Source organism: Melozone crissalis, unplaced genomic scaffold (genome assembly GCF_028551555.1).
Source record: "Melozone crissalis strain CALT ecotype California unplaced genomic scaffold, PUWL_Pcris_2 ptg000039l_1, whole genome shotgun sequence".
Taxonomy (NCBI): domain Eukaryota; kingdom Metazoa; phylum Chordata; class Aves; order Passeriformes; family Passerellidae; genus Melozone; species Melozone crissalis.
The window spans coordinates 5622021-5679154 of record NW_026535817.1 but is presented as its reverse complement, the minus strand read 5'-3'; the positions used below and the strand labels follow the sequence as shown (position 1 = coordinate 5679154).

The 57134-nt window shown below is 41.9% G+C and overlaps 2 protein-coding genes across 3 annotated transcripts; one reads left to right on the top strand and one right to left on the bottom strand.

The window, feature by feature from the left end:
- The first annotated feature begins 1699 nt into the window (after positions 1–1699).
- On the top strand, positions 1700–27614 carry LARP1B (La ribonucleoprotein 1B). Of its 2 annotated transcripts, XM_054283795.1 has the most exons (19): positions 1700–1922; positions 9037–9098; positions 9821–9880; positions 11298–11466; positions 12868–13011; positions 15086–15229; positions 15334–15502; positions 19232–19376; positions 19585–19759; positions 20543–20715; positions 20884–21255; positions 22119–22239; positions 22764–22969; positions 23360–23466; positions 23904–24061; positions 24352–24496; positions 24988–25097; positions 25315–25442; positions 25677–27614. In XM_054283795.1, the coding sequence occupies exons 1-19, from the start codon at positions 1700–1702 to the stop codon at positions 25872–25874; spliced, it is 3009 nt and encodes a 1002-aa protein (XP_054139770.1). In that variant the 3' UTR covers positions 25875–27614. The 2 variants fall into 2 exon arrangements, with proteins under 2 accessions (XP_054139770.1, XP_054139771.1); XM_054283796.1 differs by lacking the exons at positions 1700–1922; positions 9037–9098; positions 9821–9880; ... (2 more) ...; positions 15086–15229; positions 15334–15502 and adding an exon at positions 15587–16496.
- A 3740-nt stretch (positions 27615–31354) lies between these two features.
- PGRMC2 (progesterone receptor membrane component 2) lies at positions 31355–42896 on the bottom strand. The gene is made up of 3 exons (XM_054283803.1): positions 42566–42896; positions 33321–33476; positions 31355–32584 (listed from the first exon to the last, which is right to left on the bottom strand). Exons 1-3 carry the CDS (start codon positions 42894–42896, stop codon positions 32487–32489), a joined length of 585 nt encoding a protein of 194 aa, XP_054139778.1. The 3' UTR covers positions 31355–32486.
- Between the last annotated feature and the right edge of the window lie 14238 nt (positions 42897–57134).

Below are 57134 nucleotides of genomic sequence, written 5' to 3'. Positions count from 1 at the left end.
TAACCCTGGAATTCCTCCTGAATTTTCACCCTATACAAGTAAAATGCTGCTATTCGGTGCAATCCTGGAATTTGCAGTGTTCCTTGCTAGGCACATAAGATAAGGCATGAGCATTAAAACATCAATAAGAATTGTTATTTTCCTGGTTTCATTTGGTGTAAATCAGCCCTTTTTCCAAACAGGAGCATTTTAAGTACTGTGTTCCCTAAGGAAGGAGAGTTTTGCCGAGGAAATCTGACTTGCTCTGCTAGAAAGTAACAAGGAGGATGATACAAGTGGAGAAAATGTGAAGGATGAGCCCTAGCAACTGTAACAGCATTTCTATCCTCTGCAGTCCCAGTCCATCCAACAAAGTCTGCAGGAGGCTCCATCCTACCGAGCTAGCAAAGCAAGTATGGTCAAAAACTTCTCAAGTACCACGTAAATGATCAAATTTAGTGCTTTTTTGCCCCCCAAGTAATTAGCTCCTAATTACTTTCCTGCTTTTTTCCTGCTCTGTTTAAGTTCCTGACTTGTAGAATTCCTGATCTGCTACTACTGGACACAAAGATCCAGAATAATCCTAAAAATGTTTCAGTGCCTGATGTGTCAGCTGTGGTGGGAGTTGCTTGAGGTTTTGGTTGATTTGTGGTGGATTTTTTTTTTTTTTTTTTCCAGTGAAGGGGTAAAACTCCAAATGATATCATTAGAGCAGAAAAGAGCATTACCCCAACCAGAACATATTTTAGTGCTGCAAAACCCAGCCAATTTGTTTATTTGTGATACTACCTCAAAAATATTTTACTAGCTTTATAGAAGGCTACTTGGGAATTTGCTTAGTTTGCTAAAGAAGCGTTGGAAGTGAGAAGTGTTATTTTTTGGAAGGCATTTTGTAAGAAAGGGAGTAAAACACAGCTGAGAGATGAATGAAAGAAATGGGAGAGGAGCAGGTGTCTTAGGGTGTAATCAAGGAGAATTGTGGGAGCACTAGGGGCTGGCAAAGAGGGAAAGGAGTGATTCATGTGCTGTGGTGGCTTTCCTCCTCCTGTGACCCGAGTATGGGTGAGTGTGGAACGAGTGTATGTGCTACCGTGAGATGATTTTCTGGGGGATTTTTAGCAGAGGAGGATGGCGTGACGGCAGAGGCACCTGTCTGTTGGAATGCTTAAATGACACGGGATTCCCTGGCTGCCGGCACCTCAAGCACGTTGTCCTGCGCCTCTTGAGCGCGTTCTCAAGGCTGCGCCCCCTTCTTACCAACGAGACGCTCCCATCCTCCTGCCCGCGTTACCCAGACCCTCCTCTCGCCGTGCAGGTGCGGCCGAGGCCTGCGGAGCCGAAACGTCCGAGAGGGCCTGGAGCAGCCTCCCGGCCGCGTGAGGTCACGGCGCAGCCCGGGAGAGCCCCGGGTCCCTCCCCCGCGCAGGCGGGGCCGGGGCAGCGCGCCCGGAGCGCCGCCCGTCCCTCCGCAGGCGGCGGCGGCGGCGGCCCCGGCGGGTCGCGGTCGCTGTCGCTGTCGCTGTGCCTCGCTCGGCGCGTCGCCCCCCGCGGCAGCAGGGAGCCGGCGGCGCTCGGCCGGCCCGGGGGGCGCTGCCAGCGGCTCCGGGGCGGGGCGGCCAGGAGAGGAGGAGGAGGAGGAGGCGGGTTCCCCTTCCCCCGCCGCGGGCTCCTCGTCTCGGCCGCCCCGGCTGCGGCCCCTCCGGCGGGCGCACGGCCGGGCATGTCCGCGGCGCAGGTGTCGGAGCGGCGGGGCTGGGGGGCGGCCCAGGAGCCCCGGCAGCCCGAGCCCGGCTCGCCCCGCGGCGAGGAGGCGGCGGAGGAGGGCGGCCGGAGCAGGGAAGCCCCGGCGCCCAAGGAGAACGCGTGGACGCGGCGCAGAGCCCGGCGGGACAGCGCTTCCCCGCCCGCGGGGCCGGACGGGCGGCTCGCAGCGCAGGAACCAGGTGCGGGGCCGGCAGCGTGAGCGCGGCGCCTCCGTGGCAGCGGGGCGGGTGCGGGTTTGGGGTTTTTTTGGCGTTTTTAGGAAGGAAAAGCGCGTGGCTGCCGGCGGCCGCGGAGCCGGGCCCGTGCGCGGCGCGGCGCGGCCGGGTTTGACATACATGGGCACGGCAGGCAGCGCCCGGGGCGGGGGACACGGCCGGGGACAGCAGCGCCCGGCTGGCCGCAGCTCCCGGGGCTTGCGAGCGGCCACCCCGGGCCCGCGGTGACCTCCGGCCGGCCCTGGCGCTCGCAGGGAGCGCTGCTCGCCCACTCGTCTCGTTCGGGCTCCTTCAGAAACGCCGCTTTGCCGCAGCTCCTTTTGGAGCTTGTGCAGCAAGGCCCTGGGAAGGATCCGTTAGCTGGGTTTGGCTTGCAGGATGGGGCTGCGGAGGCTCTGAGCGCTGGCCAAGGCAGACAGTGCGCTCGCTGGTGGGATTTGGCGTGTTTACATAGCCACGGGATAATTTCCTGGCCTTAAATCACTACATGGAAGATAAAGCTGCTTTATGGGCAGCACGCTGACATGGCTTTACAAAGCTGGTCGTCAAGGACCTAACTTGAAATTGCCCAGGCTTTGTGCTTAGGCTAGCAAAGAGTTCCTAGAAGTTTGGAGCTTCTTGGAGTATTGTTCTTGGCTGCCAGTAAACTGCTGACCTCAAAATAAATACTTCAACCAGCGCTTCCCGAGAATTTCAATCTCAGCACTTGCTCCTGAGGGCACCTGACAAACCTTTTTTGTGATCTCACAGTCACTTTTATCCTTGAATTAAACACGCACTTCCTTGACAAAGAGAAATATATAATTTACAGTTTCAAGGATACAGGTCATACAAACGGAGCCCACATTCCAGACCACAGAATCTCTTACTTGGCTGAAGAGCAGAACTTTTGGCAACATCTGTATACCCATCTTTATTATCTGCACTGTTTTGTTTAGGTGTACTGACGCTTTCCTAAGTACCTGCTTGTGCCCAGCTTCCAAAATCCAGCTGGCTGGGCAGAAGCTTGTGGTCTGCTTCATGCATGAAAGGGGACTTGTCACTCGTTTGCCTTGCTGTGGCAGCAATAGCAACAGTGCTGCAGCAGAAGCAGTGGGAAAGCTGCCTTTGTTGTGTTAGCACCTTGAGTGCTTCACCTCGGTAAAGTTTGCTTTCCCAGCAAAGATAAAACACACAAATAGCTGTGGAAGGAAGGAGGAGGCAGCAAGCAGTGTGTTCATACACTGTGCACATTGTCTGCTTCATTTCATTATTTAGGAGAGAGCCTTATATTGTTTTTCTCCTGCAAGAAGTTGTGCCTGCCATTTATGGAATTAATAATTAAGCTGAGGAGTTGTACTAGAACATAATTTTCAGCAGCCAGGTGTGTAACTGAGCAAATAAGGGAGTCAGCGTTGCTGGCAGTGGCACTGGTGAAGAACACACACCAGGAGGGTGTGTTTTGGTTTGGCCACCTCCAGAAGCACCGTGAGGAAGCCACCACCATTCTTACCCTTGTAAAAGGCAAAGCAGCTGATCCTTGGTGGCTGTTTGAAGGAAGGAATTGCCGTGTGCCTCCACCCGCAACAAGGGATGTATTTTGAAGAAACTAATTGCACCTTGGCAAAGCAGAATCTGTCACACTAGGCCCTGATGAATGTTGTAGTATGGAAATTAGTCATGTGAAATAATAAGTGGATGAGCAGAAGTACTCCTGGGATGGAATGTAGAACTATCCGTAAAGAGGATAATAAAATGTACAGGGATCTCACATCAAAGCAGGGGCTGGATCCTGCTAGACTTGTTGATCCTGGTGTAATTTGTTCAAAGTTTCCTGAGACGTGCACCTATGGTATGTTCAGTGATAGTTATAGACTTGAGAAAATTGGCTCCAGCCTGTCATCTTTGGACTTTCAATTTAGCATGGGATTGGTTTGTGATAGAGGCAAACCTGGCTCTTGTTATGAAACAAACTGTTAATGTCAGCTGATCCTACCAAGAAAATGTAAAATTTTGGCTGAAGAATTTGGTCCAAGTGTTGTAGCTAGAGCTGATTATATTTTTGTCTCAGATACCATAGTGGGTTTTAGTCATTGCAGTAAACCAAACACCCAATGCAAACATACCTGAACTTTTCATGGCGTGTTTGTCACCACAGTTCAGTATTTCTGACCAAGAGTTGCTTTAAACTTTGCTTTTAAGCAGAATAACTTCAGAAGCTACTTTTACATCCTCATCTGCTTTTAATTTATGAGGAAAGCCTCATATCATGTGTAAAATTGCTAGTGAAATTAATAGGCTTCTCTCTAGTTCAGGAAGAATTGTTTCCCTGAGAGAGTGGTTAAGCTTTGAAACACGCTGCCCAGGAGGGTGTCAGTCTCTGGAGGGGTTCAAGAAATCACTCAGTGCCAGGGTTTAGTTGACAAGGTGGTGTTTGGTCAAAGGCTGGACTTGATGATCTTGGAGGTCTTTTCCAACCTTGATGATTCCATGGTTCTAATCCTGGTGATGGTGGTTGGATGGAGTGAGCTTTAACAGAGGCTGCCAAGTGATGAAAGTGCTTCTGACATGTCCTCCCTCCCCTTGTAGTGCCAGGCCAATGTATTGCAGTAAGTCCTCACTTCTTTAGTTGAAACTCTGAGTTTTCCATCCTCCACATAAAAAAGCATCACCCAGGATTGAGTGGCTGAAATAATTTTATTTCAAAAGTTCTCCCACCTCTTCATCTGATGAAACCTTCAGCGCTGCCCTTTTTGTGAGGCTGCAGAAAGGGAATCTGAATGACAAGTTCTCAAGTCTTCATTTATATAGCTGATGTGGGTCTCTAATCAGTTATTAGATGATTATTCAAAAGTTGTTCATAAAATTTGTGAAAATATTCAGTGAAGCAAAATACTCGTGCTGCTGAAGTGGTTGAAGTGGGTTTGCCTATTAGTGTGTGCTTGAATGATGTAATTAATTGAAATAAGTGCACACTTCATTCTTTTATTTTGTGCTTATTGTGTTTATTTTGGGGTATCAATATCTGTTTGATATTTTGGTAGCAGAACCATTTCACTGTAGTGCTGTTGTGTAAATCAATTTGCTTTAGCCTGATAGTAAAACTGGTTATAAAGGTACAGTTTAAGGAAGATACACTATGTTGCTGTCAACAGCAAACCTTAGATGAGTACCTTGATAAATTATCTGATTATCAAATCTTTTGGGTGTATTTAAGTCAGCTGTTCTCATTGGTTCTTATGAATTCATGGAGTGTTTTAATAGCAGTGTCTAAAATCATTCAAAGCACTATTAGAAGTTTCAGCCTTGACAATTTTTCCAACACTAAAGGGATTTAAAATGTTATCAATACAAAGCTGCTGCCTGTATTTTAGTTGTACATAACAGCATGTGTAATTTTGTATAGCTGGTTTTTGTCTGGGGTTTTTGTTTCTAAACTGGAGACTTATTATGAAACTGAAACCCACCTCCCTGTGCTATGGCATGTGCTGCATTTAACCATGAAAACTTTGGTAGAAATTGAGTCACAGGTTGCAGTTTTCTATGAAGAAGCTAAGAAGAAAAGGAACTGAGAAATTAAATTTAAAGAAAATAAATAGCATCATGGTGAATCAATCATGGATTGGGGATTTCCCCCCCCCTATTGCTTGTTGCATTGAAAAATTGATGGGTTTTGAGCACAAATAAGTAGAAGGATGCAGGTGTCATAACTCACTGCCTTGGTTAATTGTTCAAATGTTGTGGAGATTGACAATCTAATGTAGCTTTTGCTATAAAATTCTAGAACTCCTGTAGGGCAGAATGTTAGAATGGTAATTAGGATTTTTTTGTTTATTATTGTTTTGCAGAATCTCTGCTCTAATCCATGCTGTGGATTTTAATTAATGATATTCTCCAAGGGATAATTTTTGTTACATTTGCAATAATTCATCTGTTAAAACAATAGATATAAGCATAGCTTACCTTATTTAAAAATTGAATGTACTGTCTAGTTTCAAACTGAGCATTGAAAGAAAAATATTGTACAAGTTCAACACACAGGCTCCAATAAAGTTTTGAAGAGCTGGGTGATTTTATCTGCTCCCTGAAGCACTTCTGGTCCCTTCACAAAAGGGAACACACGTGCAGTCTAAGTACAAATAAAACCTGAGCATTGTCTAGAAAGCCCCACAGCATAAACAGTGTTTGTATCAGAATGCATCAGAATTAATACCACCTGTATTAATAGACCTTGCTTTTAGAAGAAATTGGCAATATCATCTTCCCTTTCCATCAGAAAAAATTACTTGCTGGCTGTTTATTTGCAGGGCTTCAAACCATCCTTTCTGCAGTCCCATTACTTGTGATCCTGTTGTCTTGTGACCCTATTGTGGTTGTGATCAGGGGTAGTTTGGTGAGAGATCTTATGTACAAACTTTGCTCCTCAGCCACCCAGTCTGCTTTTCCTTCTCTGTTGCTGTTGTCCCTGAGGATTGCTGCAGTTTTGGTGGTTCCCAAATTCATCTTTTTCATTTTTCAGAGCTGTTGTTCCATTTGTGTTGACATGCTGCTCATGGCATGCCTGTACAGCCTTGTCTTTCTGCAGGAACTGCCTCCTGTTAGGATGTGGTCTGTTGGGAAACTTGGAAGAACCATAATGAAAGTGGCTCTGGAGGCTGATTTCTGTTTTCATCTGAATGCCATCTCTACTGGATGGAGCTCAGTGATTGAAAGATGATCATTGGCAATTAAAATTCATAATTTATTTCTTTCTCTCACACCCTTAAAACTCTGAAACCAGTGAGTAAAATCATTGAAGAGCAGTGAATTCTTTCATCAGCACAGCACACCACTTATTAACAGGTTCCTTGTAGCATACCACAGAATAAACCATGTGTTGTGTTGGAATTAAAAAGTGAAATAGTTTATTTGGACTAAAAAGGCCATTTTGGGGTACCCAATGCTGCTATGGGATATTAAAACCAAGCCCCAGGGTGATGTTAAGCAGGGGGCTTTTATCTGAACGCGTGCTTTGCCTGTGTCCAGATGCTTTTTCAGGTGTTTTGTGGCTCTAGGCCTGTTTATGACAACAGAAAAGGTGTGAGCTGGGTAAAACCTTGCAGTGTTGTCATGTTATGTTCTTTCACTCTCCCACCCTCCTTCTTGTTTTTCCTTCCCCTTTATCTTCCCTTTCATGCTTCACACTGAAGTCCAGCTCCCACGTGATAAGCCCCAGAAAGCTGCCCAGGAAGGACCTGTTGGTAAATTTGGTTGTAAATTTGGTTTTCAGCATGGCTTTTTTAGCAGGACGAGGAACTTTGTGCAGGTGGGGAAGCACAGAGTGAGATGAGATCTCAAGTTCCAAAAGGGCATCATCCACCAGGCAGTGCATTGCCCAATATTTTCTTTTTGTTGAGCTTGCAAATACATCTTCCAAGTCTTGGATTACTCCATTTAGATAAGAGAGATTCCTTCAAACGAGTTGGGTCTCATTCTGCTCCATTCAGGCAGCTTTTCCTGCCACCTGGAATAAATTATATCCCATGACTAAGAGAGTGCAGCAACAATGAGCCTGGCACTTGTGGGTGCCTCGCTACGCCCTGCTGACACACAGAGCAGCAGTTCTGGCAGAGCAGTCCCTCAGCAGCAACTGGAGTAAAAGTGCTGTCAGGAGGTGGAAAAAGGGCTTCAGTCAGGTAATTGGACAGGGATGTGTGTTTACAGCCACTCAGTTTACCTGCATGGCTAATTGGCAGCTCTCTTGGAGAGAATTACAAATTTGTTTGCTGCTCCACCCCTGCAGTTGTTTGTCTTGTTTTGTAGAAGGGTAATTAGTTTACTACTGAGTGGCAAGTGAAAATTAGGGTTACATGGTCACTGTGTGTTTCTTAAACAGAAAATTAGGGTTACACGGTCACTGTGTGTTTCTTAAAGCTCTCAGTCTGAAGTTAATTGAGATGTGTGTTTTGGCTTTGTTTTAAAAAGCAGATCTGTAGGAGAGGCAAAAACCTGCTAGCAGATGCTGGTCAGGATTCACTGGATTCGTGTCTGGTGAGATGTCCAGGTTGTAGGAAGCACATCCATGAAATTCATCACTGATATGGCTATAAATGATATGAAAATTGAGGCTGGAGTGTGGAGTAAGCATTAGTTTGTGTTGTAACGTTGGCTGTGTATTCCAGGAAGCAGCCAGAGAGCCTTTCCAGAGCCACTGGGGCACAAGGGTGGGGTTCCCAGTGTGGAGCCCTGATAAGGGAGATTAGTCACTGGATGTGAAAGAGATAAGGGCTGAGGAGGTGATGTTATCCCCTGTATAAAATAATCCACTTGTGATTTCACACACGTTCAGTGTTTCAATAAAACACCCAATGGGAGGTTTCCAGGAATGCCTGTGACTCCCTCTCTATGGGAAGACATGCACTGGGAGAGCATTGAAGAAATTAAGAGATGGTTTCCTCTTGCTCAGGAGATCAGATGGGATCATTATTATAATGGTTAGGCTTTAACAAAGTAGTATTTTCCTCTTTGCATATTTCCCTTTGTTGTTTGTTTGTTTGTTTTTTACTTTGGCTTGATTTTTGAGCTATATGGCTAAACTTTATTTGGCATCTGAGTAATTACTTAGAAAATTACTAGGAATTTGAGAATATATAATTGTTTTAATGGTTTTTTCCCCCTTGCTTGCATAATTATAGATTTCATTAATTCTGCCCTATAAATATAGCTTTTAATAGGAGGGCTTATTAAATGTGTATCAGGGATTTTCTTAGCCACTTGTTAGGTTAAAATACCAGCATTTTTACATAGCCTTGAACTTCTTAGTTGAAAAAAAAAGTAGAAAATTAGTAGGAAAACAAAAGCTTAAATACAGAGTAAGGCAGCATCCTGTACACCTGGTTTGCAAGAGTATTTGCCCTTATTATGAATGTGAGTTTTCAGTGTCATGTACTATTAGTGACTTTATTCACTAAAAAAAAGGTTCATTGACTTTGATATCAAGCCCTCAGAAACACTTTGGTGTAGTATGATAGAGCATGGCAGAGTTGTTAACACACACCTGCCTTATTCTTTAGAAGTGCAGCCTAATTCTTCACCTGAAAATGTTCTTCTTCCTTTTCAGAACTACAAAATTCCACTAAAGCGATAAAAGCGGGAAAACCCAGGTCAAGAAAAAGCAGCAAGGTCTGTATTTTTGCTTGTTTGGTAAATAGCTGATACTGCTCTAATAAAAGGGTAGAAGATAATTTGGAGTTCCAACCAGAAGTGTTATGTTATGCCTTGGTAATAGAAAACAGAGAGAAATAAAAAAAAAAAGGGAAATTAAAATTAGGAGCGTTGTTAAATTGGTGTATGGATGAAGGATAAAGAAAGGCATTATTGTTTAAATAATCACTGGGATTCCATAAATATGTGAAGGGGCTGCAAAAAACCCAGCATCACTTGAGTAGAAGAGATGCTAGATTGGTTTTGGAAATCCTCTTTGCATCTCATGTGATGAGTGTCCTTTATGTGCATAAAGTTACCATTACAGGAGACAGCAAGTCCTTTTATTGAAACATCAAGTTCCTAAAATTTTGTACAGCCACCCCTTTTAGGCTGGTAAATAGCTGTCAAGTTTTTCCAAAAACTGAAAGCCTTGAGCAGTAGACACCTTTTAATCACACATGTGTCGGACAATATTTAATCTGACAATTGTCTGATGTGAGCTCAAAAACTCTTTCAAAAGTTGTGTGTTTGTTTTCTCTTGTATTACTTGCTTTTTTAAAAATAGCTACTTTTGACAGCTCTGCTCCAGGGGTTAGTCTGGCTCTCTGAGCCATGCCTGACATCTTTCCTGTGTTAAACAGGGCTGTGCCAAGGAAGGAATATAAACTGTTTTTTGTTTGTCACTTTTTTTTTTTCAGGCTGATGATTTGGGCGATATCACAAGCTGGCCGACCCCGAGCGAAATAGCAAACAATGAAGTAAGTCTCCTTTGGAATCCTCAGGGTTATTATTTTTTTTTTAACCATGTTGGCTTATCTGTTTCATGCTATATATCCCAGAATGTGCTTTGGGTGTTGTAGGGTTTCAGGAGAAGTTTTGTCAGTAATTCAGGATACTGGTGTGTGCTAACTCTCTGCACTGGTACTGGAATTTGTTAGTGGTGTGCCACAGACATATGCATTAAATAGTGCCTTATTTTTTAACTCCACTGTTAAAGAAGTTTGATTTACCTTTTCTGATGTTTTCATCTGTTTATGCACAGATGAAAAGGCCTTTGGAGCTGTGAACATGCTGCCCTCTCTTGTGGCTCGGAGTGCTTGGTGCCCATTGTCTGAATACAATTTAGTTATTCTTAGTTACCTTATTCCTCTGATATATTTTTCCCCTTCTGGGTTTTAAGCTAACATCTATTCTGTCAAATTATCCTCCTTTCTCTTTATCTCAAGTGATAAGTGCATAATGTATTTTAGACCTCTCTGATGCTATTTAAAAGAAGAAGAGAACACAGATTATTTCAAGTGGTGAGGTGCCATTTCACGGTGCTGTAGCTCTGCAGCAGCATCCCTGTGGTGCTTTTACTGTGTTCTTGGGCAGGAAAACCACAACATCTGGCTTCAACCACATGCATTTTATAGCTGAAAGGGTCCAAATTCATGTAGTGTCTCTAAAACAAAATAACATTCAGTTTGTAGTTAAATTTAGTTTATTTGTCTAGGGAAAGCCTTTGTGGTCAAATTAGAGCACCCTACTGCAGTATCTACTGTATGTATTCCAGCAAGTTCAAAGCTCTCTCCACAACATAGGAAAATTCTTTCTCTTTAGCAGAAATGTCTGCAAAACGTCTCATGTTGCAGGTAAAAATTTATATCTGATCACAGAATGATTTGGGTTGGAAGGGACCTTTAAAGGTCTTTAATCCAGCCCTCCCAACCCAAGTGGAAAGGACATCTTCCACTTGATCAAGTGAGCTTCCTCCAGCATGACCTTGAATGTTTCCCAGGATGTCCCAGGGACATCCAACCTCTCTGGGCAACCTGTGCCGCTGTTTCACCACTCTCATAGTGATAAATTTCTTCCCATACCTTGTCTGAAACTCTTTTATTTTAAAGCCATTCCCCCTTGTCCTATTGCTACAGGCCCTGCTAAAAGGTCTGTCTCCCTTATGCAATCCCCAAAGACTTTCTTAATCTAAAAATTCATTTTATGCTGTTGCCATGTTAGCAGAAAATAAAGCTGTTTATAAAGGGACTTTACAAAGAAAGACAATTCTTAAAGTTCGCCCTGCTGAAGAGGCTGAGAAGAGGAATAAAAAAGAATTTTGATAGCTGAAGGAAATGTGCAGCTCCTGCTATCAGCAGCTGTACTGCCAGAAATAATTACCTGTGTCTCTTACAGTGTAAGACTGGAAGTCATAGTAAGAAGCCAACAAATAGAAGAGAAAAGGAGGAGAAATCTGATCAAAAAAGCAATAATGGAATCAAGGACAATCCTGAGGCAAAGCCAGATGGTCCAGCAGATAACACTAGTGAAGATGAAGCTCAAACTAATAACCAAAGAAAAAAAGGTGAGTTTAGGCACTGTGTATAATGCAGTAAGGCACTGTTGATACAGCTGCATTGATTCCAGTTGAGTGACTCAGTGAAACTTCTCATGATGTGCATTTGCTGGGTGAATACAGAATATATTGGTGTCTGCATGGAAGCCTCAGCCAAGCTGCCTCCCTCAGGGTTTGGAGCCTTCTGTTCAGTCAGATTTCTGGGGAAAAAGCAGCTCATGCTCTGCTGATGGTCCTTGGAGATCTGAGGATTTCTGGAAGATTTTTTCATGGCTGTACAAGCCATTTCTGTCTCTGATATCTTTGTTTCCCTCGATAGGTAGCACTGTGTTAAATTAACTTAAAAAAAAAAATATATATATACGTGTGTGTGTTACTGCATATACACCAGCACTCCCATTTTCATGCTCTACTATTAGCATGATCATTTGAAAACAAAACCAGATTATTTCCTTCCTTTTGATCCAATCTGTTACACTCAAAATGGGAAGCAAACCTCCTTTGGTGAGGAGATTGGAATAGGCTGGAGAAACAGCAGAAAGTGTATCAGTATCAGTTGTTTTTTCTTGCTTCCCTGCTGGTGTTTTTCCAGATCCTAAAGACCTTTGCTGTTCAGATTTATTCATCTTCCTATATACATAGGTATATATTTTAAAGACTTATACTGCTTTAAATTTTTTCAGTCTAAGTGGAAATCTAAAGCAAAGCATTCCACAGGTAAAACATGTTTTCCTTTCCCCCCACCCAGTGCAGAGAAGTACATTTTTTATGTACTTGCTTATATTTCTTAGCCACAAAAGAATGGACCCCACACAATACCAATCAATATTTTAGTTAAATAAATTGTTAATGGATACTTTAGGCCAGCCTGCAAATACAACAAAATAAAGCTTTGCTAATGAAACAAAATAAAGCTTTGATGCATGTGAATGAACTTTGAATATCTTGAGGTGAAAGTACAGTACCACAGTTAAATTCTTAGGAAAATTTGTATGATTTGTAATTGAAATCTTTATTGTGGTGGTTAATTTCATATGTTTGATTTTAATCTCAAAGTTTCATATACAAGGTGTGAAATTATATAGCAAGGAATTTACTGTCTGTATTTAACACTGACATAGCTGTAAATCCTTGGTCATGGAGCATCTGAAAAGCCATTAAATAAAGTGTTTGCCTTTATTTCTTATATTTGAGGTTTAGCTAAGGTTTCATTTCAGTTTCAGCAATTCTTGTTTATTGCTTTGATTTAGTATTTGTAAGATATTAAAATTTCCATGTTGAGTTTCTCCCGCTTTTTAAAATTTGAAATTTAACTGTTGCTAGTTTTGCAAGGAAAATTCTATGGAGTCTTTTCAGGAGCTGAAACCTCAAGTATCAGTATAATAAAGAGTAATATATTAACTTTTCAAGGTAACAAGCAGAAATGGGTGCCCCTGCACTTGGACGACGTGAGGTCAGACAGTCAAGACAGAGCGGGCTCTCGAACGAGCTCCAGATTTGTGCTGGAAACAAACAAGTTAATACCTCATAACAACAGAAGGAATGAGGCAAGAAGTAAGTGCTTCTCACTCTCTGGGTCTTGCTGGTGGTGGCAAATAAAGTGTAATATCAATGAGCTGGCAGTTTGTGTCAAAACTTAGGTAAAGCCTGATGTTTATGTTTGCCAGTGACCAGCAGGAATAGAATTATTATATTATATTCCTCTTCACGGCGCCCTACACCATCTCATCCCACAATGTTACAATGCAGAAAGTTTGGAAAAAAGCCTCAGAAGGTGTCTGCTGAGTCCTGCTCTGCTGCTATTCCCACAGCTTGTTACTACCAGAGCAGCTGCTTGTGGAGCTACACTTTGAACTCTGCTTTGGCAGTTCTGCTGATGTTGTTTTTTCCTTTGAGCTGGACCGATTCCCTCAGCTCCCTGACCTATTTCTCAGCTCAGCTATGCAAAAAGCTGCACTAACACCACTGCTGCTGCTGCTTCTGGTCCTCAGGTGCTGGGAACACAGCTGGTGAGGTGGCAGAAATCTTAGGCCAAGTGGAAGTTTGTTGGTTTAAGTTTGAAAATTGCAGTATACATTGCCAGTTTGAATGTTTGCTCATTATAATAATTACTGGATGTTACTGATAAGGAATTTATGAAGTCATTTTAGGAACGTGGATGTAAGAGTTAGATCTGGATGTCTGAAGGATGGATAGAGGTGGAGGGAGGATTTTTACCAGTTATCACTACTTCCTTCAGCAGTTTTTTATTAGGATGGTCAAATGACTGAAAGCCACACACATATAGATTATATTCTCTGTAATATAATTACTGTAAATTCAGAGCCTTATTTGACAGGGCTTGAGTGTATAAGCACACATGTGTAGGGCTCACTAAAGCAAGATTTTTAATACAATTTTTAGTACATATCTTTAGCCAGTCCTTTGCTAAATTTAGCAGCTCTCAGTTTGATCCAGTAGGGTTACCAGAAAAGCTGTGGATGCCCCATCCCTGGAAGTGCTCAAAGGCAGGCTGAATGAAACTCTGAGCAACCTGGTCTAGTGGAAGGTGGCCCTGCCCATGGCAGGGGTGGCTGGAACCATTTGGTCTTTAAGAGTCCTTCCAACCCAACCATTCTGCAATTCTGAGATTCCCATCTCACTCCAGTAGTGGTGGGAGTTGTCCACAGGAGGAGACTGAGCTGTTGTGATAATTCCTTCCATCTCTGAGCTGCTCATGGGTGCTGTGACCTCTGAGCTGGCACCAGGGTGTCCACCTGTGGAAACCCAGGGAATATTTCTCTGTCTGCTCTGGAGTGCCCTGACCCCCAGGGCAGCACTGACTTTGACCCTCATTCATGAAGAAAGTTTCCTAGACTTCAAGATTGACTGGAATCCACAAAAATGTGAAAGAGATTATAGAGAGCAGTGTAGGTGTATCACTTGGTGAGAAATTGAGGTTTTAGGATTTTTAGTGTGTTGTGGATGGAAGCAAGATGGAGGGCACAGGGTGTTGTCCTGGGTTTCTTCTTCATGCTGCTTCTTGCTGCTTCTTCATGGGTTTGGGTGGCATTTTGTAATTGGGCAGAAAAGTCCCCATTGGGGCTCTTTGGGATCAGTTATTGGGTTAAAAGGGAAAATAATCCGGGTGTCAGTTCTTAATTGGACAGTTTAGTCTTAAAAGACCTTGTAACAAGAGATTGTTGGCTGTTTTGTGCCTTCTAATGAAAAGCTGCTGAACTCATGGTTCATGTGAGACTGTGTTACTGATAAGAAATAATAAGTCTGAACACGAAATATTGTCTCAAGTGCCTTCAATCCGAACCCCAAAAAACCAACAACTGGTACCCTGGCACCCAGCTGCTTCAGAAACATTTGGGGTTGACTGCCTGTCCATCCATTACCTCCTTGCTGCTGAGACCTCCTGAGCCCTCTGGCAGGGCTGGCACATCTTTCCTGCTCCTCTCCTGCAGCTTCTGAGGTTTCAGAATTCCTGAAACCTCAGCGTGGCTGAGGCTGTGCCTTGCCCGCGCTCAGGCTGAGAACTCTGGTGCCATGCAGGACCGTGGCTGGCACGGCCTTGGAGCCACCAGGCTGTTTCTTTGTGTGACTGCAGGTGTTTATTTGGTGTTTTGCTGTTCTCCTGAAGGCTGGCGCCGCGACAGGGACAAGAGGGAGGACCACGACGAGGTGTGCAGCGTGAGGAGCGACGGCGGCGGCGTCCGCGGCTTCTCCAGAGGCAGAGGAAGGGGCAGGAGCAGAGGAAGAGGACGAGGCAGAGGAAACCCCAGCAGTATGCTAATCCAACAGATACCTGGCAAAAACTATCAAAGCTAGGGTTATAATGTTGTTTTTGTTTTCTGATCTTGTTGTTTTGTGTTCTCTTTTGTGTTGAAGTGAACTTTGACTATTCAGTTGGTTATCAAGAGCTGTATGGTGAAGGAATTGACCAAGTGTTTCAGCCTGAGCTTAACCCTGGTGTGATTTATTACTATGGTGATGGAACAGGAGTGCAGATGTATTCTGTGGATGAAGCACTTCTCAAGGAATATATCAAACACCAAATGTAAGTAGATTGCTTAATGTATAAATATTTTTTGATAAAATTACTCATTTCAAACGGTGTTGAATCCTTTCTATCCAAGTCAAATTGAAGATTAAGGCACTTTGGGTTAACTTTGACACCATTACTAGTGTCAACTCGAATTTATTGACTGGTGGGTGGAAAATCTTGAGTAATGGGGAGGAGTTTTAAGGAAGCTGTTTCTACATCTTGTGCTGTAGTCTGGCTCTAACTTGTATAACTGCTTGATTTATGGTACACAGCCTCTTTATGTTGTCATGTAATTGAGATATGGATGTCTCTGAGCTTGTGCTTTTGAGTACTGTTGGTCTGTTTGCCTGTAAAGCTCTTCTTGGGTGATGTTTCCCCCTATTTGCTCTCAATTTCACTTTGAGAAGTCTCGTTAGTTTGATGTTTTCAGTGTGTTTCACCTGAAACGTGTAACTGAGAGAGAGAGAGAGTAGTTTTGCAATGAAACTTGATTTTTCAATAATCTGAAATGTTTACTTTCTCGTGTATACCATTAGGCAATGAGAAACCATCTGGAAGACTGATTATCACCAGGAGACAAGTCTAAAAGGGCCTGGGAAGCACTAGTTCATTTTAAAGAGACAGTTTCCACCACTGGCAGATATTTCATCCTCTGTACTTGCATTTCTCAGGATGCCTCTGTGGTGGTTTTTGATTGCCCTCGTGTTCCGTGCAGCAACTTGCTCATTTTATTCTCGCTTCTTTTGTTGCAGTTGACGCAAAAAGGAAGAGAAAAAGCCTCTTTAAAGGGCAGAAAGTATCTGACATGTGGCTATCAACTTCAAAACTTCTATTGCAGTCTTTTTTTGCTCTTGCTGCCAGGCCCCTAGGAGACCTGACAGTGGACATGTACCCCCATGTCAGCATATTCGGCCTTCACTGTGCTCAGACAAGTGGGGGAGGATCACAGCCACTCCACTGTTGGCCAGATTTCTGGGCATGCAGTGTAGAATCCAGACCTGCTAAGGTAGGACATGATGATGTCCCCTCTGCTGAGAAAAAATGTCAGTTACAGCACTGGTCACACCTGACTTTGGGTATTTTGGTATTCCCTTTTGGCACCGACACATTGGCAGGTGTTGGTAGAAGACTTGGCATGGCCATTGGTTGCTTGCCTGCTGTGAACTCCTAAGGCTTTTGGTTATGGAGTTTGCTTTCCATGAGAGGGAGATTCCTGAGCAGATTTAGAACAGAACTTCACTGCTTTATTCTCTCTAGACAAAAAAAAAAAACAGTGTTTTTTATTTATTCCCTTCTTTTATCACATTAATAATGATGGGAAACAGACTTTATTCTTCAGTTATCTGTTATTAGCCTCTAGATTGGGGTGGCTTTGTCTGCTTTTCATAATTTAGTTATAAAATATGAAAGTGACTATGCCAAAGAAGGAAGTATATACAGAATAAAGATAAACAAAATCATTATGTCTCAGAGATCCTATTGGAGTCCAAGATAAATCAGGATATATTAAAGAAGTGAGATTGAATCCTATTGGATGAATAAATTTTAAAAGTTTGCCTGCTTAATAGAGGAAAAATATTAGACACTGTCCAAGTGAGTTGATGTGTAATTACAGGAAGAAACACATTGCTATCAAGCAATTTGTGCTTGTCCCAAGAACCAACTACATGTACAAGAGAGTAAAGTTTGGATTGCACACAAAAATATCTTCTATGTTTTTAACCAGAGGCTGAAGTTGTCAGCCTGAAAAGTTTCAGTGCTTAGCAGCTCCTCATTCTGCAGCATGCAGCAGAACTCCATTTAAAAAGTCCTCTTGCTTTAGAAAAAAAACCAAATCAAAGTCCAAACATCAGTTCAAGAATAAGGAAAGGGACTCTGAGGAAAAGGCAGAAAAGAAAAGCTGGAGGGGGTGTGTGTGTTTAGGTTTGTCCCTCTACTCGGAGCAAACTTGTGCATTGTCTTCATTTATCATTAATGGTCTTTCACATTCCTTTTTCTAGAGTGATGGACATCAAGTGAGGCAGTTTGAGTCAAGTTCAGGCATTGTCCATTTCTGCTTGTGGAATTTTTAACTAGGTGAATCGTTACAGGATTTTACCTTTACTGTATGATTGTAAAGGTAACACCAGTAAAATGTTGGTTTATGGCATTTGTGCTTGCTTATCTTCTAGGGAGGGGAGAAATATTGTAGCAGCTCAGAACAGTAGACAGGATATTCTTGAAAGAAACTATCTCTTTGTGCCCACTGATGATACTTGGCTCTGAGTAGGAGCTTAATTCTCCAAAAGCCTTGTTCTCTTCTCTGTTTGCTTTGATTTAATAGCAGTGTTTCCATTTGTCCTGTCTTGTCCAGCATTGAGACTAAATTCGTTCTGTCTTGGAGCTGAGTGTTGGTCAGAGCACGGTGCTGATACTGCCAAGGTCTCAGGGTCCATCCCTGCATGGGCCTTTCACTTGGGAGCTGGGTTCAAGGATCCTTGTGGGTCCTTCCAGCTCAGAATATTCCGTGTGTGATCTGTGTGTTTCATAGAGCCAGCTTTTCCTTCACATTTCTTCAGGACAAAAAATTAGAGAAAGAAATGGTATCAAGGTGCTGCTGGCGTCAGTGATGGCATCAGAGTGCCCTGCTCTTGGAGACTTTTTGGCCTTGATCCCAGCTTCAGTGGAGAGACTTGTTGTTTTATTCTTTTTTGAAAGTAGAATGATCTTTATTTCCATTTGCATGTGCAGCTCTTTTCCTCAGCATTTTAATACCCTCTCCTTTTCTTTTGTGTGCTCCCTCTATTTTTGTCATACAATTTGAACTGCTTTCCATTAAGTCTTTCCCTACCTGTGTTTTCCTGAATGTGATGAGGAGTTAGTCTTCCTTGGATGTACTGTGCAAAATCATCTTGTGGTGTGTAAGCTCTATGAAAGGCCTAGATTTCAGCTGCCATGTCAATTGAGGGGATTTTCCATTCTTTTCCATAGGACCTTTTCTCATTCCCTTGCTCTGTGTGACAGATCATGATTTGAATTCTTTGCTTTTTGTCTTCACTAAGTATAAAACATCTTTGACACCAGGATTATTTCCTAGAGCGGCTTCATTGTTGAAAATTTGTCTTTCTGCTGTTTGTCCCTCATCTCTGTGGTATTACCAGACTCCTGAAATGTCCTTGTCCTTCAACATCATCCATTCTTTAAGGCTTTTTTCCTCCATGAACTTGTGCCTTTTTTTTGGTACAGTTTCATGCCAAATCCAACATGATTTTGTTTTCTCATCTTCCCACAAGCATGCTTGATGGTTCAGGGTATCTATCTGTGCCTCAGCACTCAGATAGGATACTTAAGCCTTCCAATGCACTGGAAACTGGGACAGTAAAAGATTGTTCAGTTCAGGATGAACTGGTACTGCTGTGTGGGACTGCAGTTCTTGTCCTTCATCTCTATGGGGGCCAAGACAGTGTTGTTCCCTTCTGTCCATGTAAGTAATGAGAGAAGGGGGTGGGTGAAGAAAAACCGGAGAGTAGTTTTTGGTTGTGCAAATGTCACAAGGCTTTGGTTTTTATCCCTCTGCTCTGTACTGAGTCATAAATCTGTCTTAACCTTGCTGCTCTCTGGGTCTTCTGCTGAAGAATGGTTTTGTTGATGTCAAAATACTCTGGTTTTTTAATGGAAGCCTTTAACAAGGAATCTAGGTTGCTGCTTTAGGATTTTCTTTAATCATAGAGTAAGCTCAGGTTTGTGTGTTTTGTTCTGCAGTGAGTATTATTTCAGCACAGAAAATTTGGAGAGAGATTTCTTCCTGAGGAGGAAGATGGACCAACAAGGATTTCTGCCTGTGTCACTGATCGCCAGTTTCCGTCGGATGCAAGCTCTGACCACGAATGCTGCACTCATTTTGGAGGTAAAATCATTCAGAAGCATGTGTTTGAAAAGTTCCTTGGTTAATTTTGTGCTTTCAGAGCTTCATAGCTTGAGAACTATGCAGTTAAGAAAATTTTTGCTTTGTAATGACAAGGATTCTATAACGAGGCTATAAGTGGCCACGTTGGTGTTTATTTTTTTTTTTCCTTTTTTGATAATTTTAATGATATTATATGCTTGTCACACAGGCCCTAAAGGACAGTACAGAAGTTGAAACTGTGGATCAGAAACTAAGAAAAAGGGTTGATCCAGAAAAGTGGCCAATTCCAGGTCCTCCTCCATGCAACCTGCCTCCAACTGACTTTTCCCAGCTCATCAATTGTCCAGAATTCATACCAGGCCAAACTTTTGGCTCTCATACTGGTAAAGGATTTATTTTACAGAAACATAAGTTTAGGGCTGTCTGTCTAGCTTAGGAAATTTGCCTCATGATACTGATTTCATAATAGAAGTTGTACTTTTGGTAATGGTTTATTCAGCTGCTCTGCCTGCCAGCCTTGCACTTGCCAAGTCACATGGCTGATGTGAAGTAGATAAAAATGCCTCTTGTGTGTTATGGCTGTGGCCATTCTTCAGGCTACAGAATGGTGGGCTACAGTGGAATTAGTAATAGTAATCTTAACCTAGTCCTAAACTCTGCTTCATTTTTGTGGAAGTTCACTCTTTATTTGGGGCATCCTTGTTTTGGATGGGAAACTCATTCACATTTTTAATAGGGAGATGCATTTGTTTGCTGACAACCCTTGGCAAGGGAATCTTTTCCTAAAATGTTGGCTGAAATTAAATGGGATGAATGAAGATGGAGTTAGGCAGCCATCCACAGAGCTAGAGAAAGAACAGAGAAAACAAGTTCCTAATGATCCTAATGATGCTGCTCTTTTTTTTCTCCTCAACAACACATAATGTCTCACAGGCTATGAAGAAATTTTCTGTGGAAATAAATTCTTAGAATTGATTTTGTTCTGAAATGCTGAGTGAACTGTGAAAAGCTGTCTCTTAAAAATGAAAAATTCTTGTGTTTATCCAGAGAGGTAGAAAAATGGTAGCTGTGGTAAAAAAGAAAGACCAGTGAAACAATTGAAAAACAAACAAAATAGAACCAAAGCAGTCCACAACAGGAACTGAACTACTGTTTTCTACTGCTAGAGTCTGCACCAAGTTCTCCAAGAGTGGGGAGCCCTCTGAGTCCAAAAGAAAACGCTGAATCAAGTAATTTTCAGACAATGTCTAAAGGACTGTCCACAAGTTTGCCTGATTTGGACTCTGAACCTTGGATAGAAGTGAAGAAGAGGCATCGTGCATCCACTGTCAAGCTGAAGGTAAAATCCAAAACCTTTATGTTATCTTTAAATAAACAAATGCCAAACCAACTTTGAGGTTACACTATAAACCAAGGTTTAAACATCTTAACATATATGATGCTTGAGAATGCAATAAAGTTTGGAAAATCATTATCCAATTCAAATGTAAAACCTTTTCCAACTTAGGAGACTGTTCCTGTACCTGATCAAACACCAGATCAACAGCAGCCACCCCCACCTCAGGAGGAACAAGAACAGGAAGAACTTGAATTTTTGTTTGATGAAGAGATGGAACAAAATCAGTGTCGGAAAAATAAGTTTACTGATTGGTCAGATAGTGATTCAGATTATGAAATTGATGATCAGGATGTAAACAAGATTTTAATTGTAACACAGACACCACCATTTCTGAAAAAGCATCCTTGTGGAGACCGTGCTGGCAACCGTGCGTGCCGTGCAAAAATTACATCAGAACTTGCTAAAGTCATTAATGATGGCTTGTACTACTATGAGCAGGATTTGTGGATGGATCAGAGTGAAAATGATGCCATGATGAAGGTAATTCTCTTCAGTTTTTGACTGGAAAACCGCGCCTGTCCAAACAGTTTCCACATTAATTTCAGCCTTCTGCTATGTAGTTGTAAAATGCTACAGCAAAGTGACAGTAATTTCCAGGTTTGCTGAATTGTCTTTACAGTTGAAAGCAAACCTAAGTTTTGCCAGACTTGCAAAAAAAACCAGACTTGACCAAAAACACTGAATGAATATTTTTTTGTAACATTTTGGAGATGGTTCAAGTTTTCCAATGTTTTCTTGTTCTGTGAGTTTATTTCATAACAACTGCAAACCCTTACCCAGAGGGGAAGGGGGGTACATGAGAGAGATGAGATGATGAGAAGGAGTAATTTTAAAATAGTTTTATATTAAGGTTCTGTTGGCCTTGTGGTTTGTTAGAACAATAGTTAGGATGAAGTTTATGTAAACACTGAGTGGTGAGGGAAAGGGGCTTCATCTGTGCACAAAGAGGGGGAAGCAGCTTCATGGACAAATGGAGCATGTCTGCACAAAAGCAAGATGAGAAAGGTGGAAAAGGTTGTTGAGAATCAGAGCAAGATATAAAGTGGATGGAATTTAGAAGAAATAGAATTTAGAATACAGATTAGAAAACCAGCAAACATGAAGAGGGCAGTGAGGAATAGCAAGCTGCAAGGGAGAATATTTCTTTTTTTTTTTGTTGGTACAGACTTGACAATGATTTGATGAGATTTTTCACACCCACCCTGGACATGCCCCACCTGAGACAGGTGTGTGGGTACTTGTGTATCAGTTCTGGCTTATTTTCTCTTCATGAAATGCATCTGTCTCTCAGGATGGTATCTATTGCCCTGCTTTGCATTTACAATTTGCTTTCTCTAATTCAGCAAGAGATTGAGAACTTTAAGAAGCTGAACCTCATTAATAAGGACGAATTTGTTAGTCTTGCACCAGAAACTGCTGATCCAACCCAAGAAGTTCCTCCAAGACCTCCAGGGTTACAGAAAGGTAAGTATGGAAGTATTTGTTTTTCAGTATCTCTGTAATAAAGAACAACTCTGTAGGAGTTTTGGCTCTTTCTGCCTGTGCAGTATTTTAATTTTGGTTCAGTCTGCAGTCTGAGGGAGCTTTTTCTTTGCTAATTTTTCAAATTGCCAACTGTTCATGGGTAGTGTGCCTTCAGTTGAATGACAAGAAGCTGGTGCTCGTTCTGCTTTGTTGTCACTCTCCACCAGCACCAGGTGCTCTTTTTTTGACTTGGAATTTACAATGTGTAAAGTTAAACCGAAGCTGTGAAACATTTTATAGAAACCAGCATTTTTTATGGGATACAGGGATGGAAGGAAATGAGATTAGAAGAATTTACTACTTGTGTCATACCATTACTGAGCAGTCACAACATCCAAATCTTATCTCTGGTGGTATTTCTGATACTGTGATACTATTAACATTTACTGGGTTACATGCTAATAGCATCTGTAAAGGAGCTCAGTAAAACCACCTCACTTTCTCCTCCCTGCCTCCATATTTAGCAGAGGAGCTGGCCTGCAATTTCCCAAGTGCTGAAGCACTTCCCACAGCAGGAATGGCTCGATCACTGCCAACAGCAGTCCCAGATTCCCCCCGTTTCCACCCTGGCTTCATCCCACGAACACCTCGCACCCCAAGGCTCCAGGATCCCAACAAAACACCCAGGTTCTACCCTGTGGTTAAAGAAGCAAGATCCTTTGATGTAAAGGTAAATGGAAAAGCATATTTAAAAGTAAAACCAAAACAGCAAAAGCCTATAAAACTCATGTTTGTGTGTACAGTTTAACAAAAATGAAAAGGCAAAAAGTTAAATGCTTCTACTCCTATTGCTTAACTCCAAAATATTTATTATACTCACTTATTTATTTCTAATAAATGCTTTTTGAGTCTTCTTCCTTGAAATTCCTTACTGAAAGAAGTGTAGTGCTTCAGACTTTTGATTAGTTACATAAGACTAATCTTCAGGTTATGAAACTCTGGTCTTGTGACTTTGTAACTTGTTAGATAACAGAATAGAAAACGATTAGATGTCTGTTTTAAAAGGGAGACAATGAATGGAGTCAAATCAGGGAAATAAATCCTTCATTTGCTTTCTTAGGCTCCAAGAAAAAGAAAAACTCGCCACAGTACAAATCCTCCCTTGGAATGCCATGTTGGTTGGGTGATGGATTCCAGAGACCACAGGCCAAGAACTTCCTCTGTGAGGTAAATGCTGTTGCTGTTACTCAAAATTTATTTGCAGGTAGTTCTCACTACTAATGGAGAAGCAGGCTATAAAAGGCAATTTATAAATGCAATGGAAGCAAGAAAAGAGTGATCAAGAAAGACAAAAACATGGAATGCAGAGCTGTCTGGAAACAAGCTAGGCAGATTGGTGTTCACAGTGTTGTCTGATCCACGATACAGCAGCAGTAATGTCGCTTGAGGCACTGATGTTCACTTCAGCGGTCATTTAAAATCAAGCAGGACAGTAATATTTAATTATTGTCCAAAGCTGTTTTATTTTTGACATATTGGCACAAAACCTGATTTTCTTGAGGGGCACTCAAACCCAGGTGCAGTGCAGCCGTCCCCAGGTGAGCACGGTGGGTGAGAACTGACTCTGCAGAAAAGGCCACAAATCTGTTGGGTTTTTCCTCCAGCAGTTCCAATGCCTCACCTTCAGAAGGAGCTCCACTGGCAGGATATGGCTGTACTCCAAATTCTCTTCCCAAATTCCAGCACCCATCTCACGAACTGTTAAAGGAAAATGGCTTTACTCAGCAGGTGTACCACAAATACCGGCGGAGGTGTTTAACAGGTAAGCTTCCTAAAACTTTTAGAAGCTTCCAGGTGTTGTCTAAAACCAGTTTTCTTCCCATTGTTCCTCATCCTTGGAAAAGGCAAGCAAAATATATTTGGTGCCTCTGTTTTAGGAACCCTGCTTTCCATTTAACTTTACATTCCCTGACAAAAAAAATTCACCCTGAAATCTGAAGTTACCAGAAAATCTGGTGTGTTTTTTTTTACTAAAGACAAGACACTTTAAAATATTCTGGTGAAAAATTAAAATAGTGCTTTTGTTCTTCCCTTTCTTTTTTTTTCTTCCAGAGAGGAAACGGTTGGGAATCGGCCAGTCCCAAGAAATGAACACACTTTTTCGTTTCTGGTCCTTTTTTCTGAGAGATCACTTCAACAAGAAGATGTATGAAGAATTCAAACAGCTTGCTCTAGAGGATGCAAAAGAACACTACAGGTATTTTTTCATGAGGCCTTACCATTCCTTTCAATGACTGTGAAGTTTACATACATCTGCAGTGAACCTTTTTAGTACTGCACCTGACTTTTTGTAAATCTTTAACATAGCAGTGTGTATAAATTATTTTAATAGCAAAAATCAGTACAGAATTGTGCTGTGCAGATGAATAGCTGGCTGTGCAGCATTTCCTGACCTGCAATCAGTTCTGAATTCTACAAAATCCTGTAACATGTTGACCATGACGGGTCAGTTCTGTACTAACACTCCTCACATTCTTCCTTCTGTAGGTGAAGATATTCTTAAACCTCATTTTACTTGTTCAAACTGGTTCTTGCCTCACAAAAATACCAGGAAAATGACCACAAAGGAAAATGTCACTGCCCTTTAGTTCTTGGATGGAATTCCCTTCCTTGCACCCAGTTCCCCACCTCTGTTTCTCTGAGGCAAAGAGACAAAGTGGATTTTTGTACCTCTCTGTTCTGTTCCAGGTACGGCTTGGAATGCTTGTTCAGATTTTACAGCTATGGCCTGGAAAAGAAATTCAGGAAAGAAATATTTGAGGATTTCCAACAAGAAACAAAGAGGGACTATGAAGCTGGTAATTATTACAGGCCTGTCACTGCTCACAATGTGGTAACATTAGTTGAGGATAATCCCAGTTCCTTGGCACTGACCTGTTAACTAACCAAGAACAGCTTTTATTCATATTCTTTTTATCTTCAGTTCTCTTAAAAATCTAGTTACCAGTGAATAATTAAGTTTATAATTAAATTTGACCTTTGCAAAGCAGTAAAATTATCTTTTCCTGTTACTAGGTCAGCTGTATGGACTGGAAAAATTTTGGGCTTACCTAAAATACTCTCAGCACAAGACTCCAGCTGTTGACCCCAAACTGCAAGAATACCTGAGTAAATTTAAGAGATTGGAGGACTTCAGGGTGGATGTAAGTTTCAATGCCTATTTTACATAATATTTGATTAAGTTTCAAGGCCTATTTTACATAATATTTGGTGTATTTTCATTGTAAGGTAATCTGAGAGCACTGCTTGGTTTCATGAAATGGCAGCCTGATCAATTCAAAGAGCGTAATCCTTTCGGTCCTACAAGTCTGTGGGGAGGTAAAAAACACCTGGCTTTATGGCAAAACACCTAACAGGCTGCCCATGTTTCTTTTCAGCCTCCTCTTGGTGAAGAGTCTGGCAGGAGGAGAGCAGGTGAGGATTCAGGACACCACAGGCATCAGCCCAACTCTTCCAAAACCCTTCCCACCACCAAACCCACCACTGCCTGTCAGTCCAGGGCACTGGGAAGTGTTTCCTCTGGGAATACTGTGCAAGCCACAAAATCTATAGAAAGTGATGTACCAGAAAAATAAGACTTTGGATGAGCTTGTGCCCTCGAGAATCAACTTTGGCATCGCTCCCCTAATCTGGAGATCTTCAAGGCGAGGCAGTCTCTACTACGTGATTAAAAATGTGGGAAGACAGAGGATGGGATGCTCTTTTTTGCAGGATATAGTTCCAAAACACTTGCCCTAGGAGAGTTGCTCTTGGTTATGGGATCATTGGAAGGATGCTAGGGAAGATTCTTTGGCTTCAGTATTGCTTTCCTCAAGCTTTTGTTTACAAAGAACTGCATTCCTTGCATATGCAAAAAAATACTTCGAGGGATGCCTTACATTTCAGCTGAGATTTCTTAAAAAAAAGGTATGATGTATACCCATGTTATTTACTGTGCTTTCCTTACCCATATTTCCCTGTTATTTGTATTTTACCAAAGCAAAAAAAAAAGATTATATGTAGAATATTAAATGGAAAGGAAGAATCTATGTGACAGGTTTGCTTTCAAGGCTAACGATCAAAAAGTATGTTTTTCTGCAAAAGCACATTGGAGAACATGCAGCTGTATATGAAACTGCATTTCTGGATTCTATTTAAAGATAGAGTTTCTATTTTTTTCAGGGTCTCCATAGTTAGTATTTTATTAAGTATGGAGTTTGAGCGGACATAACTGGGATAGTTTTGCAGGTATTTCCTTCAGTGCTGGTTCTTTAATAACTCAAGCAACAGAAAACTACAGGGGAAAATTGAGCTTTTGATTTTGTAGTGTCTTAAATTAACATTCAGTTTGTGCAGATTGTTAAAATAGCCAAGTATTCATACTCTGGGCTTGAGAGGTGTCTTTATTTGAATTCTCTGATGATTATGAAGTCTAGCAGGAGAAGCATAATTTTGAATTTTATTTTTTCTCCATTCTTCAAGTAATAATTAGTTTGGAGGGAAAGGAAGTATTCCTTGTAAATTTTAATTTTAATTTGCTTTGTTTTGCAATATCTGAATGAAGTTCTGCTTAAATTGTGCTCGCTAAGCCTAAGTGATTTCAAACAGGTCTCAAGACAATTTCACTGAATGTAAGTTACTCAAATACAAATCCATTTTTGTAGCTGAAAGAGGGGGATGTTTATAACCTGTCATGTCTTATTAACTTCACTACTTTGTTTTTAAAGACTCAAGAAGAACCAAGTGAATAACTTCTCTTCTGGGATAGGTGAGAGGAATTCCAGCTTTTGGTTAGTTAACTGCAGAATTACTTCAGTTAATTTAAAAAAAAAAAGTTATAAAGTGATATCTAGCACAGATGCCTTAAACTGACTGCACAGCCATAGATGGAGCTTTAAACTAACAGCTCTCAGAAGTTATAGTGAATCTGTTAATTTTTCAATCCTTGTGCTGTGAATCTCACTGAAACAAATGATGGATGTTTGCATTGAAAGGAGTGGACGGTAGCAGTGACTTTCCCCACAGTTTCTACCATTTCAGCACAAAATCCAGCCTTTTGTCAGTGGCCTGTTCTAAAGAAGTTGAAATGAACACATACCAAGATTTGAAGTAAATATCCTATAAATATGCTGAAGTGACACATCTCAATCCTGTGTTTGATCCATGCCTTTTGCTACCCATGAAAATGCGAATGTAAATTTGGATTGAAATTGTATATACGAGTAATAAATTTAAGATATTTCAATTTTTCATTGGAAAATGTGCAGATTAAGGTTTTAGTGTGTGTAATTTTGTGATATCTTGAAAAATTTTATAAAATCAACAAAAAACCCTAACAGTGTTGCATATCAAGTTTTTTTTTCCCCCTAAAAGTGTGAAGAAAAACAGCTTGAAAGAGTGGAAGGCTGTAGATTTGCATGGGAATTTCTGCTGCACTGAGGTGTTGCCTGCTAAAGGCAAAAGTGCTTCTTGGAATGCAAGCCAGCTTTCTTCAAAAGAACCCAGAGAAGAATATTGATTTATTTTTGTCATATGATTGGGTATTTGTCAAAAATATGCCAGGTGAATGATTAACATGGGGCAAGGCAAGGAGAGTGAATATTTCACCTGCTGTCCCTTTAGTGAGCTAGACAAAACCACCACCTCATCCATCCACAGCTCTGGCTGCCTCTCAGGAATGCCCCTTTTACTTCCCACAGGCTTGAATCTTCCTTCTCATTCCTTGCAGACAGTGGAAACAACAATCCTTGCACTGCTGATGGTTTCACTGGCTGGTTCAGGAACTGATGGAGTTTGTGGATCCAACATCCCATAAGGTCCATTTATTCCAACCTTAATTATGTCTTAGGACAGTGATCTGTAACTGAGCACTTTGCAAGTCTTGGACTTTGTCTAAAAATTCTCCCATGTGCTTGCTGAAGAATTTTCAGGTTTGTCTTTATTTCTTCTGTTAACAAATAACCATACAAACACTTCAAAGCGTTACCCTGCCTATACCCAGATTTTTGTCATGCTCAAAACACTGGATTCTAAACAGCTTTTTAAAATGGAAGATTCAAGCTGGCTCTTGTTGCTGTTGGAGAGCAGATCACGTTTTCCTACACTGAGCAGCAGCAGCCTGTCTGTGTTTTAGCAGGGATTGAGATTTCTGTGGCAGATAAAGCACTGGAGTGGATGGAGAGGAGTTTGTATTCATGGCAGCCTCTGCTTCAGGCACTGCTGAGGTGACAAATGACACTCCCTGGGAGAGGACACTGCAGAGTGGCCAAGGATCTGACAAATCCCACAGCTACACCAGGCTTGATCTGTCACCTCAGGAGTTTTCTTCTCTGCTGCCCTCAGCCTCTGTGCTTTTGGGATTTCAGGTAAACAACCCTTCACCTGGCACACAGGTTGTGTCAAAGCAAGCTTAAACCCAAGCTGTGAGCACCTGTTAAGAAACATTCACCTTTAACCATCAATTAAAAGCCAGGAGAAGGATTTGCCTTCCATCTGTAAGCCAGCCTGCAAGGCCAGAGTTTCATCATTGCTGATTTTTAGGGTGAAAGGAATAAATAACCAAATCTTTTGTACTATTCCATACACAGGAACAGTACCTCTTCCTAGAGGAAATAAAACCTCACAAACTCTTGCTGTGTTGTCAAACAGAATTTTGTCGAAGAGGCTCAAACAAAACCTATGAAAGGTTTAACTGCTCCCTGCCCTTTACAGCAAAAACAGTAAAATCGAACTGATTCTGCAGGAAGAAAAAAAAAAGTTAGAAAATAGCTCAGCACTGAGAAATTTCAAGTGCAACAGCATCCATAGCAGAGTGCCAAACTGATTTTATATGCTGTGTCCAACTCAGATAATAGAAAATTTAAGCCTTAGTCAAGGAAAAGTAGATCTAGCTCAATAAAAAGATACAAACAAGTACAAGCATGTGAGATAATTCTGTAGTCCTTACTGGAAATTCAAAATGTTCAGATCAAGTAACAACATGGTATTTTCTTTTTTCTGCTTAAACCAAGGAGGTTTGAAAATACATCTACTGCCAAAATGAAGCATTTTTGGGAAGTGGTGTACAAAATGAGGTAGAAGTGTCAAAACAAATGATGACTAAAACTAATTTAACATCAAGTCTAGCCTTAAGAAAACAAGTAATATATTAAACTAGAAATGTATTTTGTTTCTGAAGATGAGACATTCTTCCATCAAGACCCTCATGTTGCTTAAACAAAATTTACCACAGCATCAAGGTGCCTGTCATTTTACCCAACAGTGAGTTTTGACCAAGAGATTGACACAAATGTTCCAAGGTTGAACGCCTCCATCAAGTTTTTATAATTGCACTGAAGTTTGGATGGATCTGATGTTATGCTAAATTATGTGTGTCAACTTTTTATAAATATGAAAGCTACAGTGTGCTTTAAAGCACTTTTTTTAGGTTGTCAGCTTTAGATCACTAGTGACTTTGTATGTAGGATGGATGAGGTTAATTTAAATCCACTAGACATTAAGTCTATGCAATGTTCTGCTGCCATGGGACAAGTTTTGTATCCTTCAGAGTTACCACTATGGTGCTTCAAAGCAAACCTCACCCTGTACTCCTCCTGTTGTTCAGCTAATCCTCAAAGTTAAATTTTAAACATTGCCCTCCTAAAGCAATTTTGAAACTCCAGCAGCAGAACTACATGTAATTTCACTGGGATTAAGCTTCACTGAATTCCTAAAAGCAAGGGAAAGGAGAAGACTGCACTTGGGCTAGTAAGTCAGAGCAGATAGAAAACTACTCTCCCTTCAAAAGTTACCTTTCTTGCAGCAGTAGGAAATTAAGATACAAGCAGGAGGAGCAGCTAATGCTACAGCTGCACTGAGTGAAGAGCAGAGAAACTCAGAGCCAACAACTTCCAGCTATGGCTCAGTGCAGCAGAAGCTCTAACACATACATGTATTTTCATGTGCAAGCCTGGGGACAAACACTGATCTGATTGTCCCAAGGGATGTTGGGCAAGCTGCCTTTTCTTGTTCCACAGCCAGACAAGCTGGGTGCCACGATGAGCTGCAACAGCTGTGCAATAGCTAAAAGTGAAAGGCCTACTGTAAATGTACTGTAAAACCTTTTACAGTGAGACTTGCTTAAAAGAAAAAAATTCCCTAGCCAAGCATCCAGATATAGAACTGGTGTTTAATTACTCCCAGCCTGTGCCCTGTGGTTAAAGGGAGCTTTTATTTATCCTGTTGGTTCCCACTGCTCCATCTAAAGCACATATTTCTGGGGTCAGTTCCAGCAGCATGCCCAGCATTTCAGCACAGTTAGATGATTAGCAGACACTCAGTCCAAGCCTGGACACTGCTCAGCTTATAAGGATGTGACTCAAACAGAAGCCAGTGCTTGCTGCATTCACACCTCCAAGAGTGTCCAGCCTGCAAACACTTCTATGGAGAAACAGCTCCATTTCTGTTACTTCTTCCAGGCCAAAACAGTTCTATCTCAAGGCTGGATATGCAAGAAACAAGAGTTCACCCTGCCTTCTAGGACATGTGAGTTACACACCATTCCACAGAGCAGTTTTTGTTTGTTTGTTTCATTTACATCAATATGAATCTCTTTCCAATAGGAATTAAAAAGTAGCCATCCCTGGAATTTCACAGTTTACTGTTCAACAGAATGTGTATATATATATATATATATATATATATATATATATATATATATATATATATATAAAAACTGTTACTGTAGACTTAGCACAGGTGAAATCTGTAACCAGAGGTACAAACACAAGCCATGAGGCTGCTGCTCTTGTCCTGTTAATGCCATGGGACATATTCCTTACACTCTGTGTTGCACTTAGTTACTACAATGCTTTATTTTTATCACTCTTTCCCCCACCACCATAAATTCACTGGCACAGGTTTAGTCTCTTAAATACAGCTTACCTGGGTAAGTCTTTGAGATTCCTCAACAGCTGGGACTTGAAAGGGAAAATAACTCCACCAGGACAAAGAGCAGTGGCTGCTTTATCTATCCAAGACTTGTCCCCCTTTTTATTGCACCACATTCCAGCTTCCACACAGAGTCTGACAGCACAGGTGGTATTGTACATGCTTTATTAAAATGGTACTCATATTTACAATATCTGCAGAACCAATCCCTCCCAAGTCTTGCATTCAGACAGACAGACACACACACAGACACACGCGCAACGCCCCTTCACTCTACGGGGGTGTGAAGGCTCTGCTCCCAAAAGTTAGGCAGCTTCTGGAAGAGGAGGAAGGGAGACTTTTTTTTTTTTTTTTGTGTGTTTGTAATTCCTTAAAAAGAAGCATGGGAGTATGCATTTGGCCATCACAATGCTAATTGAAGTATATGTAGTATTAACATATGGCAGTAACACTGAGTGCTCCTCTTTTACATTCTATACACAGAATGACATCAAGGTTTTCCAGTCAACACAACATTCCAATTCAGTCTCACTGCTGCTTGTAGTGACTATGAAACCGCAATTTGGGGGCTGTCCCTTAAAACAATTCAAGTCTATGGAAGCTAAATAAGGCACAATTAATATTTGATTTGATTTAGAGGATGGGAAAAAAGGGGAGAGGCAGGTTTCAGATAATAGTTGTTGTAGAAGAAACTTTTTTTTACCCAATCCTTTTGAGAAAAGGATGAATTTAATCCCCATCCTAATCTACGTGGACTTCTCTTAGAGAACTGAAGGATTCTGCTGGGCTTCTGACACCCACACACAAAACAAAACTGGAAATTCACATTTTAACACCAGCCTCAGTAGTCTCACCTACTGCTGCTGATGTGGATGAGTACATCTTTCTTTAAATGCTGAAGGAGAAGACACACACAAAACAAGATTCAAACCTTCCTCTGAGCTTGAAGACTCATCTTTTAGAGAGCTTGTAAGGTACACTAGTTGAAGGCTTCAGCTTACTGATAAAAAGGAATAGCATTTTTTACCTTTAAATCCCTGGCCCCTCTTCACTGACGAAGCCTAACCAGACATTACAAATAAACTGCAACAAAAAATTTGGCAGCACAAAGAATGTCTAGTATTCAAATCTTCATTTGTGAGTATATTATTTTCCTTGTACAAAACCTGTTGAATGTGTTTTCGCAGCAGATGAACTGTACCCAAAGATGCAGGACATTCTGTGATGGGGAATAAGAGGTTGCAGTTCCGAAGGCCCCTGACTTTGGTTGTTTACAAAGTTCATTCCTGTTTAGTGTGATCCTTGGTATCTTCCTCATCTGTGTATTCTGATGGTTCTTCCCCTGGTTTTAGGAGTCTACCTACGTAGTCATATTTTTCTGAAAGAGATTTATGATTCCATTACAATTAAATACAGCTGCATTTGCTTGCTAGCCCATACTACTTCAAAATCAATTTTCTCCTACACACTACAGTTCTAAATCTCAATCACTGAAACTGATGGTAATTTAGCAGCAAGCTCAGCCTCCTAAAGCAATCTTTCTACCATTATTTTCTCTAACTGTGAGTACTTTGTTTCCATTCTCTTCCAGCTGATCAGGCAAGATTTATCACCCAAGGGCTAAAAACCAATGCTCTCCAATCCTTCAGCCTGTTTTGATTTCAATTAGTGTGAAAAACTATTCCCCCTCCCTCCAGAAGCATAATTCCTTATTTGTCAGAAATGATTTCAAGACAAACTCATTCAACTCTTTATGTTAAAACAACTCTTAGTCCCAATGATAATTCCATGGCATCCAAAGCCAAGAACCTCGAGCAGGAGTTCCACCAGCTAAGCAGATGAGATTTGGGAGTGAAATTCTGTGCCAAAGAGCTAACAGAACAGGTTTTTTTGTATAAAAATAAAAGTTTATAAAAGCTGTAGTGATATATAGTGAAATCCTCTGTGGAAGAACGCACAGCTAAGAGTTGAAATCAATGATCCTTGGGGGTCCCTTCCAACTCAGCATATTCTGTGCTAATATTATTGTCAACACCTCTTTAAAAGCTTCCCCAAGCCCAAATCAATCATTTTTATCAAAAGCATTTCCTTAAGCTGATAATTTCAGAATTTACCTTTAAATTGCATTTCCCACTCTCTTACACTTTCCATCTGTACAGCATTTAAGTCCGATAGGTCATCATATTCATCTCTGAGTGCATCTTTATCTAGACAGAAAGTTGCTAGTCCCCTGGAGGCATCTCTGCCAGCAAATATTCCATATGGACCCTCTGAAAACAAAAAGACAAAATTGATACCTTCATGTCTTTGCTAATGGTGACCAAAGCTCAGTCCTTTATGTAGTCTGCCAAAGCCAAACATGAAATTTCTGCAGTGATGGGAACAGCAGCACTTTCAATGCCATGGCTGTTTGACATTCAACAGCACTGCAATTCAATCTTTAATATCACTAGGAGATAAAGTCTGCTGAGAGAAGCAGAACCAGGAAAATAGCTTTGAAGGGATATCTGGAAAAATCCCTGTCAGTTGATGCAAGCCAGTTGATGCAAATTCCAAAGGGACCAGAGGCTGGAATTCAAAAGAAATACACTTCTATTAAGCAACACACTGAATATTTACAAGTCAGATATGAACAGAAGCAAACTGCATAGACATCTTAATCAAAAATCCATTATTATAAATAAATAGAACTTAAGAGGGCTAATCAATGATTTCACTTCACTTACAGAATCACAACAACTTTCTACATCTTTTGTGACATTTCTCACTTCTGAGGAAGTACTCACTTATTTTGGGCAGCAGATCCCCTATACCCTTAGGGTGTAAAGCTCTTGAAACCAGCACAAATTGTCACATTAGGAACATAAAGCAACTGCTTCCTCTGTGCTTTCTGACCAATGCAAAGCAGCACAAATATCCCGATAAAATTCTGAGCAATAACTGTGAAATAAATATTATTACTGAGAGAAATGGATGGTTTGTAAACCAACAATTTGCAGGGCAAGATCAATAACTGGCTTTCCCAAATTTTAATTAACTCAAAGAACTTTAGGCATATTGTTATCTTAGATCTTCTTGACCTAAAACCAAATACCTTAAATTCAGATCAATTAAAAAAACAAAAAAACCTCAAAAATCATAACAATACACTAACATTTTCTGCATTAACTGCAGCAGCTACAGAGTGGTAAAAGGCCAGAACCCTTCTCTGGCTTACCTCTCAACAATAGCCACCAGCCTGAAGAAGAGGCAGCACCCAGGGGCAAGAATGAACACCAGCAAGTGGCACCACACTGTCCTTCACCCCTGTGCTGCCTGCTGGAGCACCTCAGAGCTCCTGTGCAGCAGGATGAGCCAGGGGGAGTCACTCTGAAAGGCTGGCTCTGCCCAGGTGCTCCCACACCTATCTGCCCCTGAAGCAGGGAAGCTCAGCACCATGTGGAGCAGGAGAAATGATGTCCTCACCACAACTGCTGCTGTCTCTCCACCCCAGAGTGTTGGCACTGTGAGCTGCTTACAGTCAAACCTGAGAACAGAAGGTTGTCCTGAGTGCCAAAGACAATTCCCTGCTCTCTCTGGAAATAAACCAGCTGGTTTCAAAGCACCATTCACCAGAAGCAGGAATTAGAGAATGAAGCATCAGCTGCAAGTTTGCACTGCACCAGGCTGACCACAGTGATGAACAGCATCTCTGTGCTCATCCTCTCAGGAATTTAGCTCAAGAACAGCACCCATGAGATCCGTCAGGGATCAGGACTACAGGTACAGTGCTTCAGGGACACAAAGCCAAGAGGGTTCCCTTTCCTATCTGCATCCTGAATTAGCTATTGATTTGAAAAGCAGGATTTAGAGACTGAAATCAATCCTATAGCAATGCACTCTGCATGCCTGCTCACCTCCAGAGGACAGGCTGAGAGGCACCAATGACCATCATCTGCAGCACAACACAGAGTTTCTGCAAACAAAAAGTTCTGCTTCAAGCAAAACCCAATGATTGCTCACTCAAGTGATCTGATTTTTGTATAAACAGCTCTTACAAACACCACAATTACTAAATCCTTAAAAGCAATTAGAAATTGTTACATTCTGACCCCACTAACAGTATTCTGTCCCCATTTTTTCCTTTCTCTGAAGTGTTTCAAGCAAATGTCCATGAATCCTACTATTTGCACAGGGTGTTTTCCAAACTCTGGTTAATCACAGAGTAGCACCCTGCTGCCCTTCCATTCTACCCTGCATTTAGTGGTTTATGGAGTTTCACAGAACCTGCTGAGATGCCACCTCTTGGTCCACCAGCTTGATTCCAATGACTTCTATTAAAAAGAGAATGATATTTATCTGTATCAAGCACTGAACATTCTTAAATCTCAATAACACACTTAATTGAAAGCATGAAAACTTGTAGAATACATCAGCTTGCATTAAAAGTAATGGATGCAAAATTTTTGCAAGCATCTTGTAATCTCAGATGCCACACCAATGATTTTTTCTTTCCTAAAACTGAATTTGAACTTTAAGATGGCAGAATGATTTTTCCAGAAGTATTCAGAAGTCACAGAGGACTCATCAAGCCACGTCCAAGCACTCAGTAGAATGCTAACTTGTAAAAACCAACCTTTGGACTCAGCAGACAGCATCTGAAATTCCAGCTCTGCAAATGGAACTTAGAAATGTGTTCTATTCTTTAATCCTATACTAAAAGGTAAATATTGAATTGTGATTATTAGTAAATGGTGCAAGCTTGGCTTCACCTTGCTTCCTAAAGCAGAAGTTCAGCAATCCCAGTATGAGCAAGATCTACTTCAAGATTGAAAGCTTCCATTCAGGTGCTTCTACACAGAGTTTAACTACAAATATTAATGTATTGATACAAAACATACAGCTCTGGGGTTCTGCTCTGCTAGTCTATTACTCCCTTTTATATAAAAAAATGGTGCAACAGCCTGAAAAAGCCATTTTGTACATCAGATTTCACTGCACTTGGGAAAGTGTCCAGGAAGGTGCCAGCACACAAAATCCCAGGGAGAAAAAATATCTTTCAGGAACATGCTTGAGGTGGAGACATCAGTGCAATCCCAGACACACTCCCACAGAGCTCTTTCATGGCCTGATGCAATTCACTCTGCAGGCCCTACCACAGTCCTCCTTTTCCTTTCCTTTTCCTTTCCCTTCCTTTCCTTTTTCCTTTCCTTTCCTTTTTCCTTTCCTTTCCCTTTCCTTTTCCCTTTCCTTTCCTTTTCCCTTTCCCTTTTCCCTTTCCCTTTTCCTTTCCCCTTTCCTTTTTCCTTTCCTTTCCTTTTGTCTGCCCACCTATTCAGCCTGGCTGCTGCTGTAAATAATTGATTGCAGCATGACATGACAGGCAGGCTGGAGAGAGGCAGGAACAGTGGCTTGGAGCACAGGTATGGAAACCAAAGCAAGTTCCTGAGACATATCACAACATTTCAGTGGGGTTTTTTTGCTGTATTCCCAAATGAGCCATTTCACAGTCAAATATATCTTTAAAAAATTCTCCTCCCACTCCTATTTGGGATAGTACAACAACAAGCGTCAAGGAAGTGTCAAAACCAATTAAAACCTGTCTGCTATAGGTTACTTGGGTATATGGAGGCACAAGTCTTCCCTAAAGGAAAGCTGCTCCTTGAAGAATGCTTTTATTCCCATCATGGCTTTCACATTTCAAGAGCTCTGTTCCAGAGCCATTGTTTATTTTAGCCCTGAGAGCAGTTATCAAGCCCACAGATTTGCCTGCCTATCTGCACATCTGTACCTCCACGTCCATACTCTGCATTTCCCCTGGATAAAGTCCTCATCTACCTTACAACTCCACCTTGGATAAAGTACACCTTTCTCTCAGCCACAACACATGCAAAACCTTGCTACCCACCACCTGCACAGCTTCACTTCCTTTCACAATCCAGTTAAGAATTTAAGAATTTAGAATCCTGCTCTGCCTGACACTTGTCTCTATTCACAGTAAAGCTTGAGATTTGGTAAAGTCAAAGTCTCTTCAGATCACAAAAATACAATCTTCAAAAAGATTTCTGCATTCCCCTAGCATTGGTTTGATTCCCTAATGAAAATTTAATTTCTCTTTGCAGACAAGGAAAAGATCTATTCAACTTAAAGCAACATATTAAAAATTTTGATCCACCAAGTTTTTATTTGGAAGTACTGCTTCTAGTCACTTCCTCCAAAACAGGGTGAACTGGATCTTGGAACAGCACCTATTTCAATTTTCAGCCAGTCTGGCCAACAGCTCCCCCAGCAAAAGCTATGCTGGCTCCAACTTCAGAGCACATTCCTGGCTGCCAAGAGGCTCCCTGAGCAGTTCAGTTTGGGAGCAGCTCTGTGGAACATCCCAGACTATTGCTCCAACAGCAGCAACGTTGCACACTGACCTTTGGATGGCTCCAAGGGGCAGCACAGGGAATGCACCACAGACAGCCACATGTGGACTCTCCAGCTAATGAAGGGAGAGCTGAGCTCAGAATTGTGCTCCTTTTCACATGTGATCTCTCTAAAGAAGGCACACAGGTTAACAGCAAAGTTCAGCTTTAAAGCAGCAGCTTTGGTTTCTTCATCTAGTCAAAAAGCACTTGGAAGCAATCACCAAATGTGCATCTGTGGGTCCATACAGCCACTGGAAATAAAACCCAGATTTGTTTGAACTTTAGATACTCATGGATAACACTCATTAATCTGCAGACAAGAATAAGGACTAATCTCCCTTCGAGTAAGGGCAAGGGGAGACAGGCTACAAAATTATTAACAACTCCATTATTCTATCACTTTGCTTACTTTCTCCACTCCACACTGAAGTGAAACATTCACTGGCTGTTTCAAATTTTGTATCTGAATCCTGACACGTGTTTGCTCAGTGTTGCATCTTTCATGAGAGAATGAAAAAGCTGCAAGTTACACTAAGCCATTTGGAGATGCAGCTTGAAAGCAGAAGGTTTCTAATAACATTTATCACTGGGAATTCAAGGTGACATAATTTTAACTTTACTGCTCCAGATTTACATGAAAGGGAAGATGTGGGTCAATTTTAAGTTACAGCCTGCATGGAAAGTGTGTGTCCTTAGGAGACCAATCCACATGCTCAAAGGGAACTCTACAGATGTGAAATGTAGATCTAAGATGGGAACTGCCCAGGAACAGGGGTCTAAACCTGACTCCTCAGGCCCCACAAGGCCAGAGAGTCTCACTCTCTCTTTTGCTTACTTGCTTTTTCACTCTGGGGAAAAAAAAAAAGTGCAAGAATCAATGACCCAATTTCAACTAAAGGGGCAGACAGCAAGCACTGGCAAGAGAGCCCACAGGAGCTTTTTAGAAGACAGCTGCTTTCTTAAGGATGACCTAGGTTGCACATCTTGGTTTAGTGAAAAATGCTCTGACCACCAGTTGATTTCCTAATAAGCAAAGCTGGCCAGGTTTTTTCATTCTGTGTACTGGACTTAACATCTACATGTGACAATTCATATTAACTAACAATTCATGTGATGTCACTATCACATTTCATATTTCACACCTGCTTGATCAGGACCCCCAAGTGTCCGGTGACTCAATGATCTCAGAGTTTTTTTTCCAGCCTAATCAATTCTGTGACTGGAACACGATTGGTTTAAATAGGAACTAGGAATTTGTACACAGCTCTTATGAAACATGCAGTTGTTCAAGTTTTAGGGGATATACTGAGGTTGTGAAAAAGGGAAAAAAAAATTAAAAACCAAAAAGAGAGAGCTGACAGACACACAGGGCAGACAGAGGAGACAGAGTGCTGATCCTCCTGCACAAAACCACTTTACTGCTCTCCATGAGCATGGCCTGGAGGCTCAGAACAACCTCCGCTCTGGTTATGTGTCTCCCATCAATATGTGTGCATACACCTTTTAGTTTTACTGCTTCTGGCTGGAACTCCACTCCTCTGTCCAGAAATGCTGAATCCCAGGGCAAGAGACACTTCCACTACATAGACAAAGTGGTGACAAACATGAGAACCACTGAGAAGATCTCTCACACTTTACAGAAAACATTTCTTTGCCCCAGTCTTATCCTCTGTACTTATCTGCAACCCCTCAGCCTGTTGTGTTCTCCAGATAAGGCCACCCTTAACAGTATTCTCCAAATACAACATCTGGAGAGTCCCTCCTGCAACATTTCACTCTAACCATACCCTTGGAAAGGATGTGTGGAAAAGCACCGTGCCATGTGCTCAACAGAGACACAGGGAAATTTATGGCACTCAATTCCAAACAAAGTCTAACAGCATCAGATTATTTTTATACAAATTATCAGAAAGAATGATGGCTGTTTATTACAATGAAATAAAGGCAGATTTCTCTTCCTGGAAAATGAAATGTGATGGAATATTTTTTGTGGAAGGAACTACTACTATCTAATCTATTCTTCTTGGAAAATCAGAGATCTTCATGACATGGATAAAGACAAGTGGGATGAGAGAGAGGAGTTGACAGTGACAACACACTGCAGTAAAAGAAAGTCGGGAAATTGATTTTTTTAAGATCATGAAACATTCAGAAACAGAAGTGATGTGAACAGTTGCATACTCAGGGCTGCACACAATCTTGCTTTGTCATGCTCAAAGATGTGTATTTTTCATAACTACACAAAGTATTTAATAAGCTAATCAAAACCTGTTTGTGGCATTACCTTGGCATGCAAATTTAACTGCTAAATATTAAGATTTGCTGACATAAAGTACACTAACTCCTAGAATGCTCTTCTACTGACAGGTACACAACCAGAAACCTTGATGCAACCACACAAAGTTCAATGTTACTACAAATGAAAAGCAAAAAACTGTCTCTCATTGTGAGATATAAAAAAGAAGGTATTAATGACTAGACCCTAAGTCATGAGATGTGATTACAGATGGGAAATCACCCCAACAGAGGTTCTCTAACAGTCTGCTTATGTGATATTTTTAGTAGTGCACCACTAATTGTTTACTTTATCTCTTTTGGAGTTTGTGGGTGATAAAGGGAAAGGCAATGAATTAGACTGAATAATCAGTCACAGCATTCTATGTCACTTACTCATCTGGACACAAGCAGAGGTGGAATTGGATACACCTAAGTGAAGTCTTGAAACAAATGGTGTATTTGCAGGACAGAGCAGCATTTTGGAAAAGAACTTGGCAAATAAAATTTTCAAGTGGTTTTTGGAGGCACAGACTGTTATATGTACAGTGTAGCCTTTCTTTACTCTTAGCTAAAATACATTAAGAGATACCAGAGACTAACAGGATACCAATGAGATAAACTGCAGAAGGCTTAAAGAAGACAGCATGATAAAAACAAAAAAACCCCAAAAAACTGGGAAACATTTGGACTAAATGTTAAAAAAAATGAAGTTTTCAGTCATGGCTGTTTGAAAGGAGGGCTTCAATAGTCTATCATTATTTAAAAATACCTTTACTGTGTGTATGTAAAGGGCTCTTCAATGAAATGGACCAAAGTATAACAGGACTTGCTGGATGGAAGCTTAAAGTCAGGAGAACTCTGAATAAAATCAAAAGTTTGGTGGCAGCTTTAATGGAATCTCAATTGTTGGACAAAAATCTGGACTAGGTGACAGTTTTGTGCATTTTAAACTTTCTGCCGTAAGTAGAAGAAAAAGGAACACCTTGGCATCCAAAGTACCCTGGAGGAGGAAAGGCTGACATTACTATGAAGAGATGAGCAGTGACCTGCCACCTGAGGCAGCCACTTTGTGTGACAGCAACCCAGCCCTCAGCTCTGCTCCTGAAACATCAGCACATGCACCATCCCAAGTGACACATCTGAAAACCACGTCACTCCTGTTAGAAAAAGGCAATCTTTCACTGCAGGGACAAAAAAATAAAAAAAGCCTTTGTCTCTCTCGATGAAAAGCTAGAAGCACTGCTTCTAAGGAAAACCAGCTGCTCCCAGTTAGCAGAAAGCAGACTGATGTTCTAGAACATGAAGTTTTAGCTTCCTCACAATGAGAGGCCTCCCAAGGTTGACAGTGTGCACCACTGATGGTATCTGGAGAGGAGAGCCCAGCATTTAACTCTGATACACAAAAGGGAGGAAGTCAATGTTTAGATCAGGGCTCAGTATTATTTCACAGAGCACTCTGGTGTTTGAAGTTTCATGCAGCATGTGTATTATTGTATATGTGTAAATGTGTATTACCTGCACTTCATGTCAGCACACAGGTCTCAGTTTAAAAACCCCTAAATAAGAGAGGCAAAAGAACTAGCCTGATGAAGTGGCAGGCAAGCTGCAGCTCACCAGGCTGCATTTTCTCAGCTTTACTGGTTAATAAACAACATAAAGCACGGCAAGGTACTTGGGATTCCACTGTGAACTTTTACAGTGCCCAGCCAAAAAAGCAATTCAACTCAATTACAGCAGGTTCACTTTCTGCAGCTGGTATCACCAACTCTGAGCATGAAGTAGTTACAAAATTCTAGCCCAGTTCAATCACAGAACTGCTTGTCCCTTCCCTGCCAAGAACCAAAGGCTTGCAACATGCCAGCTTTGTCGTTTTCTTTTTGGAACCTCAATTATCAAATAATAATAAATGATTACTTAACTTGAACTATTTCCTGGGGGAGTGGGAAATATCCTCTCTGCCCTCCACCCCTCTCCCAAGGAAGATTGCCACGGTTATTATGAAAACTCCTGCACAGTTTGATTAAAGCAAGTTTTCCAAACCACCATTGTTTAAAGAAGAAAATTATCAGCACTCATAAGCCTCATTTCCTTTGGCATCAGTCGTGAACACAGTGCTCACCAGTAAGTTTACCCACCTCATCATTAAGAATGCTGCTTATCACGAGAAAGTGTGCTGCAGTTTCACAGAGCACAAGGTGAATACAAAACCAGAACATTTCTCTGAAGCCTGCTTTTGTGAACCTTCGAAATACACATTTCCTCTCCGAAGAGGAGTGCTGGCTGGCTGGCTGTTTACGAGATTGGCTTCATTTCTGCACTCTTCCCAACAGCAGCAGCACCACCACACTAGTGCCAGAGCTCTCCTTGCCTATCTTTATCCCGACTAAAAGTCCCACTCAACATGGCATTTACACCTAAATAAATAACCAGCCGGCTGCCTTCCTCTCCTGAGCCGTAAGCGCTAGAACGAAGAAAGCACTGCTCAGCTGCACTTGGGAAACCTACTAGAAGAGACAGAAGGGGGGGAAAAAAAAGAAAAAAAATAGAATTAACCACGGCACATCCAAACGGAGGCATCTGGGCAAACGACGGCTGCCTGAGGAGAACCCATTCCCGCTGAGCATCATCCCCGGTGGAACAGCGCCGGTGGGTCCCCGGCCGGGGCTCCCCCCATCCCCCCGCCGTCTCACCGGGCCCGTAGAACTTGCTGCCTTTGGTCACGTCGAAGACTTTGCCGTTAACAGCCAGGAGGATGCGGGGATTGCGAGCGCCGTCGAACTCGCGCAGCTGCTCCAGGGAGAAATCCCGGCGCTTCATGCGCGGCAGCGCGGCGGCCTCGCCCTGCCGGGCCGCGCCCCCCGGCCCGCTCCGCGCTCCCCAGCGCAGGTACAGCCGGTAGGCGGCCAGCAGCGCCAGGGCCAGCAGCCCCACGCCGAGCAGCAGCATCTCGCCGCCCGCCAGGGCCGCGCCGCCCGCCGGGCCCTCCTCAGTCCTGAGCCGCCCCTGCCCATCGTCCGCCATCGCTGCCCGGACAGCGCGCGCCCGCCCGCCCGCCCGGGACACGCCCGGCCGCGGCCGCGCCCCCTGCCCGCCGCCCCTCCCGCTTCCCATTGGCCGCCGCCCCGAGCCGGCCCCGCCCCCGCCCGCCTCGCGCCCCCCGCCGGCGAATCGGGACGCGGGCACGCCCCGCGCCCGGCCCAACGGCGCGCGCGCGCCGCTCGCGCGAGAGGCGCCGCGGCCACCCCCAGCGCGCATGCGCCCCCCCCCCCAACTTTCCGCCCCCCGCCATTCGCCTTCCCCCCCCCTCCCATCGCCCCCGCGCGCCCAGGTGGCGTTGGCGGGAGCGGCGCGCGCGGGGTGGGGGGGTCGCTCGCGCCGTCGCCTCACGGCTGAGGGCGGGAAAAGCGCCGGGAGCCGCAGCGGGGTCTGAGGGCGCCGCGATAGCCGCGGACGCCCGTCCCCGCCACCGGCGAGAGGGTCGAAGGCCGGCCGGCGCGGTGTTGGGCCACCGCGGTGCTGCCACGTTGTGTGGGGCCCGCCGGGCAGCTGCCGAGTGAGCGACACGTCTGCCCGCGCAGGGCTGTGGGGCGGCGGCGCCGCCCGCTCCGGTGGTGTGTGCGCTGCCCGCTCCGGCTGTGAGGCGGAGGCGGCTCAGGGGGCTGCTCGGTGCTTAGGGTGAATGTGCTCTTTCATTTCTGGCTGTCAGAAAACGGGGTGCTTGCTGGCATAGGGCTGGTGCAGTAGGATGGCGTCCCGTGCTGTGAAATGTATCGCTGGCAGCACATAGATGGCTCTCGTATACCTCGTTACGTCCCACCCGTGCTCCTCAGTTGCTTGCTCGGTTACGTGAGGAGAAAGACTTCTTAAAGGTTTTGTTATTTCCAGAGGTTAGAGATGGTGCTGTAGCTTGTCTCAGGAGCACACCTGCAGAGAAGGCAAAGACTTGGGAGCAGAATGGAGCCCTGGTGCACCTCTCGCTTGGTGAAGGTGTTCCCAAGCAGCGCGGACCATCCCATCGGGTAACACAGCAGAGCCGCTCCATGGATGTGCACCAGGGCTCTGGCAATGTGAGCCTGGCTCGGCCACTCTCCGTGCGGCTGGAATGCTGTGCAGGGAGTACCTCGGGCTCGAGAAACGCTGGTACCCCACGTAACTCCATCCCTGCCCAATACCAGCTCTGGGAGTAATTCACAGTCATGTAACTCAAATATTTTCACAAAGCTGGGAAGACAGCACGGGGGACTAAACCCAGTGTGAAATAACATTAAGGATTTTCATGAAGGCCCGAGTTTTCAACACCCTATATAATGATTAGGTGTTTAATCTTCTGCCCTCTGAGCCGGTTCAGTAATGACTACCTCTGTGAGGAAACAGGATAAAGTTCTTGCTAGTTAAAGACCTGCAATTAAAATACTTATCACTGTTCTCCTTAACCTGGCTGGCTCTATTTATTACATGTCTAAGTAAACACGATTAAGAAAGTCCTTTTATCTGAGCAAGTCGCAGCCTGATTGTGGTTAACAGCAGTTTTTATTACAGAATTATAACATGTGTAAATTGTCTGGGCACAGCTATGGTGCAGATCAGAAAAAGACACAGTCTTATCTCTGGATTTCCTTCCCTCTTAAGTTTAATACAGATTTTTCCACATCATCTTAAAGTGTTCTCTTAACTTCCTTTGTATTTTTTATTTCAGAAAACAAAAACAAATGGTAAGAGATGTGAAGTACTTTCACCCATCTTCCTAGAAAGATCTTGCCTGTAAATCCACCCAGAGTGGCTAAATCATTCTACGTGTTTCTTTGCAAACCAGTGGTTTCCCACTGCATGAATGTGGTGGTGAGGCAAATCCTGGCAGGAATACTTTAAAAAAATCAGTGTGGCAACTGCAATAGTTCCTTTTAATCTTCATTTTTTTCCTGTTCTGGATGCCTTCTTAAGAGATTATATTGCTGCCTGGGCTTGGCTGGGGCACCTTGGCTTAGTTCTGTGAGCCATGGTGGCTCTTTTTGATCCCCAGATAAGAGCTGGAAAGCAAGAGGAATTTCAGGAACCCGCCCTAAGGACACAAAATCATTTAAAAGTTTAGAAGAGTTGTACTTGCAAGAATTGAAGCAGTAGAAAATAGGCAAACACTAAATAAATCTGGATTAGTCCATTTCCAAACCTCTCAAATGGTACAGTGCTGTTAGCTTGACCTGCCAAAGGAAAATGCCAGGAAAGTTTCTCCACTGTGACTTTTCCCAGCGTTTCTTCCTTGCCTGACTGGTTTGCCAAGATGAGGAGTCTGTCCTGCACAGTGGAAGAGTTACACAACTGATAAATGGTCTCCAGAAGTCTCTCAGCATGCTGCTGTTCTTTACCTCTGCTCCTCAGTGGTTATTCAGGGTGATAAATATTTTATTTTGATCTGATTGACAGCCAGCTGTTGTAGATCCTGATCTGTGATTGGGAAGCTCAGGTGTAGCTAATGGATGTAATTGCAGGAATATGATTAAAGGAGTGAAAGTTGGGCTCTGGGGGGGGAAAAAACCCAGAATGTTTCAGATTCTGAGATCCATGCACAGGTAGTTCATTCACATAATAGTAATAATATTTACATATGACAGTTTCCCATAAAGTGCTGAACAAGCCCTGAAAAAAATGTATGAAAGAAGTTTCTAATTACAGATGCTATAGCTGTAGTTGTTCTTGAGTAATTGCTTAATTTTATTGGGTTTTTTTTTTTCCTGAGAAAATTCAGAGTACACCTAGAAAGTGAATAACTCATCGCTGCATTCACACTCAGTCTCACCTTGTTCTGCTTCATCTTCTGGGTAACTTCACCATTAGGAGGTGAATGCCCTGACTCAGAGTGATGCTGCTCACTTTTACCTTTCACACACTGCTCATTACAGCCTCTGGAAAGAAGAGAACTCAGGGAAGAGCACAAGGAGAGCCCAGGACAGAAACTGAACTCTGCTGCCAACCCCTCTCATGGCTGAGGCCTATTTCCATCGATTTTGAAGCTGAAGAGACATCTCTTACTGTGCAAGGACAAGGCCACAGGATGGATTAGGAGGTGCCCTGTATGTGAAGGAATGCAGGGATTTCTCAGTAAATTTGGGGTCACAGAACAATCAATCAGCTCCATTGATCTGGGGTATTTTTAAACCCAGGTTATGTGTGGGATGCAGCGACCATTTCGTTTTAAGCTGATACAGCTTGGAAACACTGATGAGGTCAATGCAATGCTTGAGGTTTTATTTCAAGACAGCACCTGCCTGAATTCCTTTGCACATATTTATTTCAAGTTCTACTAGGTAGACCTATGAAAAATCATTCAATATCATGTCTTTTAAAGAAGGGCTGCCGAATTGTTCAGGAATTTCATTAAAAAATTTGAAAATGCAGTATGAAGAGTCACATAACATTCATGTTGGCCCACTGTGCAGGTTTGGGCTAGGAGAGGGTTAATATTCTTCAGACATATTGGTCTGGGGCTCAGTTTTTCACTGGTAACAAATCAACTGTTATTTCTTAGTCTTTTCAAAGTGTTTTACACTTTAACTCTCTCTTGGGGTTATGTAGAAGCGAAGGGAGACGACCCATCCTCTGATCAGCATCGAACTCCGATTTATTGATGCACCAGGCACTTTTTATAACAGTGTTAATTAAGCTCATACATATTGCGAAACCCGAGCTCATCATAGGCTTCAGATTACACATTAACCCCTCCTTTTGTTTTCAATACCTGTGGTTTGTTATTGAAACCAAGATGTGTTTTCTCACCCTGATATGAATGGTTCTCAAGGCCTCCATGTCTGTCACTTTTGCTTTCCCAAAACAGCCAAGGACAGAATGTTCACCTGTTACGAAAAAACATCCTGAGAACTCTGCTGTTTACAGAAATGTGCCTGAGAACTTTGTTGTTTACAGAAACAGGCTTTGAGAATTTGCTCCTCACAGCTGCCTTTTACTTTTCCATCAGCTGTATATGATTATGGCATGTCTGAACAAAACTCTATAAGCCATTTCTGAGCAAAATTCTCCAACAGGGTTATCCTTGTAAAATGCTGTTGTGTTGACATGTTCCATAGGATCAAAGTGGAGGAACCCACTTTGGCTCAAGCCAATATCCATTTTTTTCAGCCCTGCCTGTTACCGTGTTGGTTTTTCCTGGAGAGATCAGCTTCTGTAAAGGGCAAAAGCCATGGGAGCTTACACACAAGTTTATGGCCTCTCTTCCATCTCCAAGAATGGTAAATACACAGCCAAGTGGAAATGTGTCACAGTAGTGACCTATATATTTTAAATAGGCACCATTCATACTCTCAGGTGCCTTTGCTTTTGTGTGCTGGCAGAATCTAGAACTGCATCATTCACACATAGTGGCAAGTAGATTGAGATAGAGTTGTCGTGATAATCAGACCTCTTCATTGAACAAAGCCTGTCAGGGTTCAAAGTCACCAAAGTCAGTCTGTCCTTGTCTTTTTTTTTTTTTTGGGTTTTTTTGTTTTTTTTTTTTTTTTTTTTTTTTTTTTGTTTTTTTTTGTTTTTTTTTTTTTTTTTTGTTTTTTTTTTTTTTCTTTTTGGTTTTTTTTTTTTTTCCTTCTTTTTGGGAGGGGTGTGTGTAGAAACTGTAGAAACTGCACACATGCAGCTGCTGTTCTTCTGTTCTTTGGCAAGCAGTCCTAGCAAGGAGTGAATTGCTGAAGTCCTCTGTGGCAAAGTCCATGTTTGTTTCAGGGTTTGCCCTTTGTATTTGTCTAGTTTTGATGAAGAAAGGGGAGGAAGTTGAAGAATACAGTCAGGTTTTGTGTATCAGGTAGGATCACACATCAGCAGCTCATCAGTAGCGTTTCCCACTTTCTAATAAAATATGAACTTCTTGCACAGCCAGAATTTTGATTGGTTTGATGAATAAAGTTAATTTTTCTGGGTAATTTCTGTTATTAGGATTCACATTCACTGGTACATGGTCGTGTCACAGAGTCTACAAAACCTTTTCACTGGCTGAGGACATTGCTGCACTGGAACATGACACCTTTTCATTTCTTACACAGCACAGCCTTTGTGTTTCAGTTTGCAAACTGGGGCCTTTATCAGGGACAAGCCTGACAACATTTTTCTTTGAAATCTCAGGTCAACAAATCCTCTTTCTCCAGTTTTGCAGGTACTCAGAGAATGGAAGGGCCAGTTAGGAGGCTGAGCAAAGCCCTGCTACAGGTAGCAAGGAACTGTATCTCATTCCCAGTGACATTGCTGTGGAGAGGCACAAGAGGAACACCAAATTCCAAACTTGCAGCAGGTACTACAGGAACAAAGAATAAGATACTCTGGCATGAGGAAAAATGAGGGAATAAGGCACTTGCTAGAAGGGCAACAAAGTGTTTCCAGCATCTGAAGTTTATGTGCAGATACAAATTCTGTAAAGACTAATTACAAGGTCCCTGAGCAATAACTTGTGTAGTGTAGCACATAAAAGTTATGACAGTGCATTTATAGAGTTTATGTTCACAGATTTCACTTTGGCTTTGGTCTGCCGAACTCCACTAGGTAGTTAAAAGCCAGGGTTTTGCTAGCAGACAGAAGGTTTGATAGCCTTGCTCTAAAACATTTCCTTTGAAATGTTTTCAATGTTAATTAAGTTGTTTGTTTAGACATTTTTGTTCACTTAATCATAAAGAAATGGCCATCATGCCATTTTCAGAATTTTTGGAGACAATTAAAGCAACTAACCTGTGAGATCAGCTGTAACAGCACTCTGTGCCACAGAAAAGCACATGCCAAGATTTATGTTTCATTTGACATGCCATCTATAAAAGCAATCAACCCTATGGAAACCTTACAATGATTCTGGCACCATAAAGCTGAAATTTATGGCCATCTAACCTAAAGCTTGTTAAAGAATAAGCAGCACAGGTTTATAAAAGCCTCATAACATACAGGCATGGTGGTTCCAAACCATTTTCCTAGCACCAAACCACCCTATCTGTCAGCCATAAACTGCTCCCTAAAATGGCCTCATCTGAATACACGTAGTCATTCTAATTTTAGTCTTCCTGATTTCTTTTCAAAAGCATGGATGCTTCCCAAAAGTGTGAGTCAGCTCAAATCAACTCCTAACAGAAAGTTTACAAGATCCAAACCTTGTCAGAGTCCTCACTTTCAGTTTCTCAAGTGGAGGTGCAAAGTGAAGCTGGCTACAAATGAGTGTAAACTGTTGATAGCATAAAAGGATGTGTTGTCCTGCCTGCCAAACCCATGTTCTGTTTTAGCACTGGCTGAGAACAATGGCTGATTCTTCTCTGCAGCTCTCACAATGTCTGGGACTTGCTCCTAAAATAATGTCAGGAGAAGGTAGATGAGGTTAACCCAAGTATGTAACAACTGCTAATTCACTGCAAGCAATGCCACTGAGCAATGGTACTGAGCAAGGCTCCAGTTTGTCCTTGCAGTGGTTGGCACTGGAAAATAGTGGGGTTGACATAGGTGTCACCAAATTCCTCAAGACATTCAGAGCTGGACTTATATTTTTTCTGGGGGTGGAGTACTTCCTCTGGTAGTTGATATGCACAAACCTTATTTGAGAAGACACAACCATATTCTTTTAGGAGTAATCTAGATCCTGTGATGAGAGGAGTGTAATTATGTGCATATAATAAATACATTAAGTATTTAAAAATTTGAAGGCCAACTGGAAAGAAGAACAACATAATTTTGGTGTTTTGTTATGTTTTCTCGAGAAATATTTATGAGAATATATGAGGCTAGATTCAGTTTCTAATTCACAAGTGAGATACACTAGATAGCTTTAAGTTCATTGGTTATTAAAACCTTTTTGCAAGTAAGTAAATAATACTAAGAGATTGAAATAGGAGCCCTTGTCCTGTGTTCTGCAGTCACCTGGCAGGCCTGGGTGTGACTAATGAAAACACAAAACACTGGAAAAGCAGGCTTAGTGTGTGTATATCCATCTGTTATCTCTGTACCCCTGTGTCTTCCTTTGGATTTTGAGTACTGACCAGGACTAGGCTGAAACTGAGTGAGAAATCCATGTTCCAAAGAGGCAATGCAATATTAGAATTTAACAATCAGATTGTTAGAATTGGAAGCTGGACAGACATTAGGCAGAAACAAAGCCTGGAGAGAGTCAGAGAGGTTGTCTTTAACACAGGTAAGGATTTGGGAACTTTGCTGTTAAAATCTGTGTTTGATGCAGACTTGAGGAAGTAATCTCAGAGCCTAAAGTTTTCCTCCAGTGGTAACAGCAACCGTGCACTTGTATTAATTTGTGCTGAAAAGGGATTGAAGTATGCAGAGGTGCACAGGAAATCTCAGAAACAGCACAGAGCCTGTGCAGGACTTGGAGCTGTTGGAAGCCAGAGTAACCTGTTTCCTCTATTCCAGTGCTGTTCATGGCTGCAAAGAGGTGAAAAGTAGACCAAAAGAACACATGAGTTTGTCTCCAGTGGTGCAGATACACTGCCAGCCCAACATCTTTATTGCAGAGGGCTGTTACAGCCTGCTTTGCTGGGAGTTAATTTCTGTACAGACCACAAAGGTGCACAATCATGTACACCAGTGTTATGAAAGGGACATTGGGACTCTCTGGAAATCATGTTTTTCCCTACTTGAGGAACCATTATGCTATAGTAGACTCATTCCACAAGATAATTATCAGGGAAATTTTCAAATATTTTTAATTTTATTTTTTCAAATACCTGTATTCTTTATTTATTCTTTATTTGTGACCACCACAAAGTAATTAAAACCTATTTAATATGTAGAAGAAAATAAAGCAGTGTAAGGCTGTGGTTCTGCAGCAAGTCACATAAAATTTGTGAATGTGGGATTTCCTGGCAGTTGAAATTTGATCTGTATCGGTGTGAGCACACCACTGCATTTTTACCAAATGAGCCAGAGCATATGTTACATTGTTTATTCAGGGTTTATGCCAGCTTTCTGTCAGTTGAGCTGGATAAATTATGCTTGATCCAGCACAAAGTTAGAGTGGTCCAAACAGACAGTATCTCATCTGATAGGACCTCTCCTGGGACAAAATTATTTCTTCAAGCTATTTACAATCGCACAAAATGATAGCCTACCACCCTAATATACTATAAACCCTGCATAGACCTTAGAAAAATCTGTTTAAAGTCAAAGCATGTCTATAGCTGATTAGCTGTAAATAGACTGACAATTTTTTCCTCAGAGGGAAGGGAGGGGAAAGTCACAAATTCACATTATATTTTACACCTTAGGCAAGTACAGAAATGTTCCAGAATGTGATTTGTATAGAAATTTTGAGTGTACTCATGTGTAAATGTAAATAATGAGGTGGGAAAAAAAAATGAGTCATAGTGATAGTTAGAAACATAATTCTTGAAATTATTTGGTTAGGTTTGGGCCCATGTTGTGAAAGAAAAAGGATTTGATTTTGTGTGTCCCACCATGTTTCATCTTTAAAAAATGTAGCTTCTATGCCATATTATGAATACTTGGCATTTCATTCTGAAGCTGAATTGTCATGACAATAGTTGTGGGAAGTAAAAATAGCAAACCAGAACATTATAGAGTGAACCCAATGATTTTTGAGATTTCCCAAGCTGGAGGGCTGAATCCATCTGTAAGCATATGCAGGTTTTACCAATTTGGATATAAAATTGGCTGAGGTCCTGTAAGATTTCTCTTGGGATTTTGTTAATTTTCATTTAAATCTCATTAGAACTTATTAGCTTATTTTTGTCACTGCACCATTGTCAGTCTTTGGCCAGGAGTTGTGAGTGACTGCAGTGCAACATTCAATGACAGCACTGCTTAGCATTGTTCAAACCACCCTGGCTCCCTTTTTCTGCACTGCAGCCTTTACTGGGCTGGAACAGCAGTTTTGTGGGTGCTTGCTAGACCAGCCTATGGAACTGATTTAACTGAAGAATAGCAGGAATTATGACAGCTGGCACTACCACTGGTTGGTTTTTGGTTTTTTTTTTTTTTTTTTTTTTCCCCTTCAAACTACCCAGTCTATGAAAACAATTGGATCTGAGAACTTCCAGCAGACCTGGCAAGAGGGTATGATGGCAGTGTGGAATGAACTGAAAGGAGTATTATCCCTGACAAACTTGAGGTAAGAGCATAGCTGTACCTCCTTGCCAGAGGTAAAGATATCCTGAATAGATGCACTCATTTGGATAGAAGAACACTTGAAAAGTACAGCATGCACTGGGGGCTGTGTGTCAGATTTGTCCTTGTATGACTACATCTATACCAGTGGTGCTGGTATCATTGTTAATAAAATTTTCCTCCTAACTGAGAGAGTGATGCTAATGAAACTTCTACAGCTACAACATCCCTAAAAATTGGAATCAGTAATCAATAAATAAAATACCCATCTACTGTAAACATTGCACACCCCAATTAATCAGGAATTCCCATTATGCAGGTCTGAGTTTGTAGTGCTGTTATTCTACTAAGCTAGCACTGTGGGAGAATGCAGAAGTTGCCTTTTAGAAGTTGAAGAGCCATTTTACCTCCCTGCATACATTTTGGTGAACTTTTCAAAATCAGTCTTGGCACAACTGGAGCATCTTTAGCATTCTTTCATTATTACTACTTCTACCACTATTACCTCTTAAAAGCTTGTGTTTGTTCTCCAAATGGGACCAGACTGTACTGAGAGATTGGTATTTCTAACCCAGTTTCCTGTGCAGGAATAACCTGGCAGCACAACACAATTCAACTCCTGCAAAGCACTCCCACCTCTCACTCCAGACAGACACAGGTTGGACTCCAGACCATTCTGAGGGAATCTGCACCAGCAGTGCCATTTTAGCTGCAATCACTTTACATTATGTGCAAGTACTAAAGATATACAAGAACTTGAAACATCCTTTGGGTTGAATTTTGCAAAAAGCTCATCAACAGAAAACACTTGCAAGCGACAGTTGCTGAAATATACCAAGTGAAGGGCTGATGATACATAGCACTTTGCTGCATATGAGAATACTTAAGCCAAAAAGGGATTTATATATTTGACTTCTACCTGCAAGAGAAAGACCTGCTGTGCTGTTTGTGATTCCAGGAGTGGATCCAGCTGCTGAGCAGCAGGCCTTATAGGGGAACTCTCTTAGGCAGGCTGCTGTGGATGCTCTCAGGACTGACCACAAATCCTCAAGTAAAGGAACTGCTGAAGATTATTGAGTATGGCTCAATACTCCAAGAGGATCCAATCTCCTTGAATGATAGGGCCTGTTAATTTTGGGGTAAACCAGATGGGAATCAGAGTTGTGGGAAAAAAAAAAAAAAACCACAACAAACCTCCATGCATGGGATTTCTCTTGGTGCATTTTCCTGTAAAATAATGGCAAATTTGTGTAACATCACACTCTAAGAGTTGGAATTTTCCTCTGCCTTTTTGGTGCCCTTCCCATTAATGCTATCCTGAATACCTAAGTGTTCTTGCTCTTTGCATAGAAAAGGCAAAAGTACAGGGAGGACTAGAATTCAAATTTTTTGAGGCCACTTGTGAACTGAGCTTGGTCACAGGCCTTGGTGCAACATCACATTAGAGCAGAAGATGTGAAGATTCCCAAAAGAAAAACTCACACATGCTGGGCCTTTATCAGAATTCAAAATATACAGGATGTTTAAAAAATACATTTACACTTTACTCTTCCATTTTGGACATGGACAATATGGGAGAGAATAGTGGGATGTGACTGAGGAATATACCAAGGGATTTTTGGTATACTTTTAACATGTCATGTGTACATGTTTTGTGTAGGTCTAATTAGCCTTTTTTAGATAGAAATCTCTAAAAACCCCATAGCTCTCACATTGCACTAGTGAGGCAAAATGCACAGAAACATTTTACACAATTTATAATTATATACAATTATTATAATTGCTATGCTGTTAACTCCCAGTGTGCTTAGATCTCATTGCACAGCAATGATAATGACACACCTAACTTAGGCTTTGTCCACAGATGATAGGAAAGGAATTCCCCCAAACAAAAAGTGCTTGGAAAGGCTCTAATGCAAGGCAAAACCGCATTCTGATTTCCTGAGCAGGTCTCTTAAGGTGGTCCAGCCTTACAGAAAATAATAATATTGTTCTTATAAAGTATTTATTTTACTTCTTTTCTTTGTAGACAGTTTGTGGTGATTGGGAGAGGGGCTGCAGCTGAGCCTCATCCCCAATGGGCACAGCTGTGAGCAGCAGGTGAATGCTATTGAAGGTAGCGAGAGCCCAGGGCACTGCCCAACCACCAAAGGGAGCAGAGGGCACACAGGTGCAGGGCATCAGCAGGAGGGGATAAAAGGCTGGGCTAAAGAATGAGATAAGCAGATACCAGCAGTTTTCCAAAGTGGTGTGATGTTGCTCTGTGTGGGCAGACACCAGAAGCCCTCTGATGAGGTATGGTGTTACTGTGTATGGCAGAATGCTTAAAAATTTCTGAAATTGTACAGTGGTACTCTGTGTATGGTGGCCATCTCAACTGCAACTTTTTTTTTGGTTTGGAAAGATAAGGCTTTTTTTCTTATCCTTATCCTTCTCAATTTTTCCTGAATTGCGCTTAAGCTTCCCTAATGTCAAGGCTTCCCATAAGCTCTCTACTCTTGTAAGAGTTGCTAAGAAAGAGTGAGAGCATTTCCTGTGCTATAAACAAGCTGCTGTTTCCCTCACTGCTCTGGTGCAACTACTAGCAGTGACAGAGCTATGGGTGTTTCCTTAATTTCCAAAGCATTTGGAATGAGAGGTGGGAAAAGACATGTGAGGTCCATTGTCAAAAAAACAGGCTAAAAACCTTTGCTACTATCAAAACTGAAATTGAACAGAACTCTCCACCCTTCTGGTGTTGCTTCTAAACACTGAGCTTCTCCAAACCACCGTGTGTGTTACTATCAAGTGCTTACCTGTCATAATTTAGTGGGGAATTAAAGTTAAAAATAAGGTGTTTTATTTTTTTTTTTTTTTTGTAATCCTAAGAGCTTGAGGAAATGGATAAGTGATAAAAAGGATTGAGGCTTTGCTTTTTTTGGACCACTTTTTGGGATTGTTCCTAAACGATTACCTAGTTGAACTTCTTAGAGCCTCATCAGTCATGCCCATGGGACTCCTTGGTGACAGAATTGCAGAATAATTTAATTTGAAGGCATCCTGGAGGTCACTTGGTCAATCTCTGACTAAAGCAGGGCCATTTGAGATCACATCAGCTGAGGCTTTATCCTGTGGAGTTTTGAAGGATGGGGAGTCCACAGACACCTTTGGACAACCTGTTGGACTATCTTTCTCTATATTTTCTGGTTTTTGGGTTTTTTTTTTTTTTTTTTAATTTTCCTACAGTAGCTGTTCTGTCTGGCCTACAATCCATCTCTCCTACTATCTAATCTATGACCAAGACCATTTTAGGATGTAATTTTATCTCTTCAGAATCTGCTGCACTTGTCTGTTCAGGTCTTGGGCTCTGATGTTCATGGGGCACAACTGGCAGGAAATCTTGAATCAGACCACCACAGAGTTATCATGGGAATCCTTCTGGATTTTAAAACCAGAGAGGATTTTGTGCAGTACTTTGGACAAGGTTTTAATGTAATTCCCACTGAACAGCTGAGCTGAGGAATACCTTTTGCTAAGGGTAGTCAGGAGGGCCAAGGTTTGCACTTCACTGCAACCCAAATTTGATGTCTTATTTTTGTTTTCCTTTAGGCTGGTGATTTGCAGTCAGGTGCTAGGAACACTGCTGCTTCTCCAATCCCTGCTCTGCTCCCAGAAATGCAGGCAGATTCCCTCCCAAACACTGCTAAAGGATTTCTGCTGCCTCAACTTCCTGCAGTACTTAAAGCTGTGGACAACAGCCCTGTAAGTGGCCAGTGCACATGCAGGTAAGCAATGCCAGCAGTGAATGTGTCGTTCCATGCACACTTTTGCCAGCAGCAGCCTGTTTCTAGGCATTGCCAGGACCCACCTCAACTGCCAGCTGCTTGTTCCTGAAACCCTTTCAGCTGTGCCAACACAGCTGTATGTGTTTATGTTTGGGAACTGATTCAGGTTAAACTGACTAATAATGCTTTTTTTTAAAAAAGAATTCTCTAATACTTGCTAAATTCCCTGAGCCTGATTCACAGGGTGCCCTTACAGATAAGTTGTGTTGATAAAAGTCATATGGCCCTTGAGAGAACAGGACAGGCAGCAAGGAAGGAAAATTTGTTGGAGGTATCTTAAGTCAATCCTGCTGCCAAAGGCAATGTCTGTCCAAATTTACAGCCTTGTGCTGCTGGCAGCTGAGCTATTGCTGTTGTGTCCATCTTACTGTCAGCCTCTGCAATGCTGCCACATCCAGGTACTTCTAACAATTTGCTCATCAGCAGTGGCAAGCTAAAGGTTAAATTTCAAGAATGTAGTGGAAAGGGATGCCTCATAAATGGGTGAAGTTTTTTTTAAAAGGAATTCCTGGCTCTTTACAAGCACAGTGCTGCTGATGCTCTTTGCGGTTGTGGAATAGAATCTGAATTAGGAGTGTATTTAAAACTGAGGTCCTCATTTAAATTTTTATGTTAATTTTAGTCTTCCACTGGTGTCACACAAGTGTACAGCAGGAATCATTTTCCTGAAATCACAGACGTTGCTGTGTCCCTTGTGAAGTAATTTCTACCTGTGTAAAATGCATGTGAAGTGTTACTAAATCAAGTCAGCATTTTTTATTGTCTTGACACCCATATTGCAGTGATGTAAATTGTTGCAATATGAGGCATCAGTGAATAAAATTGCACTAGAATCAAACTCTCATGTCAGAATTTGATCCCATATAAGTGTTTAGTACCGTTGTTTTAATGGAACATTGCAAAATTGAAAAATCATTAGTAGTCCTGCCAATGCTTTAGCATTTAAAAGGTCCTATTTTCTATTTCCCCGTAGTCCCTTTATGCCACTCCATTAGTTTAAAAAGGCTATAAAGAGAGCACGTTTAGCCACTCGGGAATATTTTCATCTCTGTGTTACTCTTGCCTTTGGCATTGCAGCTCCGTTAGGTTGTGGCTGAGGAGAAAGGGTCAGGGCTGGCCCGCCCCCTTGTTCCAGCTATTCTGGGCTGCTGGAACAGCTCCTGGGGGCCCCAGGCTGCCAATTGCACTGAAATCGCTGCGAGCCTTAAGACTATTCAAGGAGTAATTAGCTGCCGAATGTAGGTAATTGTGACAGAGTCTAGCTAATACTGCTTTTGTCTAACGGACTAATTAAAGAGAAGAAGAGGAAAAAACACTCTTCTTTTCAGGA

Excerpts from the sequence above, each read along its gene's own strand:
- LARP1B (XM_054283795.1), top strand. The coding sequence starts at position 1,700 with ATGTCCGCGGCGCAGGTGTCGGAGCGGCGGGGCTGGGGGGCGGCCCAG. Across the intron at positions 11,467-12,867 it reads TAATAACCAAAGAAAAAAAG|GTAACAAGCAGAAATGGGTG; the intron begins GTGAGTTTAGGC and ends TAACTTTTCAAG. Across the intron at positions 15,230-15,333 it reads AGGCAGAGGAAACCCCAGCA|TGAACTTTGACTATTCAGTT; the intron begins GTATGCTAATCC and ends TTTGTGTTGAAG.
- PGRMC2 (XM_054283803.1), bottom strand. The coding sequence starts at position 42,896 with ATGGCGGACGATGGGCAGGGGCGGCTCAGGACTGAGGAGGGCCCGGCG. Across the intron at positions 33,477-42,565 it reads CAGCAAGTTCTACGGGCCCG|AGGGTCCATATGGAATATTT; the intron begins GTGAGACGGCGG and ends TTTTGTTTTCAG. Across the intron at positions 32,585-33,320 it reads GTGGGAAATGCAATTTAAAG|AAAAATATGACTACGTAGGT; the intron begins GTAAATTCTGAA and ends AATCTCTTTCAG.